At 36.3% G+C, this 72089-nt stretch overlaps 1 protein-coding gene and 1 long non-coding RNA gene across 3 annotated transcripts; one reads left to right on the forward strand and one right to left on the reverse strand.

Moving 5' to 3' along the window:
* Positions 1-3404: 3404 nt before the first annotated feature.
* Positions 3405-35446, reverse strand: UFL1 (UFM1 specific ligase 1). 2 transcript variants are annotated; one of them, XM_015136951.3, is made up of 19 exons: positions 35075-35446; positions 33996-34141; positions 32881-32909; positions 31889-31986; positions 30857-30971; positions 28653-28783; positions 23301-23359; positions 21254-21400; positions 20108-20283; positions 18848-19027; positions 17013-17133; positions 14702-14824; positions 9165-9282; positions 7864-8030; positions 7643-7773; positions 5942-6022; positions 5534-5619; positions 4797-4977; positions 3405-4183 (listed from the first exon to the last, which is right to left on the reverse strand). In XM_015136951.3, exons 2-19 carry the CDS (start codon positions 34021-34023, stop codon positions 3968-3970), a joined length of 2187 nt encoding a protein of 728 aa, XP_014992437.1. In that variant the 5' UTR covers positions 34024-34141; positions 35075-35446; the 3' UTR covers positions 3405-3967.
* LOC106998046 (uncharacterized) lies at positions 35000-36121 on the forward strand. The gene is made up of 3 exons (XR_001444377.3): positions 35000-35023; positions 35401-35637; positions 35981-36121. It is a non-coding gene; the product is annotated as an uncharacterized LOC106998046 (long non-coding RNA).
* The last annotated feature ends 35968 nt before the right edge of the window (positions 36122-72089 follow it).

Here is a 72089-nt window from a genome sequence, read left to right on the forward strand (position 1 = left end):
TCCCCTGCCCTAGAGATCTGTGGAACTTTGAACTTGAGAGAAATGATTTAGGGTATCTGGTGGGTGAAATTTCTAAGCAGCAAAGCATTCAAGAGGTGAGTTGGATGCCATTTAAGACATTCAGTTTTATAAGGGAAGCAGAGCATAAAGGTTTGGAAAATTTGCAGCCTGACAATGTGATAGAAAAGAAAAACCCATTTTCGGAGGAGAAATTCAAGCCAGCTGCAGAAATTTGCATAAGTAACAGGGAACCTAATGTTAAATCACCAAGACAATGGGGAAAATGTCTCCATAGCATGTCAGAGATCTTCACAGCAGCCTCTCCCATCACAGGCCGGGAGGCCTAGGAGAAAATGGTTTCATGGGCTGGGTCAACATGGTGTGTGCAGCCTAGGGACTTGGTGCCCTGCATCCCAACCACTCCAATAGTGGCTTTAGGGGGTGCAAGCCCAAGCCTTGGCAGCTTCCACGTGTTAAGTCTGCGAGTGCACGAAGTCAAGAATTGAGGTTTGGAAATCTCCGCCTATATTTCAGATGTATGGTAACGCCTGGATGTCCTTGCAGATGTTTGCTGCAGGGGCGGGGTCCTCATGGAGAACCTCTGCTGGGGCAGTGCAGAAGGGAAATGTGGGATGGCAGCCCCCACACAGAGTCCCTACTGGGGCACTGCCTAGTGGAGCTCTGAGAAGAGGGCCTCTATCCTCCAGACCCCAGAATAGTAGATCCACTGACAGCTTGCACCATGTGCCTGGAAATGCCACACTCAATGCCAGCCTCTGAAGGCAGCCGGGAGGCTGTACCCTGCAAAGCCACAGAGGGGAAGCTGCCCAAGACCATGGGAACTCACCTCTTGCATCACTGTGACTCAGATGCAAAACATGGAGTCAAAGGGAGCATTAAGATTTGACTGCCTGCTGGACTTTTGACTTGCATAGGGATTGTAGACCCTTTGTTTTGGCCAATTTCTCCCATTTGGAACGGCTGTATTTTCCCAATGCCTGTACTCCCATTGTGTTTAGGAAGTAACTAACTTGCTTTTGATTATATAGATTCATGGGAGGAAGGGACTTACCTTATTTCAGATGAGACACTGGACTGTGGACTTACGAGTTAATGCTAAAATGAGTTAAGATTTTGGGGGACTGTTGGGAAGGCATGACTGATTGATTTTGAAATGTGAGGACATGAGATTTGGGAGGGGCCAGGGATGGAATATGTTTTGGCTGTGTCCCCACTCAAATCTCATCTTGAATTCTGACTCCCACAATTCCTACGTGTCATGGGAAGAACAGGGTGGGAGGTGATTTAATTATGGGAGCAGGTCTTTTCTGCTCTGTTCTCGTGATAGTCAATGAGTCTCATGAGATCTGATGAATTTAAAAGGGGGAGTTTCCCTGTACAAGCTCCTCTTCCCTTGTCTGGCATCATGTGAGACATTGCCTTTCACCTTCTGCCATGATTGTGAGGCACTCCAGCCACGTGGAAATTTAAGTCCAATAAACCTCTGTCTTTTGTAAATTGCCCAGTCTCAGGTATGTCTTTATTAGCAGTGTGAAAGTGGACTAATACACTCTGGGTCTAGTGTCGTTTCTGAGGAAGGAATGAACTGTTCCTTTTCAATCTGATTCCAGCTTCAGATCACCATTGCACCCTGACCTTATCCTTGGTGCTTTTTGGTCTGACTAAAGCATATTCTCTAATAAGTTCAAGATGGCTCTACATTCAGGTTAAACAACTATTACACTTATTGTCCTAATTTAGCATTAAGGTCTTTTCACAAAATACACTGCGATTTTGATACTATATGCCACTCTTCATTGGATCTTTCTGATGGCCAAGAGTTTCCTTTGACTCCTGAAAAACATGTAAGTCTAGAGCTGGAACACATGAACATGAATACCTAAGCACATTTCCCAATATTTCTACCCCAACTGCAATAGCAGGAATTAGCATATGCAAGAATACAGCTACACATTTGCTGAAATCTAGTTAACTGAGAAATCATTTACTAAGATAAAATGGTTCTAGAATGGCAAACTCTCAAGGAATGAAAGACACTGAGAGCTATGGAACTATTTTTGTGTAAGAAAAATAAAATCCTTTAATAATGTTCAAAATGAGAATTCAAAATATATATACATAAAATATATGCACCAATTAATCTTTGTGTTAATAGAAGCTTCAAAGTACTATAAAATTTAGTAGAATAGGTAACTTTATTTTAAATAACTTTCTTAACCCTGTCTATTAAGATCACAGTAAACATATAATAATTTTTATTAAGGAAATTAATCTTTACACACAAAATCAGCTATGTAATTTTACTTACAAAACAATAAAAACCGTTCTTTACTGTGGCAACAAAAGCAGCATTTTGACAAATGAAAAAAATGCAAACAAATTAAAACAATGCTTTTCTTTTTACTTGCTTGACTGTCTCTATTTTCTATGATCGTTTGACACAAACATGGATTACTTTCATATCTACTGAAACATAAATGATAAGGTTCTTAAAGGTTGAATTAAAAGTCTGGGCGTTCAATATTTTAGAAGCTGAATAAACAAAACGAAATTGGGGTTTGTGATTACAGAGGATTTATCATTTTTCCCTTTCCATATGAAAATATATAATAGAAAATTACCCACGGGAAACATTTTTAAATTTAATGTTGCATTCCTATCAACTTTAATAATAATGCCAAGTCAGCAATTTAATTACTTTCACTAAGGATTAATACTTTGTCTAGAATGGAGTAGAGGTAGACTGATCTTTTTGTATTCAAATATTTTAAAATATAAAGTTTAAAATGTCATAAGGAATTATATAAAATAGTATTTTTAAATATTTGAAATTTAATTTGTAATTACATTAAAAATAATTAAATTCCTTTTTGATAAATAGTAAATTGTTGCCTGAAATTCATTTGGTTGAAATTATTACTCTAAGGACCTTTTTAAGTTATTTTTAACTAATAATCTTCAGAAAACAAAAATACTTATTTTTTAATAAGGGTTTCTAGTTTTGGAAAAAAGCTTGTAATGATTTAAATGCACGTACAGATGTTCCTACCACTGGAAAAGTCATCCTATCTGTTTTTCACACTAGTATTTACAAAGTATTATGTGATAGAGCAGCTACGGAACTAAAAAAATAAAATGTACAAATGCAAACTGGATCAAAGAAAAATCTTTGCATAAAATGCTTATCCAATGTTAAATATGACTTATGCTTACTGGTAATAAATTGCATGTGTTCTCTCTCTTGTTAGTAGCTTGTTTTAGAATAGAACACAACAATGCATGGGCCACTCTAGCGTTTCTTGTGCACCTGTAAAGGCATCCTTGTGGCCCCAACCAAAATCAATGTTTATTCTGCCAAAAATAAAGCAAGGGCTTAGTAATAATTTTTCTTTTTTTGTAAATTTCTGTATTTTAGTTTTGAAGTAGTGTTTTCTATTTAAAAATAAAATACGTGATTTATTTTCATTTCTGACACGGAAGTGTTTTTTTTTTTTTTTTTTTTTTTTTAAAAAGACCACATTTTAAATTTCTACTTAAATGTATTTAAAGTATACATTTAAGTATACTGGCACTCACAACAAATGAATCCTTCCCCAGGGATAAATGGATCAGAAAATTTGTTTTTCATTCAACATTTGGAAAGAAAACAAACCTGAAATATGTAATTTTTAAAATTATGTGAAAATAATGTTTATGTGAAAAATTTCATATAGTATTTATGTGAAAATAAGGTGGAAAAAAACTTCCATGAAGAACCCAATTTACAAAAATTCACATCTTTTTAAGATTTACATTTAACACAACACTACTGTTTTAACTGAATTGCGTGTGTATGAGGTGGTTTTTGCGAGGAGAGGGGAGCTGTATAGTGACTACTTTTGTGTGACCACTCACCTCCAATCTTGGGGGAAAATGTTTACTATATGACAAATGTAAATTAAGATCATTACTCTTCTGTCACAGATGATTTCCTAGATTTGAGAACAAGGTCTTTAATGGATGAAGAAAGTTCTTGAAGCTCTTTACGAGTATTGGCAACATCTTCTTGTTCTTTGCCTAATTCATTATTCAAGGGATAATCTCCCTGCCCAGTCTTCTTATTTTGACTGACTAGCTGCTTTACAACCAAACCTTGATACTTTACCAAAAGAGCATGCTGATCCTGTGAAAAAGGAAAGAAAAGTTAACCAACACAATTTAACTCTCTGTGGAACAGATAAAGTAGAATTTCTTTAACTAATACACATTGAAGGTCCTCATCTTTACAAAAAACTGGCCATGTAAGTAGCAAGTCTCATCTAGCAGTTTCTGCTCTCAAGGAGTGTACAATTTAGAAGAGATAAAACATGAATGCAAATCACTTTACCATAAGTTGACCCTGCCTGGTTCTATCACCAAAGATACAGTCAAAGGGATAGGGAAGTTCCCTTTTAGTTGAGGGGTTTTATAGGTAAAAGGGACAGGAAAAGACTTTTGAATGGGTCATTGATGGATAAGTTAAACATAAAGAAGCTGAAATGGGAGATTTGACATAATTGTATCTTTTCTGAAAGCTTAATTTCCAAATTCAGAACATTCTTGAAAGATTCTTGAGCTATGTGGAATTTTTAAAAATTAATCTCCTAATCCTCTGTTCACATTTTTGGAAATGGACTTTGATGTTAATATGTTTTATACCTGAGTGCTGACAATAATTCGTCTCAATCCACTCAAAATATTCAGAATCTAAAACTTTGAAAGTTTTGAAAGTTTCAAGTGTATTGAAAATGTAATACCTCTGGGATTTTACTATTAAGAAAAGCAATGATCTGTGGGACACATCTTCCAGGTGCATGGAGCATGGTGTGGGTTGAAAACTGAAACAACAGGACTGATGTGAGGTGCAGAATAAGAGCAGGGTCTTCCGTGACCTTCAGCTGTTCAGCCAGTGCTTGTCGATGCTGGAACAGTATCTGTCTGAAAAAAAAAAAAAAAGGCACACAAATTCATTATCATAATTTAAGAAGTTCTCACCAATTTCAATTCATCCCTTTCTGTTAATTTTTAGCTTCTCTAGTTTATCTAATTCCATAAATATTTTAAGTTAACTTTTCAATAGAGATATATACACATAAAACCTAAATGGCATGGATAGATTAGTATGTTACAAAATTAAAGAAAAAGTTATAGAGTGGGAATACTCAAAGTATGTTTTTTGTTTTGAGTTGCTGGAGGTCAAACAAATTCACACTGATTTAGATGAGGTTTGCTGTAAGGAAAGTCCCCAAGCTAATAAAAAGTTCCTGGGCTTGATGAACTATAGGATAAAGAAACTCGCTACTTGATCCAGAGGGTCAGAGAGAAATATCTAACTATTTTAAGACTTTGAATATCTGGAAGGTCTACAGCCATTTAGATATATTAGACACATTAGATACATATTCTCTATGTAACAGTCAGACAAATTCAAATTTCAGATATGAAAAGTCCCACATTTAAGAACACTACCAAATATATACTAATTTAATGTTACCTTTCCCTTTTTTTGTCTCCCCTTTTCACCATAATATCACAAGCTTCTGCTGCAGAATCCAGACAAGAAATAAAGTCTTCTATGCTCTGAAAAGGCATTGAATACCATAATTTACTTCTATATATAACTGCCTAAAGAAGTACAGCCATTTAATAACTATGTTGTAATTTTACAACCTAAATACAATTTTTAAAAGGGTCACTTCTCAATAAATTAGAAATTGTGATATAGAACTAAAAATGGTAAAATGCCAGTAGCTTGGTCTTCTCTTCACCTTTCAAAGAGGCAGCTGAGCGCAAAATACTAGTTTTAGATTGGATTTACAATTACTCTGATAAAAAATCTACTCCAAGATCTTTGTAACAAACTGCTAGCCCTGACATGTAAACAGAATAAAACTTTACTTACCTTTTCATTCAGAGAATTATGGAGTTTTGTAAGAGCTACTTTGGTTTCTTCTGATAATTTACTTAAAATTTTTTTTCTTATCTGTAGGGGTAAATAAAAATTCTTTCAGTACTGTGCTTTTGACATGCAGTGGATACAAGATAAAGTGAAAAAAATACTGTAACAAGTTGCTGAGTGGAATTTATCATATTCTTGAATTTTAGATCTCAAATTAAGAGACAAAAACATTATTAGAGTCAATAGCCAATCAGCCAAACAGGCTAGATACAGCCCTGCTGCTCCCACCTGCTTCATCAATGTAAGAGAAAGACTAGAGTCACTGACCTTGTGAGAAACATAATATTTGGGTTAAGAGGCTAATTCTTCCATTGGAGCAGGAAGAGAGTGTTTTTCTCTCCCCAGTGACAGCTGTGAAGGGCCCCACTCATAAAGACCAAGGATGCCTAGAAGATGGGAGACTGAGCTCTTGTTCGAGGTTGGATGCTTGTTATGCTCTATGGTGTGAGGAATCTTTTCAGCACCTCTCTCTACATGTAAGTGTCCACTGAAGTTTTACGGTATTCTTGATCAGAGTCTTTTAGTTTCTTCTGGCATAAAATTTTGGAGCAGACTTGCTGGAACGGCTTGACAACAGGCTCTGAAGTGTATAATGTCTGGGAAGATTAGGGACTAGTTGCTCCTGTCTAGCCTCCCTGCCCCAATCACACACCAATCCTTCTGTGGCCCTTAAAGGGCATGGAACAGGATCTCCTGTATTTTCCACAGCAGAGGTTGGTACAAGGGCCGGAGACATTAAACTGTCCAGACAATTGGGAATTTGCTGCTCAAGAAGAAGGGAAGGGGGCCAGCACCTTGCTGGGGTAGGAGGAATAACCGTTCCTCTGTTTGAGGGATGGTCCTTACTGTGAGAAGTCACATGAAACTAAACAACATTCCAAGGAAACAACTTATATTGCCTATGAGGCAACGACTAACTACATCACCAAAGACCACAAACATCAGACTGATTTGGTTTGACTGTGATCAAAGCAGTGATATGTAGTCAGTCACATCAAGACACTTCTTCTTCCCTCATTTTTCCTAAATCTCCAACTTGAAGTGGACCTAGAGAGCTGAGGAAGGAGGAGGAAGAATAGGAAAGAGGAAGAGGAGGTCGAGGAGGTGGGAGGAGGACAGAGAAGAAAGAGGACGAGAAGGAGGGGTTGTCATCTTGGGATAGACCGCACCTTTCTTTCTCTATGCAACTGGGAGCCGTTGCTCTACATTACATCGCAGGAAGGGAATAGATGAGCTTTTGAATTTAGTTTGAGATTAGAATTTGAAAAAATTAAATTGGAATTAGTCTAAACATTGAAATGAGATGTCCTTAAAGGAAAAATAACTTCAAAGATATGGAAACGGGTCAGAATGTTATGGGATTTGCCAGTCATTAGGAAGAGGGAATGTGACATAATAATTAGGAAAAAACTGTTTATTCTAAAGTAATAAAGCATCATTATTTTTAACAGACTAGTTATACTGCCAATCCTGCTAGCAACTGTATATATTATTGTACAAAAGTTGAATTTAAAAACTTAGATTTTTTTCCTCAAACCTCTTTTACTGTATTTTATTCTCCTCTTTACTCCAAATAAGATAAGATAAAATGTGTATAGATGCAAAACAGAACACATGAAGAGCGGTAAGCAATCATTAACATACTTCACTTGTAATGGCTGCAGGATCATCTACGGCCATCATTAAATCCGAAGCTAAGAAGTTGAAAATGAGGTTAGTGATATCAGTACACACTGACTTCAGCAAGTGTTTGGTAAGAGCAGCCTGTGTGTCATCTGGAAAATAAAGGAGCTTTATTAAGACTAATTTATTCCCCAAATTATGAAAATCAATGAAAAAATAAGATTAACAAAGATTAAGTATACCTGCAAAAAACTTCATCCCTTTTTCAAATAACCTAATGTTATTGTACAGGTTTGAAACTTCTTCTTGCAAGTCCTTGATTGTGCGTTTTCTGCCCGTCCCAGAAGCAGAAGTTGTTGAAGACATGAATACTGAACGTACCACCTCGAGATAAGTTTTATTAAGAGGTCTGTGCACAAGACAAATATATTTAGTTCACTAAAATGTACTGAGTGTTTATGTAGATAAGGAATTTTGTTTCTATGGAAATAATGCTTAAGAATAGAGATCTCTATTTTTTATACAAATAAAATTAATTTAGACACAAGTTCACTAACAATTTGTTCCCCAACCCTAGGAATTAAAACAGAAATAGATTAATTTTCTCTATTATAAAGTATTCAACGTTATTGCAATTAAGACACCAAGAACAAAACCCCCATAATTCAAAATTGCTTTTTAAAATTAATTTGGAGAATAGTAGACTATAAATCTGTTCTTCATCTTCAGGAATTCCAACTTAAAATTCTCAATTTCTAAAATATTAAAATATATTTAAAGAAAATCTTTTTATGCCTAACAAAATAATTATTTTAAAAAGCAGTGCAAAATGATTAGTAACTATTTCATTTTTTACATGTGAAAAATATAGTTCTATAATACATTTATGCACAAAAAATACTTATATTAAAAAAATTATCACCACAGAAGTTATATTTCTAAAATCAAAGTTAGATACACTGCTCTCCTGGATTGTATTTATGGAAGCGTACACAGTGAAACTAAGTTGAGGGATGACCAGGTTAGTTAGTTACTAATGGTCAAGTTATACATAATCTTCCTCATTTTTATATAAAAATACCCTTAGCCATTCACAAGGTAGGAGTGCCTAAATTTGTTCTTTTTGAAGTGAATTTGTTACTCTATATTATCCTTAAACAGTTTACTTTCTGCCAAATTAAAATAGAAAATTATCTCTTCTTCCTTTTGAATATTATTTTTCGTGCTATAGAAGAGACCAGCCAGTGGTTAATGCCGGTGTTTTTCTCCCTAACCAAGACTATGACTGTAAGATCAGTGAATGAGGACACTTTCCAGCTCCTGTCTTTTATTTCCCATACTGCTTTGCCCAAAGCACTTAACAAATAATTGTTGAATTAAACCGCTGCTGTAGGCAAACAAAATCTGAAATTTGGTGGCTAGGTTAAAGTCCAAGTTTGAAACAAAAATATCTAATACATTTGCTTTTTATGATCTTGGAAAAAATCTTACTTAACCCACTGAATTTCTATCATAAAACAGAAAAAATACATTTTATACTTGCTTTATTAAGTACTCAGCAAGTTCCGAAATAAACTCCTCGGGGGCATCTTGTATGTGTTTTCTCAAAAAATCTTCAATCTCATCCTGGAACATAAAACTGATCTCCGGCTTCTTCTTTCCTATAACAGACATGAGCAATGGCAAATAAATAAATAACATGCAACCAAATGGCAAATAGGACTCCATTAATATATTTAGTAAGACAACAATTCATTCATTACTCAACTGTTAATGTCAAATAGCAACAACTAGTAAAAACAATTTTGAAATTAGGATATATAATAAAACTTTAAAAAAATATTTTATTTTATATTCAGGGGTTTCGTATGCATGTTTGTTACATGAATATAAGACATACTGGTAGGGACTGGGCTTCCACTGTACCCATTAACCAAACTGAACATTGTACTTATTAGGTAATTTTTTTAACCCTTGCCCTGCCCACACACCCTCCACAACTTCCCTCGTTTTGGAGTTCCTTCTATTATTTTCCATGTGTGCCCATTGTTTAGCTCCCATTTGTAAGTGAGAACATGTGGTATTTTGTTTTGTTTCCGAGTTAGTTCACTTAAGAGTAATGAACTAACATCCATGTTGCTGCAAAGGACATGATTTCATTGTTTTTAATGGCTACATTGTATTCCATGGTATATACCACATTTTCTTAACCCAGTCAATCATTGGTGGACACTTAGGCTGGTTCTATGACTTTGCTATCGTGAATAGTGCCTCAATGAATATATGAGTATACGTGTCTTTTCAATATAATAATTTCATTTCCTTTGGGTAGAAACCCAGCAGTGGGATTGCTGGGTCAAATAGCAGTTCTAATTTTAGTTCTTTGAGAAATCTTCATACTGTTTTCCATAGAGGTTGAACTAATTTACATTCTCACCAACTGTGTATAACCATTCCCTTTTCCCCATATCAACACTAACATCTGTTGTTTTTTGACTTTTCAATAATAGCCTGGTGTATCTGACTGGTGTATGATGATATATTGCGGTTTTAGTTTGCGTTTCTCTGATTAGTGATGTTGAGCATTTATTAATGTGTTTGTTGGCTGCTGGTATTTCTTCTTTTGAGAAATAGCTGTTCCTGTCCTCTGTTCAGTTTTCAATGGGTTTTTTCTTGAGTTCTTTGTAGACTCTAGATATTAGTCCTTTGTCAGAAATATAATTTGCAAATATTTTCTCTCATTCTGAAGGCTATTTACTCTGTTGTAATTATTTATTTTGCTGTGCAGAAACTTTTTAGTTTAATTAAGTCCTACGTGTCAATTTTTGGTTTTGTTGCATTTGCTTTTGGGATTTTTATCATAAATTCTTTGCCTAGGCCAATGTCCAGAATATTTTTTCCCAGGTTTTCTTCTAGGATTTTTATAGTTTCATGTGTTACATTCTAAATATTTACTCCATTCTAAATATTTACTCCATCTTGAGTTGATTTTTGTATATGATGAGATGGGATCCAGTTTCGTTCTTCCCAGCACCTTTTATCGAATAGGGTGTCCTTTCCTCATTGTTTATTTTTGTTGACCCTGTCCAAGATCAGTTGGTTGTAGGTATGTGGCTTTATTTCTGGATTGTGTATTCTGTTCCAAATGATCTATGTGTCCAATTTTCTAGCAGTACCATGTTGTTTTGGTTACTATAGCCTTGTAGTATAATTTGAAGTCAGACAATATGATGCCTCCATATTTGTTCTTTTTGCTTAGGATGCTTTGGCTCTTCAGGCTCTCTTTTGGTTCCATATGAACTACAGGAGTATATCTTTCTAATTCTGTGAAAAATGATGTTCATTTTTGATAAAGATTGCACTGAATCTATAGATTGCTTTGGGGAGTATGGTCATTTTAACAATATTGATTCTTCTACTCCATGAGCCTGGGATGTCTATTTGTTTGTGTCATCTATGATTTCTTTCATCAGTGTTTTGTAGTTACTCTTGTAGAGATCTTCCATTTCTTTGGTAAAATGTATTCTTAGGTATTTTTTTTTTGGTAGCTATTAAAAAAAATAATATTTGGTTCTCAGCTTGAAAGGCACTGATTTATAGAAATGCTAATTTTTGTACACTGATTTGGTATCCTGATATTTTACTGAAGTCGTTTATCAAGACCAGGAGTCTTTGGAGGAGTCTTTATGGCTTTCTAGGTATGTGATCATGTCATCAGAACAGAGATAATCTTACTTCCTCTTTTCCAGTATGGATGCTTTTATTTCTTTCTCTTGCCTGACTGCTCTGGCTAGGATTTCTAGTACTATGTTGAATAGGAGTGGTGAGAGCGGACATCCTTTGCCTTGTTCCAGTTCTTAATGGCTCTATCAACTTTTCTCCACTCAGTATGATGCTGGTTGTGGGTTTGTTGTAAGTAGTTCTTATTATTTTGAGGTATGTTCCTTTGATGCCTAGTTTATTGAAGGTTTTTATCATGAAGTGGTAAAATGTCTTATGTGATCATTTTCTAACTTCATTTAAAAATGATTATTTTCTACAAGTCAATCAGAAAATAATAAAGGGTTTTCCCCTTTGTTAAACCTGGATGATACAAATAGCCAGAAATCAAAACAAGTATTTCAAAACAAATTTTTAAGGAAAGAATAATTTATCTTTGTTGAACAAGGAATATTGGGCAGTTTTTCCTCCTTTATAAAAATATAAATTTATTAGATATTAAATAATCCTTATAATTTAAATAAGATCTTTGGAAAGTCTTTATAATCATGTGAATCACAATTCCAATAATTGTCTAAGCTAAAATTTATCTTTTGGAAAAGGCATAGATAAACGCGGTGGCTCAAGCCTGTAATCCCAGCACTTTGGGAGGCCGAGGCGGGTGGATCACGAGGTCAGGAGATCGAGACTATCCTGGCTCACACGGTGAAACCCCGTCTCTACTAAAAATACAAAAAACTAGCCGGGCGTGGTGGCGGGCGCCTGTAGTCTCAGCTACTCGGGAGGCTGAGGCGGGAGAATGGCATGAACCCGGGAGGCGGAGCTTGCAGTGAGCCGAGATCACGCCACTACACTCCAGCCTGGGAGACACAGCGAGACTCCGTCTCAAAAAAAAAAAAAAAAAAAAAAAAAAACTCAAAATTCTGTATTTTTGCTCTCACAAAAATAAGTCTATAGTATGGAAAATTTGTATGCAGCTACTGTAATGAAAATAATTGTTAACTGTGCAAATGTCATGCCTACCCATTTACTTAGGAAAGCATGGGTTGTAGACAAAAGCAAGCTAACAATATTTCCATTAGAAATTGTAAAGGTATAAAAATGATTATTTCTAGCTTAATTAAGTTATTGATTCTACAAGCAAAAACCTTAGAAATAAAAATAAAATGGCTCAAAAATCAATTTTCACTATAAATAAAAATCTAAGGAGTTAACATCTTAGCTTCAGAGTAGACAGACAGTACTATTATTTTCTGAGATCTGCTGTCCATTCCTGATGTTCACATTAAATGATCTATGATTTCCCTGTTTAATGCCTTTATGCATTTTACAGGTTATTAAATTACATTTTCTTCTAGTAATCTTTCATACTGAGTTGATACTATATTTTAGCTGAGAACCCAATTTCATCCTCCATTTCAGAGATTACAACACAAATTTTTTTTCAAAAGCACTGAAATTACATTTTTAAAGGTAAGATGGTTTTACTACGTTTATAGCGCCTTTCAATAATAATGTATTCACAAAAGGAGTATCACATGCCTCATTTAACAATTATTTAAGATTACAGATATTAGAGAAGTGTTTTTTTGTAATGCCTCTTCACCCACATGCCTAGTACACCTGGGCAACAGGAACATTCATTTACCAGTGAAAAATTAAAATTCACAATGGATAGTCTTAATCCTATTTAAAATAAGGATAAAGCTAGTAGTTCCTATAAAGATACTTTTCCTTTAATTAACACTGTTTTACATACATGAGGAACAGTAGTTATTTCTACTTATCGCAGAATACTTTAAAGACAAAACTTAAACAACTGTGCTATTACAAACAGCAAGTAGAACATTAATAGCTGCAGGCACATCACTTGATATCTACATCTTCCAGCTATAGCCCGTATGTAATGAATTCTGTGAAAGAGGGAAAACACAAATCTCAACCTATTATCATTTAAATTTTTTTTTTTTTAATTTTCATTTAGGTGGGGATAAGGAAGAGGGTGGTATCATGGTTTCATTAAGTTTACCTTTTTTAAACAGAAAAATTAAAAATATCTTAATTTTAATTAGAAAAACAAAAGATGTCTCTTGCAGACTTTCTTTGCCAAGCACTAACAAGTCTAGGAAAAGAAAGATGCATATAATTAATTCTCTCTCTTAGATATAAGCAACCAACCTGTTAGGTGTTACTATGAAAGTAAAAGGTACACAAAATTAATGTTTCCTATTTAAATTTGCAAAAGTCTACTTTTCAAAAATACCCTAATACTCGTTTTGCATGGCAGTGGAAGACCATAAAAATGATCAAGGTAAGGTGAAACCATGCAAAGCTTTCTTAATAATCAATGGGAAAAATTACAATTGGTCCGTGGCATTTAAAAATTTCTGGTAAACATTAAAAGCTTTTACTGTTGGTTATAAATGTATAGGAAAATGAAAAGTAAAACTAATGTTTATAATTTAATACGCTGTATTTTAATACATTAGAACATGGAGAATGAAAGTGTTTTATTTCTGTGTAAAATACTTATCAGGAATAGTTTGAACAGTGTTTGCTTTCTTCTTATTATCAATTAACTTGCAGTATGGAGCAAGTAGTTTTCCTATGCCTTATAAATTGTTATACCACTTTCTAACTCTGAATCAGCTTCCAATGTTTTATCCCTTGCCTTTTCAATGTCTTGGAATATCTCCAAGAATTGTAAAGTTTTTGCCCATTTTCACATCTTCTAAGATGTTTTCATCCTTTTTGCTATAACCACTTTCCTCATTTTCTTGAACAATGGCAGTGTCAACATTCCCACAGTCCCTCTATAACTCCATTTATGTTTGATTCCAATTTTATTTTCAGCGTTACCACTTTTCATTTCTTTGCTGCACTTTTATCTCTGTTGGCCAATTCTCTTTATGATTATCCATTTCTGTAAAATATCACAGCCTTTATAACTGGGAGACAATTAGGCAATACAGCTACATGCTTTGTTGTCTGTGCATAAAGAATAACCAATGTGTAGTGACCAATCATTGACAAACTATATAATGAGTGGTGTGACTGTCACAGATCATGATATGCATCTGTTATTTATGTACTGATTTGTGGACTGAAGAGCTAGCAGTGAAATCTGTACTTTATATAATACTCAGTATCAAAGTATCTTTGTATCTAGTATTTAAGATAAACAGTGTTGTTACTGGACTGATATTATTTAACTAAAGTGTGGTAACTGAAATTTGTGCCACTGAAACTGCAAAACAAGGACTTCCTGTATTAGCATATATACCTAATTATATACTTCTTAAGAAAATATGTTAAAAATATCACACATACACCAAGGAAAAGTAAAGAAAAGCTACCTACCAGTGTGGGATGATTGAGTTTCATCATCACTGTCATCATCTTTTCTTCCTTTCTTCTTGACTTTTCTAATTTTGTACTCTCTGGCATTGCCCCCACCTCCTCCTCTCACGCTTCCACTGCCCTCTGGTGGGAAAATGACATTAGTTAGCATTACTTAACTAAATCATCATTTTTAGAAAATAATGATGCTATATTGTTGTATTTAACTTTACAGCAGAAAAAATAAAGGTAAAAGAAACTTTTAGACTCTTTTTAAATTTGGAGTTCCCTTATTAAAAGTTTAGTAAATCTAATAAATAAAAAATAATAAAATATGAAATCTTTTGAGCAATCCACTTAGATAGACTGACTGCTCTAAATGCATTCTCTTTCTCCTTCTCTAATGTCACCTCTTTCCTGTAACTCTCAATATTTTAACAAAAATCCATTCCTTCACTTCCTCTTCTACCTTCCCCAAAAGAAATGTGTCCTCCTTTGCTCATCTGTGTTACCACAGCCTCATCAATAACCTTCTATTACAAGACTTGACAAATTTAATTATTCTTATTTTGCCTTCTTGGTTGAAAGATTATTACCTGTTTTTAGAGGAGACATCCTGACTCATCTGCCACTCAACCAGATTATAAACTTCTGAAGAGTAAGGATCATATGTCATTAATGTATATATTCTTTACAGAAATGCTTGAAACATAACACGTGCTCCATAAATGTTGACAATGAATATTAATTGGTTAAGTATAAAAGTATCATTACCTATTGACTATAGACTTAAAAAAAATGAAACATTGCAAACACTGTAAATAAAAATAAAAAATACTACTTCAGCATTTCCCTGCTCTTTGATATTTACATGTAAAATATCTACTCTACAAAATGGAATACTGATAATGGGTTTAAACCATTGAACATATTACAACTATATTATATTACTATAAAATAAGTAAAAGATTAGTCTTTTTAATAAAATAATCACTAAAGATCTTTTTCTAAATTCTAAATAGATTTGCCTTAGATTTCATCATATCCTAGAATTAAACTTCTATTAATTTATTTTCCCATGCTTTGAAAATAAAAAAAATTCTATTTTCAAAAGCATAAGTCTAAAGTGAACATGCTTTTTACATTTGGCAATAAGTTTCCTATGGCGGGGGACATTCATGATTGACATGATTCCACACACTGTAATTAAACAATTATAATACAATAGCATTATCACTGAAAATAAAACAACAAATGACCCTTAACTTTTAATAAGAAATAAAATATTAAATAGACTAGTTATACTGATGTAAGGCAAATTTATAACTGTATCTTCAAATAATATGATTAAATATCCATAGCTACGAATATTATTGTGATTTATTTAAGTAATTTATTAATTTTCCTGGAAGAATAGAGAAATTTCATAATGCTATTGAAAGGTTTTACAGAAAAAGATTTTGGATGAGGAAATAAACTAACTCAAAGAATTAGGAGTGTATTTATTAATGAAAAATGCTGAATACTGAATTTCTTCAGTTCCGATAAAGCACTAATAACACTATTCCTACTATAAAAACTATGGAAATATATGTTACTTTTCCAACGCAAATTACAAGCATACCAGTGATACCTAGAATAATTTCTAGTGACTTTAGAAAAAGAAATATAAAAATATTTCATTGAGAAATTCTTTCATTTAATAAGTATGTTTATAGGACACCTAAAATATATCAAGTGGTGCTTTGGGTATGTAGCAAGAGTACAACAATAAATGAAATCAACACAGTTCCCAAACAATAAAACACAACATGGTGATAAAGTGATGCAAATAAATTGACAAAATGAGGTAGCAGAGAGTGACTGTGGCTACTACTCAGAAGGGTTAGGAGGCCTCCCTAAGGAAGTGGCATTTAAAGTCGAGATCTGAATGAAAGAATAAACCAGTTACTAAAGTTTGGGAGAGGGCATTCTAGGTAAAAAGAACAGTGTAAAAGCTTTGAGGTGAATATGACCCTGGCAAGTTTGAGAATCAAAAAAAATAAAAGGGCTACTGGGCTGGAACGATGGGGAAAAACAAGAGATAAGCATGATGACAAAATTAAGTTTTCACACATACACACAAAAAAACAGAAAACATAATCACCAATATTTCCATTTTAATATATAAAATTTAACACATTGGCAAAATATTTGGTTGGTATTAGCTGTTTAAAGGTAAATCAATAAAATAAAAGGCCTTTCAAAGGGCATAATAAATGTGATAAATGCAAAGTTCACTGCAGCAAATATAAAACTTATCTTTGAATATTCCTTGTTCACAATTTATTACCTGTTGCTTTCCTTCTTCGCTCATCTTTTTTATCCTTTTTACTTGTACTAACGCTTTCTAAAGTGGAGATTTGTTTCAGATCTTCTTCGGTGATTAAATGCACAGGATTATTTTTCATTTCCTAAAATAAAACATGTTTTTTTTTGGTAGGAAAAACATATAGCATTTCCAAAAGCATAAAAGTTGTTTATATACTCACTGATTATTCTTGTTTGGTTTTGTTGCTTAGAAGAACTCTAGAGCTTTGTTTCAGAGCTGTCACTCTAAGAGAAATGTTTCTCCTTGCCCAAAATAGGTCTCTTCCCTTGCTGCTCTTGACTTTTTTTGTACCCATTATTAACTAATGAGAAATCCTATCCTGTCACTTAACAACTGATTACACAGTGGCAATCAGATGCAATCCTCTCCAACTGTTACTGGCTGGTTTTACCACAGCTTAATCGATGCCCCATGCTCCTTTGCTTTTTGAGACTCTCAATTCCAATGCCACCTGGATACTTGAGATTATTAAAGATAATGAACCCTCCATCCCCTACTCCACCCAAATTACCATATGTGAGTTGCATAGTAAGTCATATAATCTTTTTTTTCCCCCCTCTGGACTCATTCTTAATAATCTCTGCTTTCCAAAAGTTTATAACAACGATGAAGTATTTCCAAGTTTGGATACTGATTCTTTCTGACGGGATAGGGTCCTATAATCTCTAGTGACAGAAGTATACATTTATGATAAAAACAATATTATTTCCTTTTTGTTTTTCTAAAGGAAAATGCTTAAAATGTTGACAGTTCACACGAGATAATCACCTTTTTCTGAATTTATTTTTGTGGTTAGAGGGAGGAGCCCAAGGAAAGAAGAAAAGTGATGACCATGTTAAATTTTTACTTGAGTAAAAAATCCCAAATAAAAATAAGAGTCATTTAATAACTGGTAGTTCACATGGAACAGATGTTTTACATATATCCCTTATTTATATTTATTCTTTCCATAGTAGGCATCATAATCATTTCTTTAAAGATAAGGAAACTAGAGTTCTATTTGTCCAAAGTCATACAGAGAATACACATTTTAAATTCAGGTTTGCTGACATCAAACATGTATACTTTTTAATCTTCTCTGCTGCTTATCAGGTTAAATGCAGAAATTTATCTCATTTTTAGACTATTAAAGAGCTTAGAAGGAGAACAGCTAAACAATTTACATATTTAATAAGCCCTCATAAATTTATTAACAGTTTAAAATAAATAGGCCTATTTTACCTATTTGAGAGCAGGCTTAAGGAGGTGACGCTGCCAACTAGAAACATGAACTAAAGAGTCATTAACACAGACCTGGCAGGACTTCTATTTCAAAATACTTTGACAGTAGTTGCTCTGAGGAACTAATAAATGGTAACAAAATTTCTTTCTTCAGTAATTTACCCTGTCTGTGTACCCCAAATAGGAAAAACTATTGAGACTCTGCTAGATTAATATATTGTGTATTGATTGACAAATACACTGTATATTTGTACATATCTACAGATACTGTTTTTTGTGCATTTTGATGTTTTAAAGTTGGACCAACCTCAGGAAACTTAACTGAAAAGTGTGTAATTTCATTTATGTTATTTTAATTTATAAAGTCAGTTCACCAACTTTTAAGTCATATGTTTTGATGGGAATAAGAGAAAAAACAAATCTGGGAGAGAAAATAAAAAGGAATGATACATTAAAGGGAAATAATAAATGATACCAAGTGTTCACTTTTGCTTATCCCATTTTTCAAAAGACATCAGATGATTCTACATTGAAAATACCATTAAGATTAGCAGATAAAAGGAAATCTGGCATACCTTTTCAGCCTTCTGGTGCATCAGCTCACGGAACAGTTCTGTACAGTCATTTATAAATTTTTCACTGACTACAACAGTGTCGCTAAAGACTACAGCTGAGGCCTGTTTGCTGAATGCCCTCATCACCTGCTGAAGCAATATGGCAGCATCTTCAACTGATAAAGAAGTGGGCAGCAGAGGCTAGAATTACAAACAAAATAAAAATAAAGTATAAATGCAATATAATGCAGTGAAACCATTTGCTATATACATATATGCTCTCTCTAGGTGATCTCATTAAGTCCAGTGGCTTTTGGAACCATATTTATGCCGATTACCTCCAAATTATATTTCTGGTTTCATCACCACTCTGAGCTCTGAAATCATATATCCTATTGCCTACCTTCCCCACTTGTATGCCTAACAGACATCTCCAATTGTTCAAAACAACACCAAAACCTACAAGGCACACATAGTTCGTCTTTCTCACGATGTCACAAGCAGTCCACCAGAATATCCTGATAACCTTCAAAATGTATTTTGTCATAACTCTTCCTCCTATCTGAAATTATCTTACTGTTTTCCTTAACTATCTCTCCCTAATGAAAGTATCCCTCCTAAAGACAGCAAGCTTGTCTGGCTACCATATCCCCAACAAGTATTAATAGAATGGTGCCTGGCACACAGAAGGTAGTTTTGTTAGATGAATAAAAGAACACTTAAATCTGGAATCTTTGGGACTTTCATATCCAAAACAAAGAATTTCTGCTTTATAAAGAGGGTCTGGGCCCGACTAGAAAATAATGGATTGGCCTCATTTATTTATCTTTATCTACACTTATCTTTTTGGCATACTGAAAGGCAAGTCAACATTGAACACTGAAGTAAACACTATCAATGCCAAGGCAGCTTGTGTTAATACGTTAGAAGAGATTAATGGATAAGGAATAAACAAATGCTACACAATGCCTGATGCCAGTACAGCTGTAAATGCTTGGAAAAGATGTGAGAAGTCTCATCAATTCTTTATCACGATTAACAGGAATGTTATACTGTTTGCTTGTTTGTTTTGAGATTTATAGAATTCTGGATGTTGACTGTCCACACGTAGTAGGTCACCCGAAAGACTTTAAGCCTAAAGATTATTTTTGTTATAACAATGATTAGAATTTGCCTCCAAAGCCAAGACCATCTTTATGTATCCTAATTTCTAAATGGTCAAATATTAGTAAAATATCAGTTGTCATTGTTAAAGAAAAGTGAGGAAAAGATAAAACATACCGCAATATCAACCCATGTTCCAGAGCTGATGGCTTCTTCTACTGATGCTTCCACTTGATCCACAAGTCCCTGACCAACACAAGCTGCTTTCAAAAACAAGAGTTGTGTAGTCTTGTATCTTTTCTTTATGTAGCTTACAGCATCTGGGATTCCAAGTCTGGATAAAGCATCAAATTCTACAAATACATCACAAAGTTGGATTAGAACTGTCAATTACATGTAAGACAAAAGTGAAAAATAAAGACTTAAAAGTTACAGCCAATAAAGTTATTAGAGATATCTACCTTCTTAACTCCTCTAACTCCACCCCAAATAATCATGGTTAAGAAAACTAGTTATAATAAAGTTCTAATCCATGATTATAATTGAAGAAACTGAAAAGTACATTTTAGGAAGTCAAGAAAACATAAGAAAAACCCAGTATTTTATACCATACGTTTAAATTGTTTATATACTAAGGACATACAGGTTTATTACTGAGGAAGGAATCTGTTATGCAGTTTGACTTGGATTATAAAATTGATTAAACTAAGCTATATATATATGTATATATATCTTATATATATGCTAATTGTTTAAATAACTAAATTCAGTCCAATTTATCCAAATGACAGTAGAACTTCAGACACAGAATTTAGAATAATTTCAATGTTTCCAAAGTATTAGGTAACCAATAAAAATACCCATTGTAAATCTGATAGTCAACAAAATATTTCTAAGATGATATATCTGAAAAACTGGGCAACTTCACAAAATGTAAGATATAATTACTTATATGAATTAAAAAATACTTTTAAGTTTATAGTGCCATCTTAATAAATGTAACTGGAAGATTGGCAGCAATTAGTACCAGCTTTTAGCCTTTTTACCTTATAATTGTTCAGTAACTATAGAACTAAACTCAGTTCCAAGACCCATAGAAACTCACAGTGTGATTACTTTATACTCGAAGGGAACCATTATAATCTTCTGATCATACAGGACAGTATATGTAGACTCTAGGGTTCCCATTTTAAAATTTTTATTTATTATTATTTTTAATATAACCCACAGATCAAAGGAGAACTCTAGGGTTAGTATAATACTTTTGAAGAATGAGTTTAGTGTTAAAAAGAAATTTTAGTTTTAAAGAAATAAGAAAGTTACCTAGATAGCCATTCTGCCTGAAAAAGGAATCCACCCAAGTACTCTGTGTCCTGGAGTAGATGTCAGGGACAAACACAGCTTTATCCTGTCTCCCACCAACCACAGTGCCTCGTAAGCGTCCGCTATTAACAAGTTCCTCAAGCACAGCTTAAAACAAAACCACATGAATACAAATAAATCAGAGCAGGTATAAATCTTAAAAAGTAAAATACTTTATTATGTCATAATTTACTTATTCTTAACCTTTAAAAAACCAACCTGAAGTTTAAATAGCAAAAATAAAGGTAGTATATTTTAGACAAAATTTTCCTGCCATTTATGACAATATTCAGATTATAAATTCAGGGAAATTTTGCATTTTGGCAACTAGCTAAAGGTGTTGAACTTGTAACTCAAACTAGTTAATATTAACCTGAAATTTTTAGTTTGAGTAATTTTGGGAAAAACATAGCATGCCATTATCTATTTCATGATTCACTAAAAACAGATGATAAAACACTTGAAGAACAGGTAATACACAATTATTAGTGTTAACAAGTTCCATTTTTTAATATTAAAAAAATCAAGACACCTAGACTATATTAGCACCAGCAGTGTGAAATAAAACTATGAGCATTTTAAAGAGTTATTACATTTCCACTGTTTACATTGAAGTAAGACATTTCAGCCCCACCTAAAAGAACAGTATAATGCCTTGGTTAAGAGGATCAATTCTGGAATCAGACTAAGTCTAAACCTCAACTCTGCCACCCACTAGCTATGAAACACTAGACAAGTCACTGTCCTTATTTCTCCATTTTCGTATCTGTGAAATGGGGATAATAACAGTATCATCTTACAGAATTGTTGTATTCAAGTAAATTGCTTGGAACGGTAGCTGGCAGGTAATAAAGACTCAATAATAATTATTAACTAAGTATCACTACCATCACCACCACCACGAAGTGGAAGGTGCTGCCATTAATACCAAATTTATATTTTTATTTAAACCATAACATTTAACATTTTGTTTTAGAAACTAAAATCCTCTAAAAAGGAAAAAGCAGATGGAAGGGAGCTATTTCTAAGTGAATCAGCAAGCACATTCAAAAGATGATTGGCAAAAAGAAAGGCTAATGAAAATTAGTCTGTAACAGAAATAAAAATTAGTTTGTGCATGAATTTTAAAATTGCAATGCTGAGTAAATTAGAATACATCAAAAAAGTCCAGATTTCTCAATAGACTACAACATACAATCCTCAATTTCATGACTGTACAATGTAAATCCATTCTAAATTCTGACCAAAGTTGTGAAGTCACTGTTATGTGAAGAACTTTACATTGTAATGAAATTACACCAACCCCTAATTACATAGATTCCAAAAAATTCAGTTTAATTTTAAATCAGTCAAACAAAAATTTTTAAGTTCATATTCTGAACAGACAGTGAAAATTAATTTTTGGTTCAATACTTGATATTTCTTTTCCATTTTTCATTTTAGTTCTTACATTTGCACAGATAATCTGAGTTGAAAGACAAAATCATTGCTTTTAAAAATTATTTCAGCAAAGCATTAAAAACCCTCAAAACCTCCCAAGAGCTTCACAAACAACAAAGATAATGAACAAAGATTATTTTCGAGATAATATGTTGTTTCAATGATAAGAATGTACTTTTATTGCTATCAACTCTTGGTAACAATTGTTAGTGAAACACGATTTACTTTCATATTAGATAATGTAGCAAAATCATAAGAAACAAAGTAAAAACTATTCTTAATCTTACAATTTTAAATATCTATATGTACATGTATAATAGAGTGTGTGAGACATATATTTTCATTATAAATGCTTACTTTTTTTCATTATAGTGCTCTAGGGCTAACCAATATTAAATGTGTGGTGAGTATCACAGATAGTTACATATATAAAACTCGATACAGAAACTTTTTTAAACCAGGAAATATTTTAGTTACATTAACAAAGAGGAAAAAGCATTAAAGTTAGTTTTACATTAATAGCCTATTCAGCAGCTAATTAAGTAAATATAATTTAAACCAAACTCACAGTAAAGAAGCTGCTCCTGAAATCCATATTTTGAAATCAAAGAATTCACAGCTGTAGGTCTTTATGGAAAGTTAAAAAAAAAAAAAAAAACTTCTTACTCATTATAGTGTTATAGATTAACGAACTTAAAAAATAGGATAATTAGAATTTAAGAAAAATACTTAAATACTTAAAATTAAAAATAAAGTCAAAAATTACACCAAATTTTAAATCCTTAATTGGAATGTTGTTACTGAAATATCAGGGACATCAACCTGTACTTGCAATCAAGGATCAGTTTACATTCCCATTCCTCTAAATTCTCAGATTTCCATGATACGTAACTATTTGCCTTAGTCTTTAGGTTTTTCTTCAATGTTTTTTCTGTCTGGGAGGCTCGTTCCTTACTTGGGAATATTCAAGTGGATGTCATATGGTTCTATTTTCGAAGAAAAATGAGATCACATGTGCACTGAAAATGTTTGGAATGATATGAGGCTAGATTAGGGTGACTGACTGAGAGGGATCCATTTTAAATTTTTTTTTTTTTTTTTTGCTTTTGAGTATTTTCTATTTTCTGCACTGACTATGCATTTCTTTTGTTAACCAGTTTTATTGCAATAAGGTATAATTTAAATTACATGAAATCTACCCCACAGTAAATGTACAATTCAATGATCTTAACACATTTACAGAGTTGTGCAACCATCGCTACAATCCAGTTTATAATGTTTTCATCAGCCAAAAAGTTATCTGATAGCTATCTGCAGTTAATTCCTGCTGCCACTACTAAATCTAGACAATTATCTGTTTTCTGCCTCTATAAATTTGCCTTTCTAGCCATTAACATAAATGGAATTAATATGTGCTCTCCTTTCTGTGTTTTTGAGATTCATCCATGATGAAGCATACATCAGTAGTTCATTCCTTCTTATTGATGAACAGCATTCCCTTGTATGAATATACCACATTTTGTTTATATACTCATCAGCTGACAGACGGGTGAACTATTTCCAGTTTGTGGCTATTGTGGATAATGCTCCTATGAACATTTATGTTTTTGACTTTGTATGGATGAATGCTTTCATTTCTTTGGGGTGGACCCCTATGACTGTATCTCATTTATAATACCTATAGTTTTTTTTTTTTAAAGTAAAGGATACAAGAAAATAATCTAGACTTTTTATTCTGATTACAATTTTTTTTTCTATTCATTTTAAGCCAGTATGCCTGTTCTTTCTAGTTAAGGTTGATCCGTTTTCATTTTTAATGCATATAACAAAACGACTTAAGTAATTCTAACATTTCAATCCTCCATTGTTGATGATTTAGGATAATGTAAATATTTTCTACTTCAAACTTATGAAAGCAGAAACAGTTGTATGAAAATGAATTAACTATTTAAAACTGTGTTTTTGAGTAAATTATTATTTTTACCCAATTCTTAGGATCAATTTGCTTTTTATTAAATTGTTTTACTCAAAATATTTAGCTATAGTATCTGGAAGCACGGCAGGGGCTTTAGTCAGTTTAGTATTGCTATAACAAAAGCCTTGAGGCTGGGTAATTTACAAAGAGAAAAGGTTTATTTGGCTCATGATTCTGGTGGCTAGAAAGTTCAAGATTGAGCAGCTACATTTTTTGAGGGTTTCAAGCTGTTCCAATTTACATAGTGAAAGAGAAAACAAAGGGGAAAAACCAAGGAAGCCATACTCCTTTAAACAATATACTCTCTAGAGAACTAATGCATTCCCCTGAGAACAAGAATTCACTCACCTGGTGGGAGGGCATTAATCTATTCATGAGAGATCCACTCCTGTGACCCAAACACTTACTAGGCCCTACCTCCCAATTCTGCCACATTGGTGATCAAACTGCAACATAAGGTTTAGTGGGTACAAACCACATCCAAACCACAGCAAACCTCCAAACCAACAAAGTCTAGGTCCTCTGTGAATTTTGCTCTCCTCTGTTTACCTTATAATTATTACAACCTCTCATGTTTTTTTATCTTTTGTTCCCTTCAACCCAAACACATCCTTACAAAAATGTAGAAAGCTCCTTGAAGGACTTCATCTTAAAATGTCTAGGTACCTAACTTATTGTGGGTGTTCAATAAACAATGAATTGAGTTGTGCAAAATTTCTAGCTTTTTTGTATGATGAAACTCTAGCTGAGTTTTTATTTCAATTTGGAATACAACGTATTTAGTATACCTACATATATCGTTCTTCTCACTAACTGCTTCCTGTGCTTCCCTCTGGCTATCCATAATAACAAGAAATATCCATAAAAACAAGAAATATAAACTTTTTAAAAGTCTGAGATGCAGGTGTCTCCTCTGAAGTTAGACTAGAGAAGTGGGATGGTTCCTTATTTTTAAGAGACAAATATGAAGATATGGTGCCTTAAATGGTACTATCTAGAAGCCACACAACCTAGCAACATCTTTTGAGGCTCAAAACTTATTTTCCTCTCATTATTTGATGGTACCTCCATATAGTGAAACTCAGGACTACTATGAATGAGAAAAACAGCTGATTTTGATGAAAATTACCATCACCACAATAATTAGTCAAAGAAAAAAGGTAAATTTTTATAAACAGGAACAAAAATATTTCTAGTTTTTAGTTTTTGACAACGTAATGAACAGGGTACAAAAAAGTTATAAAACTGAAGAATCGCTCTCCATTCCTATCACCCAGCTACCCAGTTTCTCTCCCCAGAAACAACCATCCATTTCTTGTGTTAGGAGGGTGATCTGGTGCAGGCTGTCAGAGCCTACATGGAGTAAAGAGAACACCCACATGAGAAAGGGAGCTGCAGTAGCAATGGGAAACCAGTCACATAAGGGGAATTAATCAAGTAACTAAATACATTAAGGATAATAGGAGTTAGATTTTTCCTAGTCAGTGAAGAAAGCTACAAACATGGAAAATAAGGAAACTAGAATGAAATGAAACTTACAGTATTGGACTAGAATTGGAAGTATCAGCACAAACTCACAGTTTCCAATACACATAGATAAAGATATAGAAATACAGATGTATAGAGAGGTGTATGTACATGTGTATGTGTAACTTCTAGTTCAGTGGTCCCCAACCTTTTTGGCACCAAGGACTGGTTTCATGGAAGACAAATTTTGCATGGACCCAGGTTGTGGGGGATGGTTTCAGGATAAAACTGTTCCACCTCAGATCATCAGGCATTCGGTTCTCATAAGGAGCATGCACCCAACATCCCTTGCACGCACATTTTACAATAGGGTTCACGCTTCTATGAGAATCTAATGCCGCCACTGATCTGACAGGAAGAGCAGCTCAGGCGGTAATGCTGGCTTGCCCACTCTCGCCTGTTGCACAGCCTGGTTCCTAATAGGCTACAGACTGGTACTGGTTGGCAGCCTGGGGACTGGGGGCCCTGTGCTAGCTTGTCTACTCTGAGAGGGCCTGGGAGCAGTGAGAACCCAATAGTGGTAAGTAATGTAGTATCTGGATCTTGGTTTCTAAATCCCATACTCTACTAAAAGAAAGCAGAGATCTCTGGAGAAATGGCTGATTGGAGGCTTGGGACAGGGAAAGTGTGAACTAAGCCTGGAACATCTTAAGCCAGAAAGAAAAGAAAGTTTCAAGAATGATGGGGGCATGTAAAAAGCCAACCTGCAGGCGCTACCACTAGCTACATCAGGGCCAGTATGAACATGTAAATAATGATAGCAGATTATAATCCAATAAATAGCAGACAAACAACAATGAACATTCTATAAAATAATCGGCCTGTGATCTTCAAAAGTGTCAAGGTCATGAATGTCAAGGAAAAATCAAGTAAGTATTCCAGATTGAAAGTGACTAAGGACTCATATCAATTAAATGCAATCTGTGATCCTGAATTGGATCCTTTTTCTACAAAGAACACTATTACAATAATGAGTAAAATATAAAGGGGATCCAAGGACTAGATGGTAGTAATCAATCAATGTTAGTTTGCTGTTTTTGATGACTATATTATAGCTATATAGGATGATGCCCCTTTCCATAGGAAATACAGATTGTAGTATCTGTGGTGACAGAACATCATGTCAGCAACTCCCTCTCAAACTGGTCAGAAAAAATAGTTCTCCTGCACAGAGGAAGGGAGGGAGGAAATCATTTCATTAGAATACAACCTCTCCTTCTAACCTTCTCCCTTTTGTACCCTAGTGCCTTACATGCATTAGGTGCTCAACAAATGCTTGTTGATTGGTTGAATGACAAAAAGAGAAATCACTGTGGCTGCCATGTGAAATCACCTAAGATGACAGCACAGAACTGGGAAGAAAAGATGGCGTGAAACAACACTTTAAAGGATTGTGAAAGAAAGAGCTAGAGAAGGTAACTTAGAAGATGCAGCCAAAAGAGATAAGAAGAAATTTAAAGTGTTATGTTTAAAAAAAAGAGAATATTTCAAGAAGGAAGTTGTAACTGGACTTAAATGCTGCTGTAAAGCCAAATAAACAGAAAGTATCCATTAGACTTACAGATATTGAGACATGAGTGCTATATATGTAGTAGAAGCTAGATAGGTGGGTTAAGAAGTGACAGAAGGTAACTGAGACACTGAATGTAGATTTCAACTATCCAGAAGGTTCACTTTAAGGGAGGGAACAAACAGCATGATAGATGATATAGAATAAAGGGGTTCAGAGAGATTTGTTTTAAAATGGGAGACTTTTGGACATACTTAAATGCTGGTAGGGCATATAGCCACTGAGATGAAGTTGATGACACAGGACAGAGGAGATAATTAAGAATATAGATTTTCTGAATTCTATGCTGGAGTCTGTTACACAGATTCAAATATTTCAGAAATTTTTATTTTAGAAAAGTCAGTAACTTTGAAAGTAACATTGTTATTCATTACAATTATAGAATGCTATAAAGTAAAAAATGTTATAAAATTCTCTAGCCCCATATGATGCCCAAAGAAGTTAGGTGACTGACTTATCTGCTCAAGGTCATGTGCCTATTCTGTGATAAAGCTATGAACCAAATTCTTCTGACTTTAAATTGCATGTTCTTTCCATGATTCAAGGGTGACACTTATATACTGATCTGGGCAGCAGTTTTTAAACTGCATTCTGCCGAAGTGTATATGGGGTCACAAGGGTGGTGAAGGTAGGGAGAGGAAGGAGATGCGGACTGGAGAGAAAGGCTGCATTCTAGAACTCTGGAATCTCAATTTCTATTTTACAAAAACTGCCCTTTAATCTGTTTAATAAACTGGGGTCCTAAATGAGACTTTATTAAAACAAAGAAAAAGATTCAGCTGCTGGGAAAAAAATGCAAACTATGATCAAAGAAATGTGAAAATATATATTCTTTAAAATATACTTACCGGGTAATGGCACTGAATAGTCCACGGATACGTGCTTTATGTCGAGCTACAAAAGCTTCTGTAAAAATTACTCCTCTATTATCAAGATCAATATGTCCACTGATAATTCTACCAAGTCGCTGAGTTAGTGCCTGTGGGTAAAGATGTAAATTTTTATTAATTTAAAAGAAAATAATTACACATATGCATTTGCATAGTTATACTCAAGTCATGCTGCATGCTGATGTATCAATCATGTGACCGAGAAATTTCAACAAGCATAAATTATAAGATATATCAACTAAAGATTCAGTATCTAGAAAAGTTCACTATCTCATAGCAGAGCCAAGAAATGAGTCAAATTGCTTGCTTACATGTTAAAAGGTTGAGCTGTCGTATTAGCTCTTGTTAATGATGGCTATTTCTAATATAAAATAAAAATGACTATCAATATGATGATGATTTGATATGATGGTTTCTAGATATGGGCAGCCTCCAATATACAGAGAGCCAAGACATACAAATGGGTCTTGGAGAAGACCCTTTCTGGAGCTTCTAATACTAACAGAAGTATAAGTGTTATTCCAGATTCTGCAGCATAGGGAAATGTAAGACCTCAAAAGTTATTCTCTCTAATGCAAATTTATGCCTGTCCAGAAGATCTATGGCAGATGATCTGATTTCTTGGTAACCTTCTTTCAAGTTCAGCAGAATTTTCTCCACAGCTATACTACGACTGGCATCAGGTACATCAGAAATAAGTTTGGACATATTTCACATTCTAAGTTAAATCTACTCAAGTCAGCTCAGTTCAAATTTTTATGATATAGAAAAATGTTTTTCAAACAACTTAATGAGCTTTTAGAATACTGCTATATTCAGAATGGAACTGAAAAATATTAAAAACTAGATACGTTACTAAAATGTATTCAGAAACAGTTTTATAAGAAATCATTTGGATTTGAGCTGGATACTTTAAAGAAGTATTTTAAAAATACATTTTTTGTCCTGTGATTAACGTATGTTTGCTCATGTAAAATAGAACTTCAGCTCCTGAAATACTATATAAAACAGATCTATACTATAAATGGTATTTTAAATGGAGTTAGGGAAGCTCATTTTCTTAATATGAGCAAGTAAATCTGCTTGTATTATAAATTAATCTCATGCAATTATGGTTTGGCAAATTTTGCAAGTTAGAATTTCTCAAAGTGATAGATACCTAAAGAGAGATTTGGATTTTCCCTTGTTTCAGTAAATATAAAACAGGACTAGCATTATTTAGTTTCTCCATTGTGTTAGATATTTCACTAGATTTCAATGAAGCCTATAAAAAAAAGACAGTATTTCCTGTTTTACAGATACGTAATGTGAAGCATAAAAGAGATGAAATGATTTTCCTAATGTCAAATAAGAAGTGGTACAGACAGTATTCAAATCAAGGTCTTTTAAAAATCTCAAAAGCTTATGTCCTTTCCGCTCTACCAAATGAATTTCTATGATTCTAAAAAAACAAACAAAAAAAACAGAAAAGTAAACAAGAAAATAGCCTATGTTTTCAGGCAGCATTGTTATTACACATAAGATATTTGAGTACTGACACAAATACCTAAAGTTAAGAGAATGTCAGATTCCTTGGTTCTTCTTCCCATCATTCTGACAGTTTAGAAGAGGATAAATGGTGAAATCAAAAGATGTTGGCACTACTGACATTTGGAACAAAAAAACTCTTTGTTGGGGGGATGTCCTGTACATTGTAGGATGTTTAGCAGCATCCCTAACCTTTACTCACAAGATGCCAGTAGTACCCCCTATAAATTATTATCTCTATCAATTATTTCTTGAAATTTAACTGGGCAATCAGAAATTTAATTGTCTGGTTACAGTTTCTATATAGCTGGTATCAAAAGCATTAAATAAATCCATGCACTTATTATACAATTGCTAATTGCATCAAAGCAGCCCTAGAGCTTAGTCTATAAATTAGTTTTAGGATGTCTCTCGGTTCAGGAAGATTACAATCATTTTTAAAGTGTCTCCTCAGAACCATTAATGTACAAGAAGCACCCCACAAATATACTGCTACAACATATATCAAGTCAGACACCCGCAATAAATCAACTGATGGTAAGGAAGTCTCGTTTTTTTCCCCTTCCATTCAAAGTCTTTGTTTAAAATCCTTTGGTAAAAAGATATATTGTATTATTAGGAAAAAAAATACATACCTGTGTCAGAAAGTTTCCAGGAAGATCATAGGTTTTACACAGTTCTGATATGGTGACCTGACCACTTTCTTGCAATTTATCATTTACCTCTTCTGCCAACCGATCCAAGTAATTCCTAATAGTGAAAAAAAGAAAAGAATAGAAAAAAGAATTAGGAATTTTTTTCTGTTGACTCGTTTTATGTTTAATTTCCGTTGAAATGAAGTATGCCCCAAAAGTAATGAAATGTGTGTGTACATGAACACCACTCATCACTCATATTTTAAAAAATATTTTTTTCTCATTAGTGTAGCTAAATGTAAGGTTAATCAAACAATAAATTTTTTTTCTTTTTTTTTTGGCATCAAGGTCTCACTCTGTCACCCAGGTTGGAGTGCTATGGCATGATTATGGCTTACAGCGGCCTTGACCTCCTGGGCTCAAGCAATCCTCCTACCTCGGCCTCCTGAGTAGCTGGGACTATAGGTGCGAGTCATCACATCTGGCTAATTTTTTAATTAGTAAACTTAATTAGTGAAATGGGGTTTTGCCATGTTGCCAGGTTGGCATGCTGGGATTTTTTTAAGTGGAGATTTGTATTCGATTTCCATTAACATTTTTGGAACAAATTTGCTTTCAGAGTTAAGATTACATGGGAAAGAATGTAAAAGTTATGTTTTACATTTTCTTCTTAAGAAAAACATAGAAGTCTATATTATTTCTAAGTATTCCATACAATAACACTAATTTTTTTTTTTTTTTTTTTTAATTTGAGACATGATCTTTGCTGTTACGTAGGCTGGTCTCAAATTCCTGGTCAAGTAATCCTCCAGCCTCCGCCTTCTGAGTAGCTGGGATTACAGGTACATGCCACCACATGTGGCTTAAGCACTTACTCTTAAAGTGAAATAAACCTTACCATGAAAATTAGCACTGTAAGAGTTCTAAATGAAATGTCTAACTGGCCATAATTGGCCTAAATTTAAACACTATTAAAAAAAAAAGAAAGAAAATCAACGAAGTGCTCCTAAATTTGTACTTTATTATACTTACTCATCTATCAGTTGTCCCAACACTAACTGAACATGTTTTTCTGATTTAATAATGTCACCAATTCTATTTTCAATATGAATCAGGTCCACATTAATTACCTGGAAAATAAACACAAATTCTATTAGTGATAAGTTTGCATTGTTTCTTAAGTTTGACAATATACACTTAGAACTATATTTTTAAAGAAATTGCTGGCCAGGCATGGTGACTCATGCCTAGATCCCAGCACTTTGGGAGGATGAGGCGGGAGGATCCCTTCAGTTCAAGAGTTTGAGACCAGCCTGGGCAACACAGGGAGACCCCCATCTCAAAAAAAAAAAAAAAAAAAGAAAGAAAAAGAAAGAAATTGCTTATTCTTAAATTTTGAATCAATCTGAAATAATACAAAAAGCATTGGCCAAATAAAAAATTAGAGGTGCATTGCTTATTTATTTTTAGTTCTAAAGAATTACACTGTCACTTGCTAGTAAGTTTATATAAAGCAGTAAATTACATATTTATATAACAGACAGCATTTTACAGAAAATTTTCTGGCTTCTTGTTTATAGTGTACCTTGGTAATGACATATATATTTGTATTTTTTGAAAGTAGCTTCTGCTTTTAAAAATATTTCTCTATTAGTTTCATATACTAAAAACATATAAACCTGAAACTGGTGATTTTTCTCCCAAAATTACATAAACTTACATAAGATGATAACTATGACTTCATTTGGTAAAAAATTAATAATAAGAAAGCCAACTGGGGAAGAGTTGGCCAACTCTTTAATAAGGCCAACTTATTAAATAATTTCAATAAATCAAAATTTATTAAATCATTTCAATGTATCAGAACTTATTAAATCAATTCAGTGTATCAGTGAGACTTACATAACTATTTCTTTACAAACACTATACAAAATATGATACCAGCATTAGTGAATACTTGAACAAATTCACAGTATCAAAAAATTGAGAAATTAAAGCAAAAATTTTATAAATTTAAAACTTACCTGTTGTAGATCAACAATGTTTACTCGACCTTTGAAGAAAAGACATCCATTTATTTTAAATGACATATGAGTACACACCAACCCAAAGCTATAAATTCTAACATTTAAGTTCTGGTCAAAGTCCTTCTGCATAGAACAGAAAGCCAGAATAATTAATGTCTTCAAACACACACCATTAGCTGATGGCTGAGTAAGTCTTCATGGCCGAAGCCACAAGCAATAATTTACTTTCCAAAATTTTTTTTTTTTTTAAATAACATCAGGCCAATTATGAGCACCAACTGGCACACAAATTGGCTATATCTATGGATATATTCATTTCTCTTCACAACTCAGAATTTATCTACTGTGATCAAAGAGATATTGACAGCTAAATTAAGATGAACGTTTTTCAATTATTTGATACTAAACGTTAGGTTTCTACATATCAGCATAAGAATATCTGTTAAGAATTTCAAATTATAACTCATATTTTAAAGGGACTGTGAAAGAAAATTGATAAAAAAAAAAACAAAAAACAAAGACCAATGTTACCCTCTGATAATATGAAGAGATGCTTTCATAGTTAATTCTATTTTAATCAAATAGTATTCAAATATGCCTGGTACTCTGTTCAAATTTTAAGAAGACAAAGGAAACTAACTTTGTGTGTGCTTTTAATAGTATTTCATACAATATGATTGGTGTAGTACCACACTGGATTGAGTTATCTAATTTGTAAGTATAAGTAAGCCTTAAAAAGAAATACAGCCTTGATTTTCAAAAACCTATAATCCTGTAAGATACTGTCCCCCTTCACAATTACCACCTGATAACAGGCAGCTGAATACCCTTTCCTGAGTCATGTAATAAATTAAGGAATTGTAAAAAGAAACAATTCACATATAGTACACATAACTCAAAATGATAAACTATTTTGTTAAGTGATAACATTTGAGTTCATTTAAATTATATGACCATGTTTACATGAACCCCCAAAATATTAAGCCTGATTATCAACAATTGAAAAGGATATCTTATAATCTATAATTTAGTATGCAATGACATGTTTACAGGTTTTTGTTTTGCCCCTTCCAAAAATTCAAGAAAAAAAAAACCACTAAAGAATTACCTACCACCTCGGAGATGTAGCTCATCTCTCATTTCCTTACTAATTTGGGCTGGAGTAATATATTCCTTTCCATCGAGTGTATGAACTACTTCTAGCTGTTTCTGAGCAATCAACTTATTAACAATCTCAATGCAGTTTCGCTCGGACAACCTGAGGGAAAGAAAAACAGTTAAGTTTCAAAAGTCCACTTGATACACTGGTGCTCAAAACTAACACAGGCTTTTAAAAAGTTTGTGTAGTCACTAATTTCTACATCACAAAATCTATGTTTTTTACTAACTGATTCAATGTTAAAAAAAAAACTTTCAGAGTAAGTAGGTTTACATATGCTTAAATCATTTATTTAATTGGTACACATCATCCTATCACAAATTTCAAGTCTGTTGTCTCTTACAGGCCTGCTTCCAATCTTCAAATCTGAATAGAAAATTGAAGACATTTGCTGAGGTAGGAAAAAAGAAAAAAGAAAAAACAAAAAGAATGCCCTACTTTAATTTCCAGTTTAATCAGAATTTTCTTTTAAATTAAGTGCATAATTGCCTCACTTACACACATGGTCTACAAGCAGGCAGGGGATGTGGCCTAATGAAATCATAACTGCTACTGTTAAGTTACCCATGCAGTTACGAGTTTGCTATCAGTGGTAGAAAATACAGCATAAGGCGATTGCTGTCTTCCGGCTCAAAATAAAACATCGCAGGTAGGAAGTGGTCAAAGAATAGAAAGGCTTCTATTAGCGTTATTTTAAAAAAGCAGAGTTAGGCTGCTCTGGACACATCCTCCAAAGGTTAGTGGGCTGGTAGAAAATGTCAGTGACCTGAATGACAGATGGGGTCATGGGTCTAGCCCTAGGTCTGTTACGAGAGATAAAAAGGCAAAAAGTTTTAAGGGTCAACATACTATTTGCCAACTACTGTACTGGGGTCGGGGGGCGGGGCGGGGCGGGGAGGGGAGGAATTAGCCTCTTCTTTGGAGCTCATTCTAGATCAGGAAGTGTATAACAGCCAAGATGTCACAGTGATTTGATGGCTGGTGGGTGAGGGAGGGTCAGAGGAACTCTCAATAAAGGCAGCTCGAAATCACCTGCCCCGTCCATGGTGGGGCGGGGCGCGCCAGCGTCTCGCTGAGGCTGGGGGGCTCCAGGGCGTCCTAGGCTGCGGACTTGCTCGCCGAGCGTTGGACTTAGAACTGCGATCCAGGCTCGGGGCGGAGGGAGGAGGAGGGAATGGTGACAAGCAGTGAGAAGATCCGGGATGCAGGGCCGCGGGTCTAAAGTCCCAGATACAGGCGTGTCAGCCCACGGCCTAATTTGGGCTCCACAAAAGAGAGGGAGGGTCAGGCACCTCTGCGTGGCCTCGGCGAACTGCGCCCGCTGGAAGTCGGCCGCCAACCGCCTAATCTCTTCCCAGGCGTCCGCCATCACGGCCTGACTCGCAGTAGACGCGGAGGAACTGCAGACACGTCAGCCGACAGGCGGTGGGAGGAAAAGAAAGGCGGAACGGGCCGCGCAGAGGGACAAGAGGCTCCGCCCCAGACGCAGACACACCAAACGTTTGCGCCGCCCGAGGTGCGGAGGCGCGCCGAAGTGCCTTGGTGCTGTCGCGGCGCTGGGGATTCTTCCCGGCTGGTGGGGCCGCCGCGGTTAGGTGGGTGGTGCGCAGCTAGGTGGGTGGCTGAGGGGGTCGTGGGCAGGATGCAGGGCTCAGTAAAGTTCAGTGTCAGAAGTTTGTTTTCACTACCCCTAATATTTCCGTAGAGTAATAGTTGTAGTAACTACTATGTTTTTTTTCTTCTGTCCGCCATTTGTTTTGGGGGAGGGTGCGGAGGGATAAGCCTGGGCAAAGACTGGCACCTCTGTTCTCTAGCTGTTAACTCTTAAGAATTCCTTTTTGTATAGGCTTTCGTGTTAATTTTTACATGCACCCAGACGTGTGCCTTTTGGGAGATACATGGGAGACACTACAGAAAGTAATTACTTTTTTTTTGCAGAGTGAATAAATTCGCATGTCATAAAGGCTGTATAATTGCTTTCCTGTGGAGTTCTAGAGTCTTTCCTAGTTCTTATTTTGATGATTAGCTTCATCAAACAATGAGGAATATAAACATAAGCGCGCATGGCTATCAAGGAAACAGGGGAAGCAAAGAGAACATGTATCCTGCTTCCTTGTTGAGTAGATATTTACTCAGGTGTACCTTTCTCTTTTATATCTGTGAATGGAAAATCTTGGGACTCCAAAATCACTAAGCTAAAGGGAAAAGTCAAACTGGGAACTGCTTAGGGCAAATGGGCCTCCCATTCTATTCAAAGTCACCCTTCTGCTCACTAAGATAAATGCAAGTCTTATTTCCTCCTTTGGAAAGGCTCATCAGAGAATGCAACTGTCTCTTACCTACCTATGACATGGAACCCTCCTCCCCACTTGGAGTCCTCCTGACTTTCCAGCTCAAACCAATGTTTATCTTACATGTATTGATTGCTGTCCCATGTCTCCCTAAAATGTAAATAAACTTTCTGAGTTGATTGGGACCTGGCTCAGATATTTGGAGTTCATATGTCTTACTCTTTACTATTTAAAAAATATTGTTCCAGTTAGAAAGAATAGTTTCAACTATTTGATAGCACAACAGCGTGACTGTAGTTGTCAGAGGCGTTTGAACAAGAGCAACTCCACCTTGAGGGGCTGGGTAAAATAAGACTGAAACCTACTGGGCTGCATTCCCAGGAGGTTAGGCATTCTTAGTCACAGGGTGAGATAGGAGGTCCGCAGGGAGAAAATACAGGTCATAAAGACCTTGCTGATAAAACAGGTATCCACCTTTTTATTTATTTATTTATTTATTTTTTGGTGTATCCACCAAAAACCAAGATGGTGAAGAGAGTGACCTCTGGTCATCTTCACTGCTCGTTATATGCTAATTATAACTCATTAGCATCTTAAAAGACACTCCCACCAGTGTCATGACAGTGCACAGATGCCATGGCAACATATGGAAGTTACCTTATATGGGTCTAAAAAGGGGAGGAACCCTCAGCGCTGGGAATTGCCCACACCTTTCCTTGGAAAACTTGTGAATAATCTACACCTTGTTTAGCATGTAATCAAGAAATAACTGTAGGTATCTTTAGGCCAGCAGCTCAGGCCGTTGCTCTGCCTATGGAATAGCCATTCTTTCATTTCTTTGCTTAATAAACTTGCTTCACTTTATGGATTTGCTTTCAATTTTTTGTTGTGCAAAATCCAAAAACCACCTCTTGGAGTCTGGATCGGGACACCTTTCTGGAAGCATAGTCAGTAATAATTCAATTGTACATTTTAAAAAACAAAGTACAAATGGATTGTAACACGAAGGAAATGCTTGAGGTAAGGGATGTTACATTTACCTTGATGTGATAATTACATGCTGTATGCCTGTATCAAAATATTTCATGTACTCCGTAAATATATACACCTACTATGTAGCCACAAAAAAACTAAAATAAAAATAAAAATATTCCTTTTAATCATATATTGATAGAGTTGGTAAAGGGGAGCTATTTCAATTTCTTTTCCATCTAAGTACATTACTGTGGGCAACTCAAATCCAATGCCATAAACGTGTTTGTCTATTAAATTCCCCAGCTTTATTTAAAAGACAGGTCACTCAGTCATAAAACATTTCACTAAGTACTGCTAGAAAATGACAATGGCTACCTGATTATGGACCAAGAGGGAAAACACCAGAAGTCAAAGAGGTAGTTTGGAAGATGGTGGGTAGTGTGGTTCCAGAGAGAATCAAACTTCAAAACAAGCAGAAACGTTCATTCCTAAAACACATTTATTAATTCTCTATCAGATGCCATGGAGCACAATGCGGATAAGGAAGATATGGTCTGGCCGTAACCATTTAGAAATCTAATGAAGCAGATTAAAAAGATAAGTACTTAGAATAAAAGTGTAAAAATTCTAACAGTAGGGGAAGTTTAGGGCAGTATGTGACCACTTGGCAGCCAAACTTCTGGCTTCCAATATAAGACTCTCACAATCAGACGAGCCTACTTTCTGGCAACATCTTTGCTGCTGCACAACACATGGAGAATAGTCTTCTGTATCCTAGCCTCACGAAGCCCTTTCAGGACCCCCTGTCTTTACTAGAATGCCTGTCCACTTCCTCATGCCCCCCAACCCTCATCCCTGCGTATTATTTTGTAACATATTTCTTCATGGTGTCCCAGCTTAAAAGTCTTCAATGAAACCTTGAAACCTTATTCTATATGTTGTGTTTCCACAATTCTTTATTTAGATGACTTTAATAGCAAGAATTGTAGTTTATATTGTAGTTTATTAACTTATTTACTGCATCTCTCAATATTCTGAGCTCCTAAAGGAACTCTTGAAAGTTCTTCAGCACTTAGCATGACAACTAGTACATAGTACCTGTTGTATTCTGTGAATGTCCTTTATATGAGTAAGTCAGTGTAAATGTTTTGGTGCAGCAGTATACTTTGGCACAATAGTACTATGTTAATGCTACCAACATGTACATTTATTCCTAAGAAAGGAAACCATAAGAATAATTGATGGTTATATTTTCTAGAGACTAGGCTTGTTTCATCCCATGTGTACTCAATAGATGTATGAAGCTATTTAAATGTAAATTAATTAATATTAAATAAAATTGATAATGTGGTCCTTCAGTTGCACTAGGCACATTTCAGATTCTCAGTAGTCATGTGTGCCTCATGGCTATCATATGGGATAGTTTAGAAAAACATCTTCATCTTCACTGAAAGTTTTATTGTACAGCTCTGGTCTAGACCATTGATGGGATGCACAATTTGTTCAGACTCTGAGATCATATAACTTAAATATCTCCACCTGGCAACCATATACTCTAACTACACTTTCAGTTATTTTGAATGGGTAATAAGCATTTGAGTGGAGGATATTTCAGTGTTGGCTAATATCTGATATTAAGTAGAGCTTTAATAAATACAGTGCATGCCTAGAATAATGGTAAGAATCCCAAGTGGCTATTTAATAACAGATGAGAGATTCCTTTGAAGAGCAAGCTTTGTGTAGACTTGGGAAATAGAACTTCCATTCTCTACAAAATATTCTAATAGTTGTGGTTGTGTCTACAAACTTAAGTTGACTTTTGATATGTAGATGATGGGGGAGGATTGATGGTATCTTCAGCTGCGCTCTGTACATGATTTGTGACACTATCCTTAGACTCACTTTAAAATATGAAGGGCAATAAAGTATTGCCTCATGTATAATTTGAATTGATGGCCACCCTGATAGTTTATCAAGTGTGATCTGGTAAAGTTCCTCCACGATAAACTTAAAAAAATAAAATTTGAAGCATTTTCTCCTTGTCTGTCAGGAAAATACAACTATAAACTTTGAAATACTTTCCCCAGGTCAACTAGGAAAATAAAACTAAGTAACCACAATTGGGTATTGTCAAACAAATCAGTATTCACTGTTTGTCACATAGGGAAATTACGAAGACATAGTGTTAATTGTATCACTGACATTATCCTATTGTAATAAAGATTTAAAAATTATTCTAATCCCATAATCAAAAATGGTAGTGAAAATCTAAACATAGCAAGTATTAGTGCCTTAGGAAAACACTATGATTCATGAGTGGAAGGAGAGGAAAAAGGCCACTGAAAAAGAGGAAAGTAATTAGAGAAGCAAAAAATTATAGAGGAAGGATAGTTAACAATAACTACAGAGTCAAGGAAAAGGAAAATAATTCGGGACCACTGGCTATTACAGCAAAAAGGTTATGCCTTTTACTTTATTTATTTATTTATTTTTAAAAATAGAGATGAGATCTTGCTCTGTTGCCCAGGTGGGTTTCAAACTCCTGGCCTCAAGTGATCCTCCCACCTTGGCCTCTTTAAGTTCTGGGATTACAGGTGTGAGCCATCGTGCCCAGCCAGGGTGTGACTTTTGACAGGGGATTGTTTCTTTTTTTCCTGCCATGGTTGCAATAGAAGTCAGATTGTAGGATCATAAAGAAGCCGTATTAGTGTGGAGACAAAAGTGACTCCACCTGAAATGCTAATCTGCTATAATGATTTTTGAGTATCCTCAGTCCCATGAATGCCTCCTGATTCCTACTTTATTTACTGTCCCTGGAGAAAAAACATGTCAATCTTGATGTTATCCCACATTTTACAGGCTGTGACAAATATATATCTTTGTTGCCTGTTCTGGAGGATTGCCTTTAATTGTCTTGCATAGAGAACACTTATACCCTTTCACTGTAGTATATAAGCTCTGGGTTGGGAGGTAACAGGTTTAAAGATCTATCTGTCTTGCCGCTGCCCAAGACCACACTTCCATCTGTAAGTTACCTCCGTTACTGACAAACTGGGTTTTTCTACCTCATTCTTTGATTTCTCAGCTCCTCTGGCATTTGGGGGAACTTTGTATATATGGGTGGCCCTTTCACAGAACAGTCAGGGTTCTCCAGAGTAACAGAGAGATTACAGTAATTGGCTCAGGTGATTATGGAGGCTGAGAAGTCCCAGGATCTGACAGCTGGAGAACCATAGAAGCTGGTGGTGTAATTCAGTCTGAGTTTGAAGGCCTGTGAACCAGGAGTGCTGATGTCTGAGAGGAGGAGAAGATGGCTGTTCCAGCTCAAGCAGAAAGCAAATTCACTGTTCTCTGCCTCTTTATTCCATTCAGGCCCTCAATGGATGGTACGATGCCCATCGAAATGTGTGAGAGCATCTTTTTTACTCAGTCTACCAATTCAGATACTAGTCTCTTCTGTAAACACCTTCACAGACATAGCCAGAAATAATGTTTTACCAGGTATCTCGGCATCCGTTAGCCCAGTCAAACTGACACATAAAATTAACTATCACAGAAGGACTACCTCATTAGCAACTAAGAACAATGGGGGCTTAGAACAAAGATAGACCTCATCAGGTATTAAATTGGAAGAAGATAGATTAATGAAAAGAAATGTTATGATACTGTTGAAGATGGAGGCAACAAGACCCTCCAAGGCCATAGAAAAATAGAATACTAAACCCAGAAAGGCTCTTCAAGTTATCTATGCTAGTGTTCTACCTAACACAGGAATAATTTCTTTGCAAAGCCCCTGGCAGATTATTTAGTTTTGCTTGGATCCTTAAGGTGATGAAGTGTTCCGTTTTTAGCAAGGTAAATGAATCTGTTTTTGGACAGATGTAACTCTTAGAAATTTCTTCCTTGTACTGCTAAAGCAAGATCTGTTTCCCATATGGTTTCCTTAAGTGATAAACAGACTGACTGTAATATATCTTTCCTATGACAGCCCTCCAAATATCTGAAGCATGTCCCTCCTACCTGTTTTCTTTTTTTAAGTTAAGCATCCCAGATTCTTCAATTGTATGTCCTGACAAGATTATCAGACCTCTTAATATTCTGGCTGCCCAATCAGAATAAAGTTGTTGAACTCTAGTTTGCCAGTGTCAATTTTAAAAAGTAATGTCCAGAAGGAATTTTGTATTTTACATGTAGTCTGACTGGAACACATAAGAGACAGTGAGATTAATTTTGTTAGATATTTTACCCTTGTTCATTGGACTCTTGGCCTAAATTGAACCAGTAATGAACTGCACCTGTCTGGTATTTATCTAAATTACCATCAAACCAGGTTTAGTCTATTCTGTAGCTGAAAAAATTAATTTTATTTGATAAATTTTACCTTGTATAGTTTTGACCTATTCATTCATTTATTCATTCATTGTTTCAACCAATACTTTTTGAGGTCAGCAGTGGGGCCGTCTTTGTTATGCCCTGAGATTACTGCAAAGTACAAGTTATTCCAATTAGTTGAACAACTTGAGATCATTTCAAAATGTAAATCTAATATTCGACATTGTTATTTCTGCATCACCTATCATCTATAAATTTCATAAACATGATTATATCTTTACTCAATTAATAACAAGATTGATTAATAAAAAATCAAGGACATATTGTGATAAGGTGGTGATTTTGAATCATTAGGATTCTAGATTTAAAAGTTTTTGGATATAAAGAACATTTAACAGTGTGATGTATTTATTTTATAGAAGAGAGTTAATATATAACTTAGAGTTTGATTGTCTTAAATACCGTATTTCTCTTTATGTCCCAGGGGAAGATCACAGAATGCTGCCTTGCTTGTGGAATTATAGAATTCAAATCTATCAGTTTTACAGGGAGTAATTTTTCAAGACTTAAAGGAACTCATACTGATTCCTAATAATCATCATTTTCTTAACCTAAATCCCACAAAGCCATCCATTTAATCATTTGTTTTAGAATGTTTCCTGCTTTCCTATATATTTCTTTTTCTTCTCACTTTAAAACAAGGTTTAAACATCCCTTTTGATATTTTTAGTTTTTGTCGGGGTGTAGGGAGCAAGGTTCTGCTCACTGTGACCTTTGCCCTGCAGCAATAAAGCAATAACTAGCATCATTTCTGCTTTGTATTGTTTTATCACTTATACATCATGTTTGTAGTCTGACAAATGAAGTCAAATGCATATAAATGCTTTGTAAACTATAAAGTTCTCCATTTATATATATTTCTGCCCCATTTATTTCTCATTAATGTTACTTGTGATTATATTATCAGAATTCCACTGTAGAGCCATGTTTTTGTGAACATTGTGCTGCAAATATATTTATTTATTTTAAAGCGCTAAGTATATTCTTTTGTTCCCAAGAAAGCAAATTCTATGAGTCCTTTCTGGCTCTGTTTTTTTTTTTTTTTTTCCAATCTCTTCACAATATTGTATTTAGAGCCAGATTTATCAGCCCCAGGCATCTCTTGCTTTCTTGTGTCTACTTCTTCACAGTATAGCTCTCAGGCAAAATGACAAAAAGGCAAATTCACAAAGGAAAAAGTGAGTGTTCTTGTCAGTGCTTGGGTTCCATTCTCAGAGGAGCTGAAAATTCTTCTATTTCATCAACAGAATGTGATTTAAAGGGATATATTGCCAGCTTGTATCACTGCTAAACAGTGGTGTGTCACTGTAGAGCAAATAGTCACAAGAACACATTCTAAAGAAATATATAGTTATATCTATGCTTCCTGTCAAGCAAGGAAAAACCCAGACTGGCTCAAATCTCCAGAAGTGACTTGTATCCTTCTTCTTTATCTCTTACTCCAAAAGCGACTTGTATCCCTCTTCTTTATCTCTTGCACCTTTTCTTTTCTTCATCTTCTTTCTTCTTTCTCCATGTCCTCCTCCTGCTTTCACAATTTCCTCCTCCTTCTTATTCTCCTTGTCTTTCACCTCCCCATCTTCTTCTGTATGCATTAATAATTATGCCAGTAAGATGATATGTTGTAAAGAAATGGAATACTTTCAGCAGATGCCACACTATAGCCACAGCAGTGACATCTGGAATTTGTGAAGAGCCACAATTGGCATCCCTAAAATTAACCTGCCTGGATTCCATTCTGAGAAGATTGTGTCTGCAGGAAAGCCTGGTCAAGTTCCTAATAGAGGCAAAATCAAGGGTAGTTGGCATCTATCCTAGTTAATGTGAAAGTTAGAATTGTTTTCAGATACTTAGATACATAGATATACAGGCTATGTTATTACAAACTTTCAAGGCAATTCTTATATTCTTATGTATTTATTTGCTTTTTGAATCATAAAACTTATGCTTATATTTTAAGCAGATAGAGTTTGTTTATGAAGAAGCGATTATTGCTGATACCCGTTATTATACATCAGAGTAGTTATATTTCTATGTAATTTTTGCATGGAGTAGGCATTTATGGTCTTGCTCTACATCTGTTTGACCATTGCAATTCCAATTGATTTCACAGGGTCAGCAAATACACAGCACATAAGCTAACACTCTTCCTTCTTGTAACCAGGGTAGACCTCTAATCAATTATGGCATTTGTCTTGCTAAGCCAGGAAACAGCTTCAGAATCCTTCTCAAACAATGTTTCAGACAGCTGTCATTAATATGTCAGAGTTGGCACTTGAGAAATACAGTTGCCATTCCAGAGTAAGGCCACCCTCCCTCCGAAAATAGCCTAATAAAAAGACTTCTGGGCAGTGGCATCAGAAATATAAGGGTCACTGATGGAATATGTCAGGAATGTAAGACAGAGAGAGATCCTAATTTCTCAGGAGCCAATAACTGAGAGTGGATAATTCTGGTTTGGACTTAAGTAGATGTAGGATGGAAGTAAAAAAGAAAACATACTTTGGGACTGGGTCCTTAGATCTATAAATTGTTTATTTGGGTAGCCATTACTCAGATTCCTCTCATTTTATAAAGTGTTTTTTTAAAGTTTCACAGTGGTACCTAATTGACATCATGGGTCTTTCCTATGATTAGTGAACCAATGGAATAATGAAAAGGAAACTATTTCTTTTTGTACAACATAGAGGCATGAGCTCCTTCTTTTAACCCATTGTTTCTCGCACTTTGATTTTGAGAAACTTGTGGTCTTAAACCTTCTGAAGACCCCCAAAGGGCTTTTGTTTATATGGCTATATCTATCAATATTGATCATATTTAAATTAAAATGGAAAAAATGTTAGAATAGTTATTGAAAATGAAAATAGTAAATGCCTATTCACCTAAATAATATTTAATCTCACAGATCCCTTGAAAGATTTTGGGGACACCAGAGTTTCCTGATTGGCACTTTGAAAATTGCTGCTTTAACCCATTCTGTGATGACTGCTGACTTGATTTAAGATGAATGCGGAAAGTCTCTTGCTAGGGCTCTCCCTAGCATTGCCTCATTCACAAAATTTCAAACACTATATATATCAATTCAGATAATTCATTTAGTTAAATGTTTATTAAATATATTTTCAGAATTTTTATTGAAATAGAACTAATTATTCTATCAAGGACACATAAAATAATTAGGTATAGAAAAAATGAGAAAGAAAAGAAAATCAAGGTTAGGAAAAAGTAACAATGCAGATATTCAGGCCATATAGTCCTGTAAAGTTTGCTAATGTGTTTACTGAGAACCTGTTCTAGACATAGGAAATGCATGGATGACTACAGTTACTCCAGTTGTTATCTCACTGAGGTTACATTATATTGTAGTTGTAAAATATGCACCCCCACTCATGGCTTTAGGCACAACAAATGACCAAAAACAAAAACTAACCAAACAAATATATGAGTTAAAAGATCCTTGACCAAAATGTTAAATGGAGTACTCTGAAGAAGCAAAGAGTTTTGGAGATATGCAAAATAATTTTCTTATAGTACATTTCCTGATTGACTTTATAAAGCTGTTTCTTATAGTCTTCATTAATGAAAGTTAAAGAGGCATGAGGACAAAGTGCTGCTGAGAATAGTATATCAATTAATTTTTGTGAAAACAAAATTATAATCCATTTGTTGCCAATATTATCAGACTGTGATTCTAAAGTGAAACTACCTTTCTTTTTTACATCCATATTTTCATAGTATAAGCCCCTCCTGGTCCATTAAAAATGTAGTACTGCCAACCCAAAGTTAGTCCCAGGGCTTCACCTTATAGCAACAGAGTTGAGAAATGTCAGGGAGCACAGATCATTTGATGAGTAGTAAATGCCTGATATAGCTGGTAGTTTGAAGTAGTAGCTCTTTAGATGATTTTTTTTTTTTCCAGAATGGGGAAGAGTGCTATGTGTTATAGATGGAATTCTGTCCTTCCAAATGTATATGCTGAAGTCCTAACTCCCTGTACCTCAGAATGTGACTATATTTGTAGATAGAGTTTTTAAACAGTAAGTAGGTTAAAATGAAGTCATTAGGGTACTCTAATCAAATATGCCTGTTGTACTTATAAAGAGATATGCTTAAGACACAGATACCTACAGAAGGAAAACCACGTGAAAACACAGGGAGAAGAAAGCTATCTATAAGCCAAGGAGTGAGTAAGACCTCAGAAGAAAGCAAAGCCTGCCAACACCTGGATCTTGGATTCTAGCCTCTGGAATCATAAGAAAATAGATTTCTGTTATTTAAGCTACTCAGTCTGTGGTACTTGGTTACAGTAGCCCTAGCAAACTCATGTGATTCTGTGATGAGGGGAAAGAACTGTTGAAGAGTGAGCAATCAAAGATACAAGGAAAAGGGAAAGGGAGGCAGAAGAGAGGTAGGGATCAGAGCAAGAAAATATCAGAGGGGGCAGAAAAGTATGGGGTAAAGTCATAGATAGATGGTATGTATATTAGTCCATTCTTGCATTGATATAAGGAACTACTTGAGACTTGGGTAATTTATAAAGAAAAGAGATTTAATTGGCTCAAAGTTCTGCAGGCTGTACAGGAAGCATGGCTTGGGAGGCCTCAGGAAACTTACAACATGGCAGAAAGTGAAGAGGAAGGAGGCATGTCTCACATGGCTGAAGCAGGGGGAAGAAAGAGGGAAGGGGGAGGTGCTACAGACTTTTAAACAACCAGATCTCTTGAGAACTAACTTACTACCACAAGAATATAAAGGGGGAAATTCTTCTTCCATGATCCAATCACCTCCCACCAGGCCCTGCCTCCAATACTGGGGATTACAATTCAACATGAGATTTGGGTGGGGACACAAATCCAAACCATATTATTCCACCCCTGACCCCTCCCAAATCCCATGTTCTTCTCACATTGCAAAATACAATCCTCCCTTCTCAACAGTCCCCCAAGTCTTAATTCATTCCAGCATTAACTCAAAAGTCCACCATCCAAAGTCTCATCTGAGACAAGGCATTCCCTTCTGTCTATGACCCTGTAAAACTGAAAGTGAGTTATTTACTTCCAGGATACAGCATGAGTGCAGGCATTGGGTATATACACCCATTCCAAGAGTGATAAACCAGCCCAAAACAAAGGCACTGCAGGCCCCATGCAAGTCCAATACCCAGAAGGGTAGTCATTAAATCTTAAAGCTCCAAAATAATCTCCTTTGGCTCCATGTCTCATACCCAGGCCACACTGATGCAAGGGGTGGTCTCCCAAGGTCTTGGACATCTCTGACTCTATCTCTTTGCGGGGTACAGTCCCCTCAGCTGCTTTTACAGGCTGGTGTTGAGTGCCTGTGGTTTTTCCAGGCACATAGTACAAGCTGTTGGTGTATATACCATTCTGGGGTCTGGACAGCACGGCAGTGGCCCTCTTCTCACAGCTCCACTAGGCAGTGCCCAGTGGGGACTCTTGTGTGGGGCCTCCAACTCTACAATTCTCCTCTACACTGCTATAGTAGAGATTCTCCTGAGGGTTCCACCCCTGCAGCAGACTTCTGCCTGGATATCCAGGTGTTTTCATACATCCTATGAAATCTAGGCAGAGGCTCCAAAGCCTCAACTCTTGCCCTCTGTGCACCCACAGGCTTAGCACCACATGGAAGCCACCAAGGCTTGCAGCTTGCCCCCTCTGAAGCAGTGGCCTTATCTATATCTGGGGCCCTTTTAGCCATGATTGGAGCTGGAGTGACTGGAACACAGGGAGCAGTGTCCTAAGGTTGTTCAGGGTATCAAGGCCCTGGGTCTGGTACACAAAACCATTATTTATTCCTAGGCCTCTGGGCCTGTGATGGGAGGGGCTGCCATGAAGTTCTCTGAAATGCCTTTCAGGCATTTTCCCCATTGTCTTGGCTACTAACATTAAGCTCCTCTTTACTTTTCCAAATTTCTGCAGCCAGCTTGAATTACTCCCCTGAAAATGGGTTTTTGTTTTCTATCACTTGGCCACATTACAAATTTTTAAAATGTTTATGCTCTGTTTCCCTTTTAAGTATATGTTCCAACTTCAGACCATCTCTTTGCTCATGAATATAAGCATATGCGTTAGAAGCAGCCAGGATACTCTTGAACACTTTACTGCTTAGAAATTCTTCTACCAGATACTCTAAATCATCTCTCTCAAGTTCAAAGTTCCACAGATCCCTACAGTGGGGGCACAATGCCACCAGTCTTTGCTACAGCATTGCAAGAGTAACCTTTACTCCAGTTCCCAATAAGTTTCTTATCTCCATCTGAGACCACCTCAGCCTGGACTTCACTGTCACAACAATTTAACAAGTCTCTAGGAAGTTCCAAACTTTTCCTCACATTCCTGTCTTCTTCTTTGCTCTTCAAACTGTTATAACATCTGCCCATTACCCAGTTCCAAAATTGCTTCCACATTTTCAGGTATCTTTATAGCAATGCCCCACCTCTCTGGTACCAATATTCTGTATTAGTCCATTCTTGCATTGCTATAAAGAACTGCCTGAGACTGAGTAATTTATAAAGAAAAGAGATTTAATTGGCTCAGAGTTCTGTAGGCTGTAGAGGAAGCATGGCTTGGAAGGCCTCAGGAAACTCACAAGCATGGCAGAAGGTGAAGAGGAAGGAGGTATGTCTTACATGGCTGAAGCAAGGGGAAGAGAGAGGGAAGTGTGAAGTGCTACAGACTTTTAAACAATCAGATCTTATGAGAACTCACTCACTATCATGAGAATAGCAAGGGGAAAATCTAGCCCCATGATCCAATCACCTCCCACCAGGCCCCACCTCCAACACTGGGGATTGCAATTCCACATGAGATTTGGGTGGGGATATGAATCCAAACCATATCAGTGTGGTGGGCTAAAAAATAGCACCAGGCTGGGCATGGTGGCTCACGCCTGTAATTGCAGTACTTTCAGTGGCCAGGGTGGGTGGATTGCTTGAGCTCAGGATTTTGAGACTAGCCTCAGCAACATGGCAAATCCTGTCTCTACAAAAAATACAAATATTAGCTGAGTGTGGGGTTGTATGCCTGTAGCCCCAGCTACTTGGGAGGCTGAGGTGGGAGGATGGCTTGAGCCCAGGTAGCAGAGGTTGCAGTGAGCCAAGATTGTCCCACTGCACTCCAGCCTGGATGACAGAGCCAGATCCTGTCTCAATAAATAAATAAATAAATAAATAAATAAATAAATAAAGCAAAAGCACCAAAAGACATCCATGTCAAATTCCCGAAACTTGTGATTTTTACCTTATATGATAAAGGATGGGATAAAGTCAAGGCTCTGAGAGGAAATGTTTATCCTGGATTATCTGAGTCAGTCCTAAACACAATCATGTGTATCTTTATAAGAAAGGAGGGACAGTTGTAAGACAGACACACAGAGGACAGACACACAGAAGAGGAGAAGGTGATATGATGTTGCCTCAAGCCAGAGAACACTTGGCACCCCCGAAAGCTGAAAGAGGCAAGGAGAGAAGAAATTTCTGTTGTTTTAAGCCACCAAGTTTGTGGTCATTTGTTACAGCAGACACAGAGAACTAATACAGATGGACTGAGCTTGGATATCAGAAAATAAATTTCTTCCTTTCGGACATGGGGTAGAAAAGTAAGGATGTTTACACACTGATTATCTTGGTGGAGGTGGTAGTGGTGATATTGTAGGTAAAGTAATTACAGACTATTCATTTTGTACATAATAATGCATCAAGAACTTTTCTGATTTTGTATTTGTTAGAAAACTCAGAGTTTAGACCAAACCCCGAATATAATAGAAAACATTGAGTTTTTTAAAAAAACGTTTGACCATTTATACCAACCAACTGTAAAGCTTCTTTTACATCTTTAAGCATTTAGCTGTAAATAATGAATCAGGGAACAAAGGGCCAATAAATGACATAATGAACTCCTCAAGGTACGCATAATGTTTCATAAGTTAAGTTAGAAATTTCCAATTGCTTTTTCTGAAATGGAAACAACTTTATAACAAGACTGCTTCTTTGAAATATTGTAAGAGTATAATGTTCTAGATTGTGATATACTGCAACATATTAAACCCTAATGGATTTTCCTCATAAAAATCTGTAATACTGCTATGATTGAATACTTCTTCAGAACTTGGTAAAGATGTTGCTTTTTAAAAATCTTGTATTTGTCATAGTACTTATTCTGGCAGGTGGGGGGACATTTGGGTGATGCTTGTTGTTAACAGAAGGATAAATTAGTTTTGCAGCATGAATTGGCATTCCATAAAATTCATTCACAAAATAATTGCTTGCTGGGGATTTTCATCATTATAACTGAGAAAGAGGAGGCACATCTGTGCTGTTTTGCAATATGAGACAATCATCTTTCAAACAAATGATACATGCAACAATAGATAGGAATATGGTGGGAAAAAGATTCAGTGGTTCTATTTGAACCCATGATTCCAATACTAGAGGCAGGATTGAGATTCAAGTCTGTAACTGTACTAGGAAAAGTCATAATAAGGGTATAGGGGTTGACAAATTTAACTTCTGTCTATAACAGCTTTCTTTGGATAATTTGGTAGAAAAAACCAACATGAAATAAAAACATCTTTAGAAGTCTTAGACGTATTACTGATTATTTGTGGGATTGATTTCAGAAATCTGATACTTTAACATCTTAAACAAAAAAGGAAAGCCAGGTACAGTGGCTCAGACCTGTAATCCCAGCACTTTGAGAGAGCAAGGAGTGCAGATTGCTTAAGGCCAGGAGTTCAAGACAAGCCTGGGCAACATAGTGAGACCCCCATCTTTACAAAAAACAAAACAAAACAAAACAAAAAACCAAAAACCTAGCTGGATATGGATATGGTAACATGTGCCTGTAGTCGTAGCTACAGGAGACTGAGGTGGGAGGATTGCTGGAGCCCAAGGGTTCAAGGCTATAGTAAGCCATGATCAGCCCACTGCACTTCATCCTGGGTGACAGAGTGAGATCTTGTCTTTAAAGAGAGAGAGAGGGAGAGAGAGAGAGAGAGACAGACAAAATGAGAGAGAGAGGGAAATACTCTCAACAGGCAGCATGAAATCATGTTCTAAATCCATACTTTTTTTTTCCTGAAGATATTTGTTCAATAACATATGAGCCAAATAATGGAAACTGACATCGTGTGTGTGTGTGTGTGTGTGTGTGTGTGTGTTGGGTAGGGGCTAGGTATGCAGGAGAACCAACCACCAGGGGAATCTCCTAGCACCTCCTGAATCCCAAAGGTTCTTTTCCTCTAGTATCTGACATCTTTCACTTCCTTTCCCTTCTCTTTGCAACCACCAGCAACTTGACTTACATGTTACTTGGGTTTAGATACAATGTCATTAGTTTTTTTGTTTGTTTTGTTTTTACATGGCGTTCTCTCTTGTTGCCCAGGCTGGGGTGCAATGGCGAGATCTCAGCTCACTGCAACCTCCACCTCCCAGATTCAAGTGATTCTCCTGCCTCTGCCTCCTGAGTAGCTGGGATTACAGGCATGTGCCACCACGCCTGGCTAATTTTGTATTTTTAGTAGAGACGGGATTTCTCCATGTTGGTCAGGCTGCTCTCGAACTCCCGACCTCAGGTGAGCTGCCCACCTCAGCCTCCCAAAGTGCTGGGATTACAGACGTGAGCCATCGTGCTCGGCCAATGTCATTAATTTTTATATCGACAGATATACATAGCACAGTACCTTGAAGTGAAATATTAAATTGCCACTTTATACATGGATTATTACAATTGCTATTTAACTGTTTTGTGGATTCCAGTTTACATTTTATAATATATTTAAATTAAAACCATAATTATATTGAATGTAATTCAAGTGATGCCAGTTGTGCTTTTAAAATCATTTAAATGTTTTGTGTGTTTTTAAAATGTTAATGACTCTTTAGTGGTCAAATAAATGAAGTGTAGGACTCCGAAAAATCTCCTGAAATAGCCCAACCCAATCTATCCCCAAATTAGTCTCCCGATTGCAGCCTAATCTTCTCAGCACCCTTCATGAAGGCTGGCGTTCAGCCACATGCCACATTATTGCCTTTCTGGAAATGTGCCAGATTCTTTCGGAGCTCTGAATATTTGCAAAGAATGTTTTACCTTTCTGAAATACCCTTTCCTTCTTCTTCAGTCCTGGCAAAGTTAGTTTCTTCCTCTTATTTTTTCATTAGGTTTTATCTACTCTCCTCTTAAACAGTGTAAGAATATGGAAAACTTTAACCTTTCCACTTAAATAATTTTTAAACTTTATTCCATTATTTTTTACTCCCCAAATTCATGATAAATTTATCCAAAGTTTAACATCTATTTTCCCCTGAGTTTTACCTTTCATCTACTATTTCTTTCTTTCTTGGTTCCATTTTTTCATTGTAAAAAAATAAGGTGGATTTGATAGTAGTTTTTTCTGCAAAAGGTTATTAGTAGTAAAACTATTATAGTCTATATTTGTCCAGCATCAAGTCTATCAGAATGGCTAAAATTAAAAAGACTGTCAGAAACAAGTATTGATGAGTATGTGAAACACTGCTGGTGGAAATATAAGTAAATACAACAATTTGGAAACATTATTTGGTATTATTAACTAATGCTGAACATAACAAACATCTTATACCCCAAGGTAAAATCCAACAGAAATGCATACATATTGAGGCAGGTTGAATAATCATCCCCCAGAGATGTCTATATCTTAATACTCAGAACCTGTGAATGTTACCTTATATGACAAAATAAAATTTGCAAGTGTGATTAAGTTAAAGATATTGAGATGGGGAGATTATTCTCGATTATCCTATTATCTGAGTGGTCTCAATGTAATCACAGGGATCCTTATAAAAAGGATACAGGGGAAGTCAGAGTTGGAGAGAAAGCAATTGATGACTGAAGCAAGCAGAGCATGTAGTGATGTGGCCACACAGGTCAATGAATACTAAGTCTAAAAGCTGGAAGGGTCAAGGAACAGACTCCTCCTGGAGACTCCAAAAGAAATCAGCCCTGCTGACACCCTTATTTGAATCCCATGAGCTCCATTTCAGGCTCTGACCTCTAGAATTGTGAGAGTGGCAACTTTATTTACTTTCATTAATAGGAGGTACCTATGCCTAGACAGTGTAAGTGCTCAATAAGAATTGTTGAACAATGACAAACTGTGTGAATGAATGAATTAGTGCAAATGTCTTTATTTCACTCTTATTTTGATGAGTAAATTGGCATAGTATAGAATTCTAGTTTGATGACTATTTTTTTCAGCACTTTAGAGAGGTTTCTGGCTTTTCTTTTATTATTTTCCCAGCCATTATCTCTTTGAATATTGTGCCTCCTTCATTTTCTCAATTCTTTCCTTTTGTAACTGTTACTGGACTTTCTAGCCATAGTGTCTTTAAATCTGTCTTTCATTTTATCCATCTCTTTGTTTCCTCGTGTTGCTCTCTGGATATTTTGTTCAGATGACATCCAGTTCATTTACAGTTTTGTTTAACTCATCCACTCAAAGTGCACAAGTCACAAGGGTGAATCTCAACAAACTATTACAAAGTAAACACATGCTGTAACTAGGTCAATAAATAAAATTCTGTCATTGCCAAGAAGTTCCCTCATGCCATCTTCCAATCATTATGACTTTCCTTCTATCTAGAGGTAATCAAATAAAGCCCCAGATGTTTGCCACTTGCCTGTCCTAGGCAGGCAATGAACTCCAATTTTTGTTTCCTTGGCACCATGAATCTGCTCAAAGTTTTGCAAAGCTCCTGATTCTCTCAGGTGCCTCTTCTGGCATGAGCATGGACATCTTTAATGAGTATGGACATTAAAAAAAAAATGGCACCAGTTGCAGAACTCTTCTGTCTTTTTCATTTTCTCCCCTAAATATCTTGATCTTTTAATTCACCCCTGTCTCTTTAATGTTCAAATGACGTAGAACAGATTATAAAAAATTATTTTGCAAGCATTAATAGTTGCTCTGAGCCTGAAGCTTGATCTGATTTACTTTGTTTGCAATTACTGGAAGTCAGGAGCAATTGCAAGATATTCACAGCTATAAGTTCTATTCTATTCTTTTAAAAATTTTCTTCTTTTAAAATAGATTCTTCTTCTATTTTTATGTCTTGATTTCTTTCATAGTTCTTCTATTTTTATTCTAACAATAGCTATTTTATACCGTCTGGTCAACATTTATGTTATTGGAGGTTAGAGGATATAACCCTATTGTTTATTTTGGATTTTTTAAAAAGGAGCTCTAAGTGCACATATTAGTTCTATCCCTTAATTTTTATGTCCTTAATCAATTTGCTTATTTTTTTTAAGGTTTAGTTTTCCCCATCTCTCTGAAACGGAAATTGTGTTACATATAATTTTCATAGTTAACTGTGCGACATAGTTTTATTAACCTGTTGTTTTGATATAAATGGTAAAGAATCCTGGATTAATTTTTTTTCTACCAAAAAATGAATTAAAATATAAATGTCTTATAGGATATGAAACTTGGTATTTTGGAGCTCTCTGTGATCACAGTTATTCATTACAACATTATCTTGACAGACAGTACTCCCATCTCTAATGATAGAGAAACATGGGAATGTCTGCTTCCAGCAATATAAAAAACTAGATCACCTACTATGAGATGTGCTATATATAATTCAACAAATTCTTTAAATTCACAAGGGAATTCCCTATTGTCTGAAAAATTTTAAAAAGTAGGAATTTGGTATGGTAAGCCAATACCAGACTTGTGACTGCATGACAGTATTTTATGATGCCAAGAGACTTGTGTTTTCATGATTCAGTAATAACCTTATGCCTAACCAAGGTGGTTTATATAGTCAGTTCCTTCAAAGAGTTTTTTTTTTTTTTTTTGATGGAGTCTTGCTCCGTCACCAGGCTGGAGTGCAGTGGCATGATCTTGGCTCACTGCAACCTCTGACTCCCTGGTTCAAGTGATTCTCCTGCCTCAGCCTCCCGAGTAGCTGGGATTACAGGCATATGCTACCATGCCCAGCTAATTTTTGTATTTTTAGTAGGGACAGGGTTTCACCATGTTGGCCAGGATGGTCTCAATCTCCTGATCTTGTAATCTGTCTGCCTCAGCTTCCCAAAGTGCTGGGCTTACAGGTGTGTCTCAACGCACCCAGCCCAAAGGGATATTTCCACAGTGAAAAGACAAACCAGGAAAAAAATAAGTCTACCCAACAGCAAAGACACATGACAAGGTTATTTGTTTGTTCTAGGCCCTGACTCTAGGTAGGACAAATATAATGTATTTCTTGAGTTTATAAATATAGCCCTGGCCTTGTATGGAATTGGTATTTGGATTTTTATACTCATAAATCTAAAAATTAATTTAATGTGATAATGAGTATTTGGCAGAAGAGAATACAATTACTCTCCAGAAATATCGACATTTAACTCAGACTCCCTCAATATTTCCATAGATTTAGATTAACTCTAAATTCCAAACTATAAAACTGATGAAACAAGATATCATGAGTGAGAAGTAGCATGAAAAACCAAAAATAGAATTAGAAATGCTGCATGGCGTTATTGTTTGCTTTACTTTGTGTTGTTTTTTAAAGACAAAATAGACTGAAGCATGATTATAGGTCAAGAGGAACACAGATTTGTTAAGGAAGAGCCTGGGGAATAATTGATGGGAATCTTGGAGTAGACCAGAAGAGAGAGGATCAGGAGTAGAGACTGGAGGGAGACAACCCATGCATCCCCTGAGGAAGTGAAGCTGATGTTGAAATGTTAAATTAAAAATGGACAGGAATGATCTCTGTTCCAAGATGGCTGAGTAGGAACAGCTCTGGTCTGCAGCTCCCAGTGTGATCGATGCAGAAGACAGGTGATTTCTGCATTTCCAACTGAACACCTGGTTCATCTCACTGGGACTGGTTGGACAGTGGATGCAGCCCATGGAGGGTTAGCCAAAGCAGGGTGGGGCATCACCTCACCTGGGAAGCACGAGGGGTTGAGGAATTTCCCTTTCCTAGCCAAGGGATGCGGTGTCAGACTGTACCTGGAAAAATGGGACACTTCAGCTCAAATAGTGCTCTTTTCCCATGGTCTTAGCAACTGCCAGACCAGGAGATTCCCTCCCATGCCTGGCTTGGCAGGTACCGCACCCATGGAGCTTTGCTTACTGCCAGCGCAGCAGTCCGAGATCGACCTGCAAGGCAACAGCCTGCTGGCAGGAGGGGTGTCCGCCATTGCTGAGACTTGAGTAGGTAAACAAAGCAGCCAGAAAGTTCGAACAGAGTGGAGCCCACCACAGCTCAGCAAGGCCTACTGCCTCTATAGACTCCACCTCTGTGGGCAGGGCATAGCTGAACAAAAGGCAGCAGAATCTTCTGCAGACTTAAACGTCCCGGACTGACAGCTCTGAAGAGAGCAGTCGTTCTCCCAGCAAGGCATTTGAACTCTGAGAATGGACAGAGTGCCTCCTCAAGTGGGTCCCTGACCCCCGTGTAGCCTAACTGGGAGACACCTCCCAGTAGGGGCCGACAGACAGCTCATACACATGGGTGCCCCTCTGGGAAGAAGCTTCCAGAGGAAGGATCAGGCAGCAATATTGCTGTTCTGTACCCTCCGCTGGTGATATCTAGGCAAACAGGGTCTGGAGTGGACCTCCAGCAGGGACTAGCAGGTCCCTGCAGCTTAGGGACCTGACTGTTAGAAGGAAAACTAACGAACAGAAAGGGATAGCACCAACATCAACAAAAACGAGATCCACACCAAAACCCCATCTGTAGGTCACCAACATCAAAGACCAAAGGTAGATAAAACCACAAAGCTGGGGAGAAACCAGAGCAGAAAAGCTGAAAATTCCAAAAACAAGAGCACATCTTTTCCTCCAAAGGATCACAGCTCCTCACCAGCAATGGAACAAAGCTAGACAGAGAATGACTTTGATGAGTTGACAGAAGTAGACTTCAGAAGGTCGGTAATAACAAACTTCTCCAAGATAAAGGAGCATGTTATAACCCATTGCAAGGAAGCTAAAAACCTTGAAAAAAGGTTAGACCGAATGACTAACTAAAATAAACAGTGTAGAGAAGACCTTAAATGACCTGATGGAGCAGAAAACCATGGCACGAGAACTTTGTGACACAGGCACAAGCTTCAATAGCCTATTAGATCAAGTGGAAGAAAGGATATCCGTGATTGAAGATCAAATTAATGACATAAAGTGAGAAGACAAGGTTAGAGAAAAAAAAGTAAAAAAAAAAACAACCAAAGCCTCCAAGAAATATGGGACTATGCGAAAAGACCAAATCTATGTTTGATTGTTGTACCTGAAAGTGACAGGGAGAAAGGAACCAAGTTGGAAAACACTCTTCAGGATATTATCCAGGAGAACTTCCCCAACTAGCAAGGCAGAACAACATTCAAATTCAGGAAATACAGATAACACCACAAAGATACTCTGTGAGAAGAGCAACCCCAAGACACGTAATTGTCAGATTCACCAAGGTTGAAATGAAGGAAAAAATGTTAAGGGCAGCCAGAGAGAAAGGTTGGGTTACCCACAACTGGAAGCCCATCAGACTAACAGTAGAACTCTCAGCAGAAACGTTACAAGCCAGAAGAGAATGGAGGCCAATATTCAACATTCTTAAGGAAAATAATTTTCAACCTAGAATTTTATATCCAGCCAAACTAAGCTTCAAAGTGAAATCCTTTACAGACAAGCGAATGCTGACAGATTTTGTCACCACTAGGACTGCCTTACAAGAGCTCCTGAAGGAAGCACTAAAATGGAAATGAACAGCTGGTACTAGCCACTGCAAAAACATGCCAAATTGTAGAGACTATCAATGCAATGAAGAAACTGCATCAATTAATGGGCAAAATAATCAGCTAACATTATAATGACAGGATCAAATTCATACATAACATATTAACCTTAAATGTAAATGGGCTAAATGCCCCAATTAGAAGACACAGACTGGCAAATTGGATAAAGAGTCAAGACCCATCAGTATGTTGTATTCAGGAGACTCATCTCACATGCAGAGATACACATAGGCTCAAAATAAAGGGATGGAGGAAGATCTACCAAGCAAATGGAAAGCAAAAAAAATCAGAAGTTGCAAACCTAGTCTCTGATAAGCCAGACTTTAAACTAACAAAGATCAAGAGAGACAAAGAAGGCCATCACGTAATGGTAAAGGGATCAATTCAACAAGAAGTTGTCAAAGGCCTTTTCTGCATCTATTGAGATAATCATGTAGTTTTTTTCATTGGTTCTGTTTATGTGATGAATTACGTTTATTGATTTGTGTATGTTGAACTATCCTAAATACATATGCACCCAATGCAGGACATCCAGATTCATAAAGCAAGTCCTTAGAGACCTACAAAGAGACTTAGACTCCCACACAATAATAATGGGAGACTTTAACATCCTACTGTGAATATTAGAAAGATCAACGAGACAGAAGATTATCAAGGATATGCAGGACTTGAACTCAACTCTGCACCAAGTGGACCTAATAGACATCTACAAAACTCTCCACCTGAAATCAACAGAATATGCATTCTTCTCAGCACCACATCGCACTTATTCTAAAATTGACCACGTAATTGGAAGTAAAGCACTCCTCAGCAAATGTAAAAGAACAGAAACCGCAACAAACTATCTCTGAGACCACAATGCAATCAAATTAGAATTCAGGATTAAGAAACTCATTCAAAACCGCACAACTACATGGAAACTGAACAACATGCCCCTGAAAGACTAGTGGGTAAATAACAAAATGAAGGCAGGAACAAAGATGTTCTTTGAAACCAATGAGAAAAAAGACAAAACGTACCAGAATTTCTGGGACCCATTTAAAGCAGTGTGTAGAGGGAAACTTATAGCACTAAATGCCCACAAGAGAAAGGAGGAAGGATCTAAAATCGACACCCTAACATTACAATAAAAAGAACTAGAGAAGCAAGAGCAAACAAATTGAAAGCTAGCATAAGGCAAGACATAACTAAGATCAGAGCAGAACTGAAGGAAATAGAAACACAAAAAACCCTTCAAAAAATCAATGAATCTAGGAGCTGTTTTTTTTAAAAAGATCAACAGAATTGATAGACTGTTAGCAAGACTAATAAAGAAGACAAGAGAGAAGAATCAAATAGACGCAATAAAAAATGATAAAGGGAATATCCCCACTGATCCCACAAAAATACAAACTGCCATCAGAGGATACTATAAACACCTCTAAGCAAATAAAGTAGAAAATCTGGAATAAATGAATAAATTCCTGGACACGTACACCCTCCCAAGACTAAACCAGGAAGAAGTTGAATCTCTGAATAGACCAGTAACAGGCTCTGAAATTGAGGCAATAATTAATAACCTCCCAACAACAACAAAAAAGTCCAGGACCAGATTAATTCTACCAGAGGTACAAAGAAGAGCTCGTACCATTCCTTCTGAAACTATTGCAATAGATGGAAAAAGAGGGAATCCTCCCTAACTCATTTTATGAGGCCAGCATCATCCTAATACCAAAGCCTGGCAGAGACACAACAAAAAAAGAGAATTTTAGACCAATATCCCTGATGAACATCAATGCAAAAATCCTCAATAAAATACTGGAAAACCGAATCCAGCAGCACATCAAAAAACTTATCAACCATGATCAATTCGGCTTCATCCCTGGGATGCAAGGCTGGTTCAACATACACAAATCAATAAACGTAATTCATCACATAAACAGAACCAATGAAAAAAACCACATGATTATCTCAATAGATGCAGAAAAGGCCTTTGACAAAATTCAACAGCCCTTCATGCTAAAAACTCTCAATAAACAAGTTATTGATTGAATGTATCTGAAAATAATAAGAGCTATTTATAAAAAACCCCACAGCCAGTATCATACTGAATGGGCAAATCCTGGAGGCATTCCCTTTGAAAACTGGCACAAGACAAGGATGCCCTCTCTTAACACTTCTATTCAATATAGTGTTGGAAGTTCTGGCCAAGGTAATCAGGAAAGAGAAAGAAATAAACATTATTCAACTAGGAAAAGAGGAAGTCAAATTGTCCCTGTTTGCAGATGACATGATTGTATATTTAGAAAACCCCATTGTCTCAGCCCCAAATCTGCTTAAGCTAGTAAGCAACTTCAGCAAAGTCTTAGGATACAAAATCAATGTGCAAAAATCACAAGCATTCTTATACACCAATAACAGACAAACAGAGAGTCAAATCATGAGTGAACTCCCATTCACAATTGCTTCAAAGAGAATAAAATACCCCTAGGAACCCAACTTACAAGGTATGTGAAGGACCTGTTCAAGGAGAACTACAAACCACTACTCAATGAAATAAAAGAGGACACAAACAAATGGAAGATCATTCCATGCTCATGGATACGAAGAATCAATATAGTGGAAATGGCCATACTGCCCAAGGTAATTTATAGACTCAATGCCATCCCCATCAAACTACCAATGACTTTCTTCACAGAATTGGAAAAAACTACTTTAAAGTACATATGGAACCAAAAAAAGAGCCCGCATTGCCAAGACAATCCTCAGCAAAAAGAACAAAGCTGGAGGCATCATGCCACCTGTTTTCAAACTATACTACAAGGCTACAGTAACCAAAACAACAGGGTACTGGTACCAAAACAGATAGATAGACCAATGGAACGGAACAGAGGCCTCAGAAATAACACCACACATCTACAACCATCTGATCTTTGACAAACCTGACAAAAACAAGAAATGGGGAAAGGATTTCCTATTTAATAAATTGTGCCGGGAAAACTGGCTAGCCATACGTAGAAAGCTGAAACTGGATCCCTTCCTTACACCTTATACAAAAAATAATTCAAGATGGATTAAAGATTTAAATGTTAGACCTAAAACCACAAAAACGCTAGAAGAAAACCTAGGCAATATCATTCAGGACATAGGCATGGGCAAAGACTTCATGACTAAAACACCAAAAGCAATGACAATGAAGCCAAAATATACAAATGGGATCTAATTAACCTAAAGAGCTTCTGTGCAGCAAAAGAAATTACCATCAGAGTGAACAGGCAACCTACAGAAACGGGGGAGAAAATTTTTGCAATCTACCCATCCAACATAGGGCTAATATCCAGAATCTACAAGAACTTAAACAAATTTACAAGAAAAAAAACAACCCCATCAAAAAGTGGGCAAAAGATGTGAACAGACACTTCTCAAAAGAAGACATGTATGAAGCCAACAAACATATGAAAAAATGCTCATCATCACTGGTCATCAGAGAAATGCAAATCAAAACTACAATGAGATACCATCTCACACCAGTTAGAATGGCAATCATTAAAAAGTCAGGGAACAACAGATGCTGGAGGGGATGTGGAAAAATAGGAATGCTTTTGCACTGTTGGTGGGAGTGTAAATTAGTTCGACCATTGTGGAAGACAGTGTGGCGATTCCTCAAGGATCTAGAACTAGAAATACCTTTTAACCCAGCCATCCCATTACTGGGTATATACCCAAAGGAGTATAAATCATGCTACTATAAAGACACATGCACCCGTATGTTTATTGTGGCACTATTCACAATAGCAAAGGCTTGGAACCAACCCAAATGTCCATCAATGATAGACTGGATTAAGAAATTGTGGCATATATACACCATGGAATACCATGCAGCCATATAAAAAGGATGAGTTCATGTCCTTTGCAGGGACATGGATGCAGCTGGAAACCATCATTCTCAGCAAACTATCACAAAGACAGAAAACCAAACACTGCATGTTCTCACTCATAGGTGGGAATTGAACCATGAGAACACTTGGAAACAGGGCAGGGCACATCACACACCGGGGCCTGTCACGGGAAGGAGGACTGGGGAAGGGACAGCATTAGGAGAAATACCTAATGTAAATGACGAGTTGATGGGTGCAGCAAACCAGCATGGCACATGTATGCCTATGTTACAAACCTGCACCTTCTGCACATGTACCCTGGAACTTAAAGTATAATTAAAAAAAAAAAAAACAGACAAGAGCTTTAAAGACTCTTGGCCTAATTTTCTATTTATTTATTTATTTATTTATTTATTTATTTATTTTATGCTTTAACTTTTATTTTAGGTTTGGGGGTACTGTAAATTTTTGTCACATAGGTAAACACATGTCACAAAGGTTTGTTGTACCTATTATTTCATCACCAACCTATTAACCCCAGTACCCAATAGTTATCTTTTCTGCTCCTCTCCCTTTTCCCACCTTCCTCCCTTCTGATAGACCCCAGTGTCTGTTCCTTCTTTGTGTTCCTAAGTTCTTATCATTTAGCTTCCATTTATAAGTGAGAACATGAGGTATTTAGTTTTCTGTTTCTGTGTTAGTTTGCTAAGGATAATATCCTCCAGCTTCATTTGGGTTCCTGAATAAAACATAATGTCATTCTTTTCTATGACAGCATAGTATTCCATGGTGTATATGGGATACTATACATATACACCATGTATATGCATATACCTTTTCTTTATCTAATCTGTCATTGATGGGCATTTAGTTTGATACCTTGTCTCTGCTATTGTGAATAGTGCTGCAATGAACATTCACGTGCATGTATCTTTATGGTAGAATAATTTATATTTGTCTGGATGTATTCCCAGTAATGGGATTGCTGGGACAAATGGTAGTTCTCCTTTCTCAATGTATTAGGTAGTGTAAAGGAAGTGAGAGTGGCTAGTTTAGTTGGAAGCTTGAGGACATGGGTAAAAAGTTTACATTCTGCATGGAGAATCTAAAAGAGATAGATAAGAAAGGAATCTCAGAAAAGAATTCTTCATTCTGCATGTCGAATCAAAGGAAGATTAAACAAGAAAAAGTAGGACAACTGATCAGTGTTGAGAGCACAAGTATGGACATGATAATTTGAATGACATTCGTTCTGTGAGGTTGTGTGGCATTTCCTGTCAGCTTTGGAAAGATGGAGAAGCTGTTAAAATCCACAATTACAACTGAGGGCACATTTAGAGCAAGAGCAAATATGTAACTGAATTATGTCAAGAAAAAGATGAAATTTCATTCAATATTCAGAGTTTAAGGAAGAATGAATTGCACATGAGAATTCTGAAAACTTTTGTTGAAGTTGAAATGATTAAACATTTTAAAGTTTTCATGCCAGAAAGAATAAACATTAGCTACCAAAAAATTCATTTAAATGGATAAACACTGAACAAATGAACTCTTCCTGGATTTCTTTACCTATTACCTGATTAAATTGATTGGCAAAAAATTTAAATGTTTTTCTTTCTCTCCAAATCTATATGTCAAAGTAAGAAACCAAAAATGATTAATCAACCTTATAACTCATTTAAGCAAAATATTCAGAAATTGTTTAGGTGCTAAGCTTGTTAAATTTGAGTTCCTGACAGCAAAAGAACAAGTGCATGTATGCATTTTAAGTGGTTTCCTATATCATTATTTCAGTGCTACTGGAATGATTCACTGTGTTAGGTGTTCTAATCATTTATTGACCTTCTGGTAACCAGCATAGGAGCTGCAACAAAAGCCCCACCATGTTTCTGTCTAGAATCGCTGCTGCCCCATAGCACCTGCTGTGAAGAAAATTAAGTATGGATGAGCAATCCTTGTTGATTTCACTCCCAGCATGGACAAAAAATAATTTGGTTCAGGAGATCCTGAAAGAAGAGATAAAATAAAGAGAAATGATGGGTATCTGAAATAATAAAAAGTAAACTGAATTGAAAAAGGTAAACAAGAAAAAGTTTTTTAAAATGGTAAAATTCAGAGACTACGAGGAGAAAGAGAATCTCCAAAAATGGTTTAGGGAGTGAGTTAGGCTTGGGAAGTGCCTCAAGTCAAGGGAAGCAGGAGTTGATCTGATTCCACTGCTCTTGGTATATCTCTTACAGCTCTTTGACAAGCAACACTCCTCTGGAGGCTGCTAACTGCTTAGTACCCCTCGGGGGAGTTTATAAAGAACATTAGATAATATAGAGGCTTGTTTAACTTAGCTGCTGCATTTAGTTTTGGTATTGAGGATTTCATAGGTTGCCAATACTTTCGTTTTGTTATTTTATTATTGTTATTTTTATTATTGTTTATTATTGTTATTTTATTATTGTGGTGTTTGTTTCAAAAGACTGGATGTTAGAATGAAGTATATTTTAGGCCTGACTAAAATGTTATCAGAGCCAAGAAATTTGGTGAGATTTCTTTCAACAAAAATCTCTTATGTTCATTAGTGCAACTCAATTCTAGGAAGCTCAAGAAAGCTACTAGTTTCAACTCATCCAGTTGCCAGATGCTAATCTCTTGATAGCGTGCTGCTTCAGCATTCATTCATCTATTGCTTGCTTTGGTTTCTGCCTTAGAAAAAGGCAGGACTGAATGTAGAGAAACTGAAAATCAAACAGAAGCATACTTGCTGAGAATATAGTTAAAGGAAATAAGGTTTTTATTTATGAATGTGGCAAAGGTTACTGTTTCTTACAAAATAATAGTAATATAAAATAAAAACAACCACTCTGAAAAGAATGCAAAATAAGCATCTCAGTGTTTAAACTCGCATCATAAATCCCATGGCTTTTATTTTATAGGAAACCCCTTAAGTCCTGATTCAGAGCCTACTTACTGTGTTTTATATAAAATTCCTACATGCCTAATTATTGACTTTTTGAGCTTACAGATGGTATATGGAATGTGTATATCTAGGTAATCCTGAGAAAACCACTAGAGTATAAACTCCATGAGAGCAGAGACCATATTTATTTTATTTTATTTTGGATTTCCAGTGTTTAGCCCATTTCTGCTATGTAGTAGCTGGACAAGAAAAATTTAACAAATAAATGAATGATAATTAATTAGAGGTAATCAGGGAATCTAGACCTGTCTTAATGAACCAGATGTGAGATATATCCTCTGAAGCCTGAAAAATCCAAGTGGTGATGCTAACAGTGTTGCCTTTTAGAGATAGTTGGCGTGGAAAAATATTTATTTTTTTCTGAGGTCTGCCAGTTCTGTCTTGAATGACCTAAACCATGAAATTTATACCTCAGAATATTGGGAACTATTTAGATCAAACCAAACTCAACCATATTCAAAAAAGTGACCTTTCAGAGAAGGTTGCTGTTCTTTTATTGACCTCTTAAACCAAACTTATTTTTAATGTGCCCTACATGTTTAAAAGATAGTCTGCATCAAACTTAACTCCAAATTATGATGCATCTGAACCTAAATATTGTCTCAACCAAAAACTGTTGATCAAAATAACAGTGCACTTACTGACTTAGTTCAACATATGGGAGCTGATGTTTCTGAACCCTGCAGGCTAATCCCATGATAGCAATAGTCCTTGAGTTGTGTAGATTCTGTTGCTTCTATTGTTGAAGAAAGGTAATGAATATAAAGGAATATAAACATTGGAGTTCTACTTCATTAAAATGTGGTTTAAAATGAGATGAAAAACTGTCAGAATACTCTTATTATCACATGTTATGAACAGAGTATGCAAGGGAATAATTTATTCATCTAGAGTGAGAGTGCTAACTCTAAAACCCATTGGTTAAAAGCACAGACTGAAGCAGTCTAAAGTGCTTAAACCTTGGCTGTGTCACTTACCAGCTATGTTACCTTGGTAATACTTCATCTTTTTGGGCCTCAGTTTTCTCATTTGTGAAATGATGGTAACAATTTTACCTATTTAACAGGCTTGTTGTGAAGATTCAGTGAATTAATATGAAGTTCATAGAAAGTGCCGGGCCTGGTAGCTCACGCCTGTAATCCCAGCACTTTGGGATGCCGAGGCAGATGAATCACGAGGTCAGGAGATCTAGACCATCTTGGCTAACACAGTGAAACCCCGTCTCTACTAAAAATACAAAAAATTAGCCAGGGGTGGTGGTGGGTGCCTGTAGTCCCAGCTACTCAGGAGGCTGAGGCAGGAGAATGGTGTGAACCCAGGAGGCAGAGGTTTGCAGTGAGCCGAGATCGCACCATTGCACTTCAGCTTGGGCGACAGAGCAAGACTCCGTCTCAAAAAAAAAAAAAAAAAAAAAGAAAGTACCTGGAATATAATAAGTGCTAAGTAAGTGTTTGGTCACCCACTCTTTCTCATAAAGTGACACAAAAATTTTTTTTTTAAATTTATTTATTATTATTATACTTTAAGTGGTAGGGTACATGTGCATAACGTGCAGGTTTGTTACATATGTATACTTGTGCCACGTTGGTGTGCTGCACCCATCAACTCGTCATTTACATCAGGTATAACTCCCAATGCAATCCCTCCCCCCTCCCCCCTCCCCATGATAGGCCCCGGTGTGTGATGTTCCCCTTCCTGAGTCCAAGTGATCTCATTGTTCAGTTCCCACCTATGAGTGAGAACATGCGGTGTTTGGTTTTCTGTTCTTGTGATAGTTTGCTAAGAATGATGGTTTCCAGTTGCATCCATGTCCCTCAAAGGACACAAATTCATCCTTTTTTATGGCTGCATAGTATTCCATGGTGTATATGTGCCACATTTTCTTAATCCAGTCTGTCACTGATGGACATTTGGGTTGATTCCAAGTCTTTGCTATTGTGAATAGTGCTGCAATAAACATACGTGTGCATGGTGACACAAAATTTTAACCATTCTTTGGAGAAAGTTATGTGAAAAGGAAGAGCAGCACACAGTCATAACATTAATTCCATCAATGCCTTGGCTGTCTCTCTGTGCAATTAGGCAATCGTTTTACTGCTAGTCCTGTTCCAAAGTTATTTCACTTCAGTCGGCCTAGAAAGGCTTTAATGCTGACTTCTTTCCCATCATGAGCAGAGTATTGGGTCCTTTGGATACCCTTGGTGTAGCTCACTTGGCTTAAATTAATGTACTCTGTTCAACCAGTCACACCTTCCTCACCCCCAGGACCCCACAGCATCTCTCATTCTTGCCATCACCAAAGCAGCCTGCCAGCTTGTACTCGCCCCTTGAAGTTCCCAGGCAAAAGTCAGAGAAAAGGTTCCCTGTGTCCTTTTAACTCCATGGTATGTGTCGACACTTACATGTGCAGTCCCTCTTTCTCCCTTGACTCACAGCACCCTGGCAACTCTCACCAAAGAAATCCACCTTCCAAATCCTTTCTCCAGTCTTATTGTTAACCCCTTATTACTCACCATATGGGTTTTAGGCTTGTCTAACTAGTTCTCAGCCATACCACTTGGAAAATGTGTAAGTACTACTGGATGTTGTCCCTTAACTCATTTTAATATCTGATGTTACATACCTTGGTGCCTCAGTTAAAATTGCTTATTTTATCTTGTTTTAGAAGCAATAGCTTTGTTCTATAAAGACATTAATTATATATTTTTAAAAAGGTTTTAATCCAGTCTTTCTGTTCCTACAAATTCCTTTTGTGCAGTGTGTGTTTTTCTCTGCTCTTTATCCTTCATCCTGCACCCTTTTTTCAAGAGTCTGGTGGTCCTCAACTGCCCTTATTTCAGAGAGAGGAACTGAATACTGACTGGAAGCTCTCTCTGCATGTGTTGATTGGACTGTACACTGTGGTCTCTCTGCAGGGTAATCTAATTGGCATTTCCACTGTGGAACACTAGCAAAAATGAATTGGTTAGGTCTTTCATCCAGGGATGATTATCCCAAGAAAGGAATCCTCCAATTTTCTGCTTTTGAAGTATGGGTGGTAGATGGGATCTGGATTGTCAGTTTTCTAATCCAAGGTGAAGGAGACAAGGATTTCACCATTCATAATGTAGACTTGGCTTATTCTCTTGTTTCAAGTATTGCATCTCACTCTTGCCCTCAGCTGTGATGTTATCTCTAAATCATGAACCTCTGTGGGCCAGATCTTTGGATTCTCGTGGTTCTATCTGTCTTGTACCAGCATACAGTGGACCTCTGTGTGTGATGAGTGAAGAAGGGTATAAGAGACTTTCATCCAGTCTTCCTGTGAATAATGTCATTTATACCTTCACTAACAGAGATACTTGACCCTCCAATTCCTAAACATTTCTGCAGGTCTGCAAAGTTTGTTTGCCAGATAAGGTTACTACTCACCCTGGTAACTGAAGACAAAGGGCATATACTCTTGGGAGTTCTGGAACAGGTGCTGGTATCCATGACTGAGAGACCGATAGATGGTTCACATCACAGAACTCTGTGCAGACAGCCCCTAGTACCAGCCTGGAGCCTGGTAGACTTGCTAGGTTGCTAGATCCAGAGGAGAGATAACAATCACTACAGCTCATCTCTCAGGAAGCCACACGCACAGGGAAAAGGGAAGAGCACTACATTAGGGCAACATCCTATGGGACAAAAGAATCTGAACAACAGCCTTCAGCCCTAGGCCCTCCCTCTGACAGAGCCTGCCCAAAGAAGAAGGAACCAGAAAACCAATTCTGGTAATAGGACAAAATGAGGTTCTTTAACACCCCCCCAAAAATCACACTAGCTGACCAGCAATGGATCCAAATGAAGAAGAAATCCCTGATTTACCTGAAAAAGAATTCAGGAGGTCAGTTGTTAAGCTAATTAGGGAGGCACCGGAGAAAAGTGAAGCCCAGTGTAAGGAAATCAAAAAATGATACAAGAGGTGAAGGGAGGAATATTCAGTGAAATAGATAGCATAAATAAAAAACAATAAAAACTTCAGGAAATAATGGACACACTTACAGAAATGCAAAATGCTCTGGGAAGTCTCAGCAATAGAATTGAACAAGTAGAAGAAAGGAATTCAGAGCTCAAAGACAAGGTCTGTGAATTAACCCAATCCAACAAAGATAAAGGAAAAAGAATAAGAAAATATGAACAAAGACTCCAAGAAGTCTGGGATTATGTTAAACAACCAAACCTAAGAATAATCAATATTCCAGAAGAAGAGAGATCTACAAGTTTGGAAAACATATTTGGGGGAATAATTGAGGAAAACTTCCTCAGCCATGCTAGAGACCTAGACATCTAGATATAAAAAACTCAAAGAACATCTGGGAAATTCATCATAAAAAGATAATCGCCTAGGGACATTGTCATTAGATTATCTAAAGTTAAGATGAAGGAAAGAATCTTAAGAGTTGTGAGACAAAAGCACCAGGTAACCTATAAAGGAAAACCTAACAGATTAATAGCAGGTTTCTCAGTAGAAACTGTACAAGCTAGAAGATACTAGGGGCCTATCTTCAGCCTCCTCAAACAAAACAATTATCAGCCAAGAATTTTTTAACCAGTGAAACTAAGCTTCATATATAAAGGAAAGATAAAGTCATTTTCAGACAAACAAATGCTGAGAGAATTTGCCACTACCGAGCCACCACTACAAGAACCACTAAAAGGAGCTCTAAATCTTGAAATAAATTCTGGAAACACATCAAAACACAACCTCTTTAAAGCATAAATCTCACAAGACCTATAAAACAAAAATACAATTTACAAAAACAAAAAGCTAAAAATCAAGGGATTCAGGCAACAAATAGCACAATGAATGCAATGGTACTTCACATCTGAACACTAACATTGAATATAAATGACCTAATTGCCACTTAAAAGATACAGAAGGGAGGTTCAAGATGGCTGAATAGGAACAGCTCCAGTCTACAGCTCCCAGCAAGAGCGACGCAGAAGATGGGTGATTTCTGCATTTCTAACTGTGCTTTGAAGAGAGTAGTGATTCTCCCAACATGGAGTTTGAGATCTGAGAACGGACAGACTGCCTCCTCAAGTGGGTCCCTGACCCCTGAATAGCATAACTGGGAGGCACCTCCCATGAGGGGCCGACTGACACATCACACGGCTGGGTGCCCCTCTGAAACAAAACTTCCAGAGGAATGATCAGGCAGCAACATTTGCTGTTCTGCAATATTCGTTGTTCTGCAGCCTACACTGGTGATACCCAGGCATACAGGGTCTGGAGTGGACCTCCAGCAAACTCCAACAGACCTGCAGCTGAGGGTCCTGATTGTTAGAAGAAAAACTAACAGAAAGGACATCCACACCAAAATCCCATCTGTACGTCACCATCATCAAAGACCAAAGGTAGATAAATCACAAAGATGGGGAGAAAACAGAGCAGAGAAGCTGAAAATTCTAAAAATCAGAGTGCCTCTTCTTCTCCAAAGGAATGCAGCTCCTTGCCAGCAACAGAACAAAGCTGGATAGAGAATGACTTTGACGAGTAGAGAGAAGGCTTCAGATTATCGGTAATAAAAAACTTCTCCGACTAAATGAATATGTTCGAACCCATCACAAAAAAGCTAAAAACCTTGAAAAAAGATTAGACGAATGGCTAACTAGAATAACCAGTATAGAGAAGTCCTTAAATGACCTGATGGAGCTGAAAACCATGGCACGAGAACTATGCGATGCACGCACAAGCATCAGGAGCAGATTTGATCAACTGGAAGAAAGGATATCAGTGATTGAAGATCAAATGAATGAATTGAAGCAAGAAGAGAAGTTTAGAGAAAAAAGAGTAAAAAGAAACTAACAAAGCCCCCAAGAAATATGGGACTATGTGAAAAGACCAAACCTATGTCTGATTGATGTACCTGAAAGTGACAGTGAGAATGGAACCAAGTTGGAAAACACTCTTCAGGATATTATTCAGGAGAACTTCCCCAACCTAGCAAGGCAGGCCAACATTCAAATTCAGGAAATACAGAGAATGTCACAGGATACTCCTCGAGAAGAGCAATTCCACTGCGCATAATTGTCAGATTCACCAAGGTTGAAATGAAGGAAAAAATGTTAAGGGCAGCCAGAGAGAAAGGTCAGGTTATCCACAAAGGGAAGCCCATCAGACTACAGTGGATCTCTCAGCAGAAACTTTACAAGCCAGAGAAGAGTGGGGACCAATATTCAACATTTATGAAGAAAAGAATTTTGAACCCAGAATTTCATATCCAGTCAAACTGAGCTTCATAAGTGAAGGAGAAATAAAATCCTTTAAGACAAGCAAATCCTGGGAGATTTTGTCACCACCAGGCCTGCCTTACAAGAACTCCTGAAGGAAGCACTAAATATGGAAAGGAACAACTGGTACCAGCCACTGCAAAAACATGCCGAATTGTAAAGACCATTGATGCTAGGAAGAAACTGCATCAACTAATGAGCAAAATAACCAGCTAATATCACAATGACAGGATTAAATTCACACATAACAATATTAGCCTTAAATGTAAATAGGCTAAATGCTCCAATTAAAAGACACAGACTGGCAAATTGGATAAAGAGGCAAGACCCATCAGTGTGCTGTCTTCAGGAGACCCATCTCACATGCAGAGACAAACATAGGCTTAAAATAAAGGGATGGAGGAATATCTACCAAGCAAATGGAAAACAAAACAAAGCAGGGATTGCAATCCCAGTCTCTGATAAAACATAATTTAAACCAAAAAAGATCAAAAGAGACAAAGAAGGCCATTACATAATGGTAAAGGGATCAATTTAACAAGAAGACCTAACTATCCTAAATATATATGCACCCAATACAGGAGCACCCAGATTCATAAAGCAAGTCCTTAGAGACTTAGAAAGAGACTTAGACTCCCACACAATAATAACAGGAGACTTTAACACCCCACCGTCAACATTAGACAGATCAATAAGACAGAAAGTTAACAAGGATATCCAGTAATTGAAATCCGTTCTGCACCAAGTGGACCTAATAGACATCTACAGAACTCTCCACCCCAAATCAACAGAATATACATTCTTCTCAGCACTACATCACACTTTTTCCAAAACTGATCACATAGTTGGAAGTAAAGCACTCCTCAGCAAATGTAAAAGAACAGAAATTATAACAAACAGTCTCTCAGACCAGAGTGCAATCAAACTAGAACTCAGGATTAAGAAACTCACTCAAAACGGCTCAACTACATGTAAACTGAACAACCTGCTCCTAAATGACTACTGGGTACATAACAAAATGAAGGCAGGAATAAAGATGTTCTTTGAAACCAATGGGAAAAAAGATACAACATGCCAGAATCTCTGGGACACATTTAAAGCAGTGTGTAGAGGGAAACTTATAGCACTAAATACCCACAAGAGAATGCCGAAAAGATCTTAAATTGACACCTTAACATTACAATTAAAAGAACTAGAGAAGCAAGAGCAAACACATTCAAAAGCTAGCAGAAGGCAAGACATAACTAAGATGAGAGCAGAACTGAAGGAGATAGAGACACCAAAAAACCTTTAAAAAACCAATGAATCCAGGAGTTAGTTTTTTCAAAAGATCAACAAAACTGATAGACCGATAGTAAGACTAACAAAGAAGAAAAGAGAGAAGAATCAAATAGATGCAATAAAAAAATGATAAAGGGGATATCACCACTGACCCCACAGAAATACAAACTACCATCAGAGAATACTATAAACACCTATATGCAAATAAACTAGAAAATCTAGAAGAAATGG

The sequence above is a fragment of the Macaca mulatta genome, chromosome 4 (genome assembly GCF_049350105.2).
Source record: "Macaca mulatta isolate MMU2019108-1 chromosome 4, T2T-MMU8v2.0, whole genome shotgun sequence".
NCBI classification, from domain to species: domain Eukaryota; kingdom Metazoa; phylum Chordata; class Mammalia; order Primates; family Cercopithecidae; genus Macaca; species Macaca mulatta.

Bases quoted from the DNA above. Each gene is read 5' to 3' on its own strand.
- UFL1 (XM_015136951.3), bottom strand. From the start codon at position 34,023: ATGAGAGATGAGCTACATCTCCGAGGTG. The intron at 17,134-18,847 runs GTATGCCAGATT...GTTTTATTTTAG, and splicing joins TGCACCAGAAGGCTGAAAAG to GAAATGAAAAATAATCCTGT. The intron at 8,031-9,164 runs GCAAGTATAAAA...TCTTGTGCACAG, and splicing joins CTTGCTGAGTACTTAATAAA to ACCTCTTAATAAAACTTATC.